The sequence below is a fragment of the Podarcis gaigeae genome (genome assembly GCF_964106915.1).
Source record: "Podarcis gaigeae genome assembly, chromosome: 5".
In the NCBI taxonomy this organism is placed as follows: domain Eukaryota; kingdom Metazoa; phylum Chordata; class Lepidosauria; order Squamata; family Lacertidae; genus Podarcis; species Podarcis gaigeae.
The window spans coordinates 84104293-84176381 of NC_139681.1; the positions used below are offsets into that span (position 1 = coordinate 84104293).

The 72089-nt window shown below is 43.0% G+C and overlaps 1 long non-coding RNA gene across 1 annotated transcript; it reads right to left on the reverse strand.

Annotated features, from left to right (window-relative positions):
- Positions 1 to 37105: 37105 nt before the first annotated feature.
- Positions 37106 to 52781, reverse strand: LOC310845152. Its single transcript, XR_014564519.1, has 3 exons — positions 52629 to 52781; positions 51315 to 51371; positions 37106 to 37463 (listed from the first exon to the last, which is right to left on the reverse strand). It is a non-coding gene; the product is annotated as an uncharacterized lncRNA (long non-coding RNA).
- Positions 52782 to 72089: the final 19308 nt, after the last annotated feature.

The following is a 72089-nucleotide window of genomic DNA, read 5'->3' on the forward strand; positions in this document are numbered from 1 at the left end:
GCAACGGGAGCTCACCCCATCACGGGGATTCGAACCACCAACCTTCTGATTGGCAAGTCCTAGGCTCTGTGGTTTAACCCACAGTGCCACCCACGTCCCTCTGCAATGTCCTTTTTAAGGTGTGACCAGATGTTGTCCAGTAGCCATGGATGGAAGCCCGCCAGAGAAATAATAAATGCCCTGTGTTTGCTTCTTGTCTAGAACTGCCCACATCCCAAAGGCAGCATCAAGCAGCTGTCAGGCAACAATGCAGGGCTGCTGGCGTCTCTTGGGCTTTGTGAGCCACAATTGCCCCAAGTGGTGTAGGAGCCACCTTTTCCCAAATCGCTTAGACTTTTCTTCAACCTTGCATTTACAGTTGTTGGATTGAAACTCCCATTGTCCCTAATCATTGGCTAAACTGTCTGGGGATGATGGGACTTGTAGTCCAACCATATCAGGGGACTCAAGGTTGAAGAACGCTCACTTATATCATCTTGTGAGTGCCTGTTGCTGATCTCCTCCTCATCTGAAATGTGGTGATTGATGATGTTAGGCTTTATCTTTCTTCAGTGATGAAAAGTTAGGCATCTAGAATAGCAAAGATGGGTGTTTCAAGGCCGAAGGCAATGCAAGAGTGTGTGTTTTCAACAAAGCAGTAATCTGCTTTTTCTGCTTCCAGAAGTGACAGCCCAATTAAAGCTTGACTTTTAGAAGGCTGGTTGCACTAACAATTCTGCTGAGAATGAGGGGTGTTCTATGGTAATTACCTCAGCCCTTTTAATATAGAAAACATATTACATCTTTTTTGGATAAGCTTTTTGGAAGGCCCTAGAATTTAGCAGAAGACATGGATTGCTCTCATCCGATCCTATAGATGAGTATAGGCATTTTATTGAAAGGTTATTCTCCATTTAATGCCTCAACACTTTTTTCTGAAGGGTACATTTGTTCCTTTCTAATGTCATGTGGTAATGGCATTTCTTATAAACTTTCCAGTAATTAAATAATGGAGGGGTATGGTGGAAAAGTGACATTTTCCTTAATTATAACAAAACGCAAGGAGGAAAACAAGATCTAAGAATTGTTCTCCAATGTCTACAAATAGTTCTGGTCTCTTGGATACTTTGAAGGGGCATTTTGCTACCATTTAGTTTGGGTCTTCCAATGGTCAACTCCAGCAACTAGGAAACAAAATGGAAATCCTGAAAGGTAATTTGGAAATAGTGTCTTTCTACATAGGCTTCAAGAAATATAACAAAGTTGGAAAAGAACATGGGATGGGGGGAAATATGCATACAGTGGGGCAACCTGAAAGCTGCACTGGCTTCCAGTCAGCTACTGGGACAAATACGAGGTATTAATACTACCAGACAGAGCCCTAGATGACTTGGGAGCCAAGTACCAAAAACAGCATCTCTCCCAATATCAATCATCTTGGGTTCTATGATTGGCAGCAGAGGTTTGGACTGGTTGGCAGCAGAGCCTCTTTAGTGGTGGTTCCCTGTTTGTGGCATACCCTTCATGATGAAGTGCATCTGGCTCCCTCATTATTAATGTTATGTACTGAAGTTCTCACCTTGGGCCAGCAGGGGGTACTGTAGATAGTTTTCACTCAGGTCCACATATGCAAATAAGGAATTGAAAGTGACATTCAGTGATTGGATAGTTACAGAAAGTTGTTACTGTTGCATTGTAGTGGAGCTCTATATAAGCAGGTTGGCTGAACCCTTCAGTTCAATTCTGTTCTGGCCTGTGAATAAATAAGAGCTGTCTGAAGAATCGCTGTGTCGTCTGATATGTTCACCCACAACTTAACAATTAACATTCTGGAGGTTTTGAAAAACATTCCTGTTCTCCCTGGAACATGAAAATTAGCTGTGAGGGATTGTGGCTAGTTTTAAACATTTTGAGATTTTCTTACCAGTTTTAAATATGTGTAGATTATATTTTAATTGTATTGTTTTACTACTTTGCCATTCACCATTCTGTGCCCTTTGTGAGGAAAAGTGGGGTATTTATAATGCATATTGGTCAAGCGGCTCATGGATAAGAATCTTTTAGGCAGAAATTAGTCACACTATAAGAAGTCATCAACCGCTAGATTTCACAGAAATGCTACAATTAAGCAATATTCAAGGACTGGTTACAAAGAACGATCAGGTATTCAGTACTTCACAGCGGCAGTAAAAAATATGTAGAGCCAGACGTTGGAATGAATCAAGGGTCCTAAGTGTTAATAGCTGGCTGAAACAAGTCTAGAATATTTTGGTTAGTAGAAAAGGAACGTGTTTTGTTAGGTTAACAGAAGCCAGAATTAATAACTGAAACTTTTGGAGGGAAAAGGTGTGCTTTAATTTGGAAAGTGCTTGGACAAGAATACTGATTTCAAAACTATGGATGCCAAAAAGCAAAAGGAAATGGAACTTTGTTTTTAACTGTACCTCCTTTTTAATATTGAAAGGTAAAACATTTCTATGGGAGGAATTCCACATAGTGCTAAAAAGATCATTCTGTCAGAGCAAGTATTTCTGCTTGCCTGCTAGATTGCTCTATTCTCTGCTTGTGCTGTGTGCTGTTCTCCAGATTGTTAATGTATAAAGGGTTTATGAACGCAGAGAAAAAGGACAAGAAAGGGTTAAGTTAGGTGTGCTGATTAATTTGCAGGCATTTGTCCTGCACCTGCATCTAGTTAAGCATGTGAGAGTGAGTCAGCAAGCATGTGAGAGTGACTCAGCACAATCTAAAGTATAAATACACTTGAGGTTGTGAAGCAAATTTGCTTTTGGCCCTGGCCTCTGCCCCTGCCCCTGCCCCTAGCCAGGACCTAGTCTGTGTTTGGACACTGCCAGGAGACTGTGTGCTGCTGGAAAGATATACAACTGCATGTGACTGCTAAGCTGTGGAACTACATTACTCTGTCAATAAAGGAACTGACCCTACCTAGAACTGTCTGGTGTTTTTCTGTTCCATTGGCACACTATGCAGGCATGTTGAATGGCCACTCTGCACATGCCCCAATACTGATTTCCCTGAGCCTATCTGTGTGGAGGGAGGAGAGGGAGAAAAGCTCCATTGTGTTTGTCAAAGTCCTTGCCTAGGCTTCCACTAGTGGGACTGGTTAGTTGAATCACGCCAAAGGAATGTTACGTTCTGACTGAAAATGTGTTTAATACAGGGGTCGGTGAGGTTTACCTCACCTGGGCCGGTTCACTCCAGCAGAGATCACTCCGTGGGCCAGATTGGCGTCTGCATCTGTGCAGACACAATTTTCGGCGCCACAGAAGTGAGTCCCTGCGCCACGCTGCACCAGTTTAGCGCAGCATGCAGGGACTCACCGAGTGGGCGGCTTGGTTCAGGACGGCTCATGGTCTGTTTAAATGACCCCCATGGACCTGAGGTTGCCAACCCCTGGTTAATATCTTGCTTCTCTGTCAGTGATGGAGGTAGTGGTGGGGTTCCACCTTGTGGGCTTCTGCCGCTGGAGATAACTTCCTCGGTTCACCTCATGGGTGGACCAGCCCTGATGAGGGCTTTAACACAGTCAGTACTTTCTGGGCGAGATCACTAGAGTGCATGGAATTTATTGACATGAGCATCATCAATAAAAAGCAATGATAGCTGTGCTTGACCCATATGAAATATTGAAACATCCAGATTAGAACAATACCTTTGTTAGGTATCAGCTCCCCTCATCACCTCCCATACTATCTTCAAACCCTTCTAAGCAACTTCTCAGGGTAGAAAAGAGGCAAAGTAGAGGGAGAGGGGAATCAGAGAAAACCACTACTTTGCTTTCAGTGAGATGATCTCATGAAGGAAGGGCTGTAGCTCAGTGATGGAGCATTTATTAGCATATTTGAATGCCTCAGGTACAATTCCCAGACAGGACTGGGAATGTGCCCAATCTAAAACTCTGTCGACCTGTTGCCAGTCAGTGTAGGTAACACTTGAGCCAGCTGAACTGATAGTTTGACTTGGTATAAGTTTGTTTTGTATGCTCCTAGGCACTGTGGGTTAAACCACAGAGCCTGGGACTTGCTGATCAGAAGGTTGGTGGTTCGAATCCCCATGATGGGGTGAGCTCCCGTTGCTCGGTCCCTGCTCCTGCCAACCTAGCAGTTCGAAGGCACATCATGTGCAAGTAGATAAATAGGGACCGCTCCGGTGGGAAGGTAAACGGCATTTCTGTGTGCTGCTCTGGTTCACCAGAAACGGCTTAGTCATGCTGGCCACATGTCTGCAGACAAACACCGGCTCCCTCAGCCTATAGAGTGAGATGAGCGCGCAATCCCAGAGTCGGTCACGACTGGACCTAATGGTCAGGGTTCCCTTTACTTTTACCTTATATTATATGTTGCCCTATAGTGATACCTCGGGTTAAGAACTTAATTCATTCTGGAGGTTCGTTCTTAACCTGAAACTGTTCTTAACCTGAGGTACCACTTTAGCTAATAGGGCCTCCCGCTGCCACTGCACCGCCACCACATGATTTCTGTTCTCATCCTGAAGCAAAGTTCTTAACCCAAGGTACTATTTCTGGGTTAGTGGAGTCTGTAACCTGAAGCGTCTGTAACTTGAGGTACCACTGTATTCACACAAATTCTGGATTCAACCCTCAGGACAGAATCAATTGTTGTCCAAAAAACATGCAGCAGAGGGGAGGGGAAGGAGAAGAAGTCCGCTTGCCTGAATGGAAGTGTATTCTGCTCATGCACCGACATCATGGGGTGCAATTTTCAATGTTTCACAATTTGTAAGTGAGAAGCCATGCGGGGGATGACTTTGGGAAGTAATGCTGAAACATTGTTAATAACATAAAAGAACATTTTTGTTTGAGAGACAAACCGTATTACCATATAGCCCAAGAACCTGGGGATTCTTTTCATTCATAACGTTTATTCTTTCTGCGCTAGCACAATCTCTAGTCTCAATCAGTACGATCACAGGTACTTCTGTGCTTGAAGGACACCTGCATGATTTATAGCCTGCTGCATTTGCTAAAAATGAATACAGAGATAAGTTAGGTTGCCCAAGTCATCTATATTGTCTAAAGGCCGCATTTATCCTCATCCAAGGTCAAGTTAGGTTGTTATGCAAAAAAGGACAATGATAAACAAAGGCAATTATGGCCTGTATAATAATAAAAAAGGTGAACTGTTACAGAACAAGCCAAGGATCCTATCAGCTATTCATTTTTCTTCTTGGGGCTGTGTGTAGGGAGGAAAAAAGGTAGCTAGGTGAGTGAAATTCATCCCCGATATAAACCCACACAGCTGTCATTGAGGCAAATACTATTTGCCCCCAAATTATCCCTGATTTCAGTTAGGGCCACTGTTATGGGATGAAAAATGATCAATCCTCTTTGGCCAAGCCTCCTTCTACAAAGAAATGGAAACCTGAACTGCCACCTATTCTGAATTCACCTATAATAACTAGGTGGGCTTGTTAGACCTAGACTTGGCCAAGCATTTTGTTCCTGACTGCAGATTCATCTGCCACCTTTATAACTGTGTTAGTTTTGTACAAAATGAGCCTTGCATTGTTGTTATTCAAATAAGTTGTAGAAAGAATAATAATGCAGTGGTGTTAATATTCTCCCCTCAGCTATTTATCAATTTCATTCACTGGCTGCTTCCTTATGTAGAATTCAAAAGGAAGAAATTTGATATTCTTCGACTTGTGCTATCAGGGGCATCCCTTAGGGAGAGCAAAAAGATCAATCCCTTTTGTCCTTCATCCATCTTCTGGACCATATGCAATTACTGTGGCACTCCACATAACCGAGGCTGCCAGTGCTTTTACTGACAGTAATGGATCCAGGATAACTCTCCAAGTTATGGATCTGCCTGACCAGGTTCCCATCTAGAACAGGTTGAGCACTACTCATCCAGTCAGAGGAACTGCTCACAAACAGCATCTCGGTCTTGTCTGGACTGAGTTTCAGTTCCTTGGTCCTTATCTAATCTATTATCAGCACATCCACTACCTCACCAGTTGGTGAGAAGGAGCGTTGTGTGTCACCAGCATAGTGATGACAATGCTCTTCAAAACTCTGAATGAGCCCACTCAGCAGTTCCCTCTGTCCTCTCTGGATGCAAGCGGTAAGCTCTAATGAGTGATGCCACCTCAAGTAACAGCAGCATGAAGCAAAATGCCCCAAACATCTGGCTAAAAATGCTCTCCGTCTGCAGAACTCTGAGAGAATATGTCGGTATTGCAATAGTCATATACTGGCCTCATGCAACTGATGAAACCTGCAGAGAATCTGACAGCAATTTAAACCTGGCTTTGCACTCAAGACAATTTAGCCTTGGAGGTCATGCAGTTTTACTTCTGAAACTGTTCTCCCGGGGAATCAAGGCCTGGCCAACATAATCAATTCTTCCTTCCTGTTAAATTGAGTTGCTACTGGTAAGACAACTCCAAGTGGTTGGAAAGAAAAGAAAGGAAGTCCAAGGCAGTAAAGAAGTCTTTTTGAAAAAGCGTTGTTTTTAAAAAAATATATTTTCTTAACAAATTGAAGGAAATGGAGAGGCTTCTTTGCTACTGTGGAATATTAAGAACGGAACAGAGGTATTACCTTTCAAAACTGTGCACCGGATCTGGCCGAGTTGAGCTGAGGAATCTCGAGTTCACTCTGTGTCAGATCAGCTCAAACCAGAATGATCCATGGCTGTCAAAAGGGTGGAAAGAGCAGTCTGGCAGCAAGGAGAGTGGAGACAAGAACAAAAATCAGTCTGTGTGCTTCGCCTTCTTCCCTGTCACAGCCTCATATTTTACTAGGGTTTTAAACACATCTCCTGTGTTTCTCCTTCTCCTTGTCTCCTGACCACATGTTTACTCTCAGGTATACGTGGTTAGGATCACAGCCTTAATAAATAAAGATTTATTTATTTTAATGTGGCTTTACTTGCCTCCCCCTTAATTGTGTAGTGATATGTTCAGCCATCTGTATGTGATGGCTAGGAAAGTGGTCCTTGAGGACATCCTTCAAGGACTCCAAGACTCATAGTCTGCCAGTCATTCACAAAATCTTTCATGATGTGAAGATAAATATAGAGATGAACTTGAGCTGATAGTGGTTGATGAGCTGAAGATGCCCAAAGAGAGGCTAGTGGTAAGTTCATTCAGTAATATTGTTCTATGAGTCATTCATTCTTTTTAGGCGTATGGATTTGGGATTTCATTTCATAAGCTAATTTGGATAGTGAATTGTTTCCCTTCTCTGTAGAGAAGGGTTTTTTAAGGCTGGTAAGGGTTGGTGCTGTTGGAGACTGCAATGACCCACAGCCCAGCAGGATTTGGCTGGTGCTGTTGTCTAAACCACTGAGCTTCTTGGGGCTTGCTGATCAGAAGGTCAGCGGTTCGAATCCGTGTGATGAGGTGAGCTCCCATTGCTTTATCCCAACCTAGCAGTTTGAAAGCATACCAGTGCAAGTAGATAAATAGGTACCACTGTGGCAGCAATTCTGTAAACAGCAATTCTGTGCACTCTGGCTTCCATCACGGTGTTCAGTTGTTCCAGAAGCGGTTTAGTCATGCTGGCCACATGACCCGGAAAGCTGAACATCAAGAAAAATAATTAAAAACATGAATTAAGGAATTTATTCAGCCAAAGCAGGATCTAATCATATGGGTCAGGGAAAGCCTTTGCGAAAAGATATGACTTTTCAATATTTCTGAAGCAGCTGATGGTTCCTGCTTTGTGTCTGGCAGAGGGAAGGGTATTTAATAGCAAAGGAGCAATCACAGAAAATGCCCTATGACACTCTGCAGAGTGGTACCATAAATAGAATTTCCCCAGGTGATCAAAGTGATCTTGCAAACCTATACAATACTAACCTAGTCCTGAGTTCTTCAGGGCTCTTTATATGTTAGCAACAAATCATTGGATATTCAGCTTCATTGGAAATCCCTGAGTTGTAGGATTATGCAACGGGCATGTGAATTTGGCTTGTGCTTGAAAGGTGAATTGGTTTCACTCTCTGTAGAAAAGCGTTTTTATAGGCGAATCAGAGCTGGCATTGTTGGGCACTTGCCAAGACTTACATCCCAGCTGAGGCCCACTGGATCCCATCCCTGGAGTCTCCTGTGCAGGTTTTTGTCCTTCCTTGGTGTCACTGCCTGCTCACCTGTCCTCTCTAACCAAGTGAGCAATGGAAGGAGAAGCAGCCTGCTTTGCCTTCTCCCTATGGCCAAATTATGCCCAAAGAAAAGAGGACAAGTCAGCAGTGGCTCATCCCATTTCACCACCTGAGGCAAAACGGGAATGTGGTACCCTCTCCCCACCATCACCACTGTGTCCACCCCATCACTGCCGGAACCCCACCTGTCACCAAACATGGCAAGAAGCAGTTCTGGTAGAAGCAGAAGCAGTGGGGCAACATCTCTTGCACTTCTGCAGCCTAAGGAAGCTGCTTCACACTGCCTCATGGTTGGGCCGGCTCTGGAGCAAATGAATGGCCAGGATGAATAGCCCATGAGATGGTCCCAATCAAGGAGAACTTAGGAAACAACTTATTTCTCCATCTTGCTGTTTATTTTCTACACTCTACACTGAACAGCAGTAGCACTTCAGGATTTAGACCAGAGTCTCTCTCAGCTATACCCGGAGATACCAGTGAATGAACCTGAACCCTTCTCACAAAACAGAAACTCTGCCACTGAGCTGCAGCCCTTTCCCAAATTCACACCAGCTCCAAAACTGGAGCAGGCACTCAGAAAGGCATCTCTGATTATCTTCTGAATGCTCTAGGAAGATGCAAACTTCATGTAGACTATTAGGCTGTTCACCTGAGTCCCCTCCATGCAATTTTACATGCCCAGTGTCCTGTGACATGCTGGTCATTCTCCCGGGCAGCCATGCATTTGCTGTTACTGTTAAAGGGACCTAGACCCTGTATGGGTGTGTGTTCCTTGCTCACTGATTCTGACCACATGGCTGTCATAGACATGACCAGCATGTGCCCTGGAATGAAGAGGGTGTGGCCAGCACATGCACTTTTTCTGTATAATTGTGTGTGATGTGTGTAAAAAGGGCTTTAATGAAAGTGTGTTGGTTTTTGTTCGGCATCTATAAAACAGATCCTCTACGCCACTACAGAATAACACAAAATTTCCCATTCTATATGATTTGTTGGGAAGTTCTCTGCATTCTTGCGAATGGAATCAAATGGAACAAAATTCAAGGCAGCAGGTGGAAGCAAACTGTTCTAAACTATCCTGCATCTGTCATGACTCATTTTAACAAGATCCACATTTCCCTCAAAGAGAGATTGCTAACGCATGGCACTTCCCAACTTCTTTTGACACCTCTCTGCGCAGACAGGCTATATGAGCATGTAGGTACAATTTTTTGATAAATCGGAAGACGCTTTCATTCTGACGCATGTTATCTCCTTGAGTAGCTGAAGGAGGAAATGGGCATAGCTGGCCAACATTTTCTCATCTTCTCTTTTGCCTATGTCTTGATGAAATCTGCTTGGCACCTTGCTAGCTGTTTCATAATCCCACTGAGTAAATGTAAAGGCTACATCTGAACCAGAGCTCTTGTCACATTTTATTTCCATTTTCTATTAATCCCCAACAGTCCTCAAATAATCAAGTCACTTTTCCAGTACAGTGGGCCCTCGCGTTACATTAACATCGGGTAACATAACTTTTGGGTTGCGAACGCTGCATACGTCCGGGTTTTGATGCATGCACATAAGCACTCTATTGCGCTGTGTGTGTGCACAGAAGCGGTGCCTCTAGATGTGGACTTTGGGGGGTATGTCCGGGGGTATGTCCGGGGGTATGCCCGGAACGAATTAAATTCATATCCAGAGGGTCCACTGTACACATTGCCCCCTTTGTCCTAGAAGGGAATAACTTCTCTTCTCCCCTACTGATGGGTCAGTTGTCATTGGGCCCCACTCTTTTGAACTATTGAAAGACACTCATGATTCCCAGGTTTTTTTGTCTGTTCGTTTCAGCCCAATAAACGTCGTTAAATTTGTTCTTCTTCTCCACTTGTAAACTGAACACATATAAGAAGGGGGGAACACCCTTGCACATTTATTTGTTGTTGTTGTTCGAGGGGGAACCTTTTATGAGCTTTTATAATTGGAGATATAATTGTGAAAATGTGGTAGTGGAGGGAGGAATTGAATGCAGTTTTCACTGATGAAAAAGATTAGCCACCCAAAGCCCTTTCATCCTTGACAGAAGGCACCCCATTGCTTCAGATAAGGAAGGTGACAGAAAAATATGTTTGCCATTGCCTTCTCACCCCCCCCCCCCCGCGGGGAATCATTTTATCCTTCCAAGGCATTATTTGCAGATGAACTTTCCTTAGAGAAAGCTATCAGCGGCTGTGTTGTGCCCAACGATCCCTCGGATTTCCTGAATGGATTCACTGAAATATTCAAAAGCTCTTCATAGATAGGCAAACAAACAAACACATGTCATAGAACTGAATTTATGAGTCTTGTTTCACTCATTCCACAAATGCTTCACATCTTCTGTTTGCTCAACGAAGGAAGAATAGATCTAATCATGACATTTGCATCTCATGACTGTGCAGCTGAATTCCTGTCTTGATGCTGTATGCAGTTTATACAATTGGATGCTTTCGTGGTTGTCTTCTCAATGACAGTTTCAAGAATATAATGATGACTGTTTCAAGCATCTGTTGACTTCCTCGGGAGCCTTTATGTGCATACAAAATCAAGGGCTGTGTGTACACACCGCACATTTAAGGCACTTTGAAAGGACATGACTTACCCCAAAGGATCCTGGGAACCGTAGTTTGTAAAGGATGCTGGGAATTCCTTGAAGGAAACAATGTGCTTTAAATGAGCATTAAGTGCATGGTGTGTGCACATCCAAAACTTCAGTAACCATCTGCCTCCTTCATGAAGGTATGAATTAAAAAACATAAAACCACAAAGCTAAAATACAAAGAAGACCAAACGATATATGTATACAAAAAACCCAGGGCCTTCCACCAGTCTTTCCACCTACAAACATAATTCCCCTTCATGTGTTTACCACCACTATCCTCTTTTAAAATTCATATCTGGAAGTTCAAAAATGGTGGGCCAGGCCAAAGGCGAAACTGAGCAGATCAACAAAAGTCAATTTTACCTGTGTACAGTATATAAGTTTTGTACAAACCCTTTTCTTTTCTCCATCTAGACAAGCAAGAGGGTTTATCAGAGTCAGATGGCATATTTCAGCCAGGCAAAAACATTTGCAAACCCTCCAACATTTCTTCAATGAAAATAGGGATGCCCTAGGTAAAGGTAAAGGGACCCCTGACCATTAGGTCCAGTCATGCAGCGCTCATCTCGCTTTGTTGGCCAAGGAAGTCGGCATACAGCTTCTGGGTCATGTAGACAGCATGACTAAGCCGCTTCTGGCAAACCAGAGCAACACCGTTTACCTTTCCGCTGGAGCAGTACTTATTTATCTACTTGCACTTTGATGTGCTTTCAAACTGCTAGGTTGGCAGGAGCAGGTACCGAGCAATGGGAGCTCACCCCGTCACGGGGATTCGAACCGCCGACCTTCTGATCGGCAAGCCTTAGGCTCTGTGGTTTAACCCACAGCACCACCTGCGTCCCTTCTGCCGCCCGCGTCCCTTCAGGTATGCCCTATTCTATTATTGTTATTATTGTTATGCCCCGCTCATCTAACTGGGTTGCCCCAGCCACTCTGGGTGGCTTCCAACATATTATATATATATAACATTTAAAAAAACAAAACAAAACAAACGAAACCTTTCCTATATGAGCCATCTGAAGGCACCTCAGGGGTCGGATAACTCCAAAGGCTTCAACATTTCTCCAGTAAAAATGGGGACATCCTAAGGAAAAGCAGGATGTTTCAGGATCAAACAAAAAACCAGGACAGCTTCTGTAAATCCAGGACTGTCCCTGGAAAAGAGGGAGACTTGGTGGGTCTGTATTTGAAATGTGAATTTAGTCAGTGAGTGGTGTGGTCCATGGAGACTTCTGAAGGGCAGATCCAGAGAGCTGGAAAGCCTGAAGTCCCCCACCCCTGTCATATAGAAATTGATTGATTCTCAGAGACGTCAGGCCCCAGAAAAGCCATCTTGCTGTGGAAAAGGACTGTGTGGATATGCCTCTATGCAGAGCAAACCATTTCTTTTAAAACTTCCTTGAGACGACCTCTGACAGAGTTCGGAGTGCTACGCCACAGAATCATCTCTGTCAACAGATATTACTGTAGTAAACCCTTATTACTCATGTTGTAAAATGAATAGCCAAGGTTAAAGCTGGGAATATATTATTAAAGCTGAGTGTGTAAACACTTGGCGTTTTCTAGTTAAACATTCATTAGCTGGCTAGGAAGAAGAAAAACTAGGGGTTTGCTCGTCTTTCAGCAAGCCAGAGCCCTTTCCTCCGAGCTCCCAAGTTGTGCAAACACTGCTGCTTAAACCTACACCTTCTGTATTCCAAATCTGCTGCACTTCCAGGAATGTGTTTGTACAAAGTAATCCTTCTGGAAGAGGTTATTCTGAAAACATCCCCATGGTATAAAAATGGATTTCGTATATTACAAAAGTGCCAACAATAAAGCACCATTCTTGACATGCTGGAACACAGCCTGGCTAAGTAACCCCAGAAGGGAGCTGCATGCTTTCACATGAGGCTAACCTCAACCAAAAAGCTGACTTCAGACTTTGAGCTATGTATAATATCAAGGGAGAAAGTTGCAGGTTACAGAGATTCAGAAGCGGTAAAATGAGTGGGGTCTCTGTATTGACATTCTAACACATGTTGGGGGCAGGTGGAGCCTTTTAAATATAAGTGGTTTAATTCACACTGGAATGGGAAATACCTAAATGTGTATTGGTAAAAGAGTTTTACCGGAAGATTCCATTGAATTATACTAAGCTAAATTAAGGACAAAAAGGGCTCTCCGAGCTGCCTTTATGGGTTGATAACTATTGTTGTTTTCTGCTATGTAACACGTGAGTGTTTAACCTTAGATTATGTGATTAAGGTATTGAATTGCAAATCACCATTTTGTAGAGAGTTCCCTTTAGGTTTGATTCTCAAGCTCTCTGAGAGGCAAGATGTATATGAAGCTGACCAGGAAAACAGCTGCATGCTGAAATGCATGCTGTAAGGAGAGAATCTTTTGCTTGTAGGTCATGAATGAATTGATTTATTATTGTCACAGACCAGAGATGCTTTTAGTCTGTTTGAAGGATTTTGTATTTTGAAAGATGCGGAGCCTATGCCTTCGACTGCTGTGTGTCTTATGGATCTGTTTGGATGTACCATTTGATGTTTCTGTTTCTTGTTATGATAAAAGTTCTGTAAGTAAAGTTTTAAGTTCATTCCACTGTCAAACAGCAGCCCATGTCGGAAATTTTGATTTTTTGGCTAATTTTTGGTTAATTGCTAAGAAAGCTTAACAGCTTTGCCCGCCCCCCAAAGCTCAATTAAAAAAATGGTTTTGATTGTTCAGTTGTACCCAATATGCAAAGTTCACCACATTTGGGGGCTCCAAATGTGAGCTTTTGGCATGAGGGAGTAGTGAATCAGGGCTGCAGAAGGGGCAAAGGCTATCATAGAATTGTAGAGATGGAAAGGAATCCAAGGGTCATCTAGTCCAACCTGCTGCATTACCAGAATCTTTTTGCCAAACATGGGGCTCAAACTCTTGACCCCGAAAGTAAGAGTCTCATGCATTACTGACTGGGCTAACAGTCAGGACGTATCTCCCTCCATTCATGATCCAGTTGTAGGATGGTGTGTGTATGCTTTCACCTGTTATTTTATTTATTTTTAAGTAAATATCTTCCAAATTACTGACTGTATGAATAACGTTTGACCTCATCCAGATTTTAGCAAGAGCATCACAGAAGTGAGGACAAAATTAAAAGTCCATGTTAGTATGTCAGCCTGGCCTATCATTTGCAAATCTCTTGGGTGCTTGTGTGACAATGGTGTGCTCTGAATGAAACTATTTTAAAATCTAATCAGGTGGGGGGAAAAAACAGCACTGCTGTAAAAAATCCTATATCAACTCAGTTTGTTCATTGCATGATCTGATAATCCTAGAAGATTTTAAAACTCCGTGGACTTTTTTAAAAAAGAAAGAAAAGGAAACCAAATCCATTTGCAAAAAGCTCGGTCTTGTATCCTAAATTGCATCTTAATTTTATTTGAAATCCCCAGTACACCAGATGGTGTTACTGAGAGGAGCTGAGGACCATATAGACTGCTGGCCACCTCTTCCATCACTCAAGCGTGTTTGTGTGTGTGTGTGTTTGTGCTGTAGGCCTTGTTGAAAGCCTGCTGAATTTAAATTGATGCATTGTTTTCCAACAGAAGTAGTTTACAATTAAAAGCAATGAAAACAATGCAGCACCTAGCAATGCAGTTTGCTAGGTAACCTTAGACTAGTCACTATGGGTGCACGACTCTAGTGGCAGCTGTAGGTGTCTCCCCCCCCCCATTGATGTGGGGGCTGAACGGGGGCATACACACACCATTTTGTGGCCCTCTCTCTTTTTCTGCCGCACCTTCACAACAGCAATTTTGTGTACTGCTACGCACCCCATGGCAGCCATTTTGTGAACGGTGCCCAAAGCACTTTCTATACATTCCATATCTACCCAACTATCTCAAAGAGGTTGGTGATTCCTGAGGTAAAAAATCACAGGATGTTGTTGTAAAATGACGGATTCCCACAAGACACCAGATGAACAATATTTGGGAGATTTTAAAAAGTTAGCTTAGGTGTGTTCTCCCTCATGGAGAGCACAGGTTGTGGGCAGGGCTGACAAGACACCTCACTGTTACTAGGCAAATGGTTTGGCCATCCTGTAAGCAGGGGCGGGCTGTTACTGGGGAAATTTAGATGTTGCCAATTAGTGATTGACAGCCCTATTTGTTAAATACAAGGCACGCAGCAACGGACGTCCTCTTTCACTGCATGCTTCGGATCACCCGCTCTCCCTTCCCTAATGTTAGGCTGTTTGCTTGACCTTGTTATTGCCTGTCATGGGGTCATCTGCTTTGGGGCAGGGGCCCGGTAGGAATTTTGCCATTTGGCTGATTAGTGTGTGCCACTTGGTTTTCGCCTACCGCATAGCAAATCGTCACAACTTGTAAGGTTTGCGGTTAGGCATTGGTCTGGAATTGGTTGCTGGGGGGTATGGATTCGGCTGTGCCTGCCCCCCAAAATGCTGCTGCTGGTGGAGGGGTATGGATTCAGCTGTGCCTGCCCCCCCAAATGCTGCTGGTGGTGGAGTGGTATGGATTCGGCTGTGCCTGACCCCCAAAATGCTGGTGGTGGTGGAGGGGTATGGATTTGGCTGTGCCTGCCCCCCCCAATGCTGCTGGTGGTGGAGGGGTATGGATTCGGCTGTGCCTGCCCCCCCCAATGCTGCTGGTGGTGGAGGGGTATGGATTTGGCTGTGCCTGCCCCTCCAAAATGCTGCTGCTGCTGAAGGGTTTTGCCGTTAAAGGAACCCAGGGGCTCCCCCATGCTTTTGTCCAAAACCCCCTGGCAAGGGGCTAGGGCCACGCAAGCCCCTGGGAGCATGCTGGGGAGAGGTGAGGCATGGTTCCCAGTCCCGTCTCTCTTCCCAGGTGACTTACCCTTCCTGACTTTGCAGGGGGTGCGAATGTCAGAGCTGTCCCCGTGCGGGGGCAGTTAGTGCTACCAATGCCTAAGCAACCACTCACATTGCTGTATTTGAATAAAGTTGTGGCCAAAATTATGCCAAAAACCTTAAACAAAAATTAAGTGTCAATTGTGTTTTTCTTGGGGGGGTGTCTTGGGGACCTCGACGAGCAAGTAAGTTGTGCCAAATTCAGCTGACCTGACCACATTTAAAAGTTCGTTCATGGTTTGTTTAGCCCTCTGGTGAGAAATCAGCTGTGCCAGAGACCCATTTTGTATAAGGAATTGACTACCAGGGACATTCACTTGGAAAACAATAGACGACTTGCCCCCATGGCACATCGAAGGGATGTGGTTACAATTTTCAATCGGTGTGGCAAGTGTCTCACTTTCCAACTGATGCAAACAGCTAGAAATGGAAGGAAGGAAGGAAGGAAGGAAGGAAGGAAGGAAGGGAGGGAGGGAGGGAGGGAGGGAGGGAGGAAGGGTGAGCTAAGGAAATCTTTGACCCACTTCTTACAAATGTAGGTGTGTTTATTTATTTCCATATTTATAGACTGTGTTTTCTATTTTTAAAAAATACAGCAAGGAGATATAACATACAAAATTACAGCAAGATCAATAAATCCTCAATAAAAAACCTCAATAAAACCTGGCTGGGAAAAAGAGATTCGTGTTTCTAAGATCTTACTGAATAACACCATTTTCAGAAGGTCGCTCCAGTAATAAATTGTAGTAAACTGTGCTCTGGAAAGTTCCACAGGCAAAAGGCATGCAATCTAATCCACATGTCTACATTCTGATCCAGGCAGGATCCAGAAGGTATGGAATGGGGAAGTTTGCTCCAAATCGCCTGTGAAATCCTCCCCTGTCCCTTATCTGAAGCAAGCTTACAACAGCTCGCTCATCTCCACCTGTGACCTATTCGTATGGGGTAGTATTTAGTAGAGGCTTTTCATTCCAAGGAAATGAATCCTGATATTGACTGTGCTGACTTCTTCTGCCACATACTGAAGTGCCGTTCCATTCAGGAAAGTCGGTCAAGTAGATCGGTGCGAATAAAGGCACTTGAAAGCTGCACTCTCACACTTGCTGCTTGTGTAATGAAATGTCAGGTTAAATGAGAGGTGGGGAAAGCCCTCTGAAAATTATGTGCTTGGAAATAGCAGACTGGACCCACGCTGATAACCATCTTGCGACACAGAAGGCAACCTCTTAATACACACTAAAACTTTCCAGCCTGAAAGATTGCAGTGGCTCTAATTGCAACAAATTAAATTGTTCAAGGGAAAGCTTGCAAACACAGAAGGCATTATGAGCTCACCGAACAATTCTGGAACGCCATCTCTTTTGTTTTTGTCGTGCCTTCTCTTCTGCCTCTTGGTTACAACGCTGAAACGTCAGATGAGCTCCAGATGCAGGAAGGAGCTGAAGTGAAACTCTAGAAAATATTACTATTCATCATCATCATCATCATCATCATCATCATCATCATATATTGAATTTATATACCGCCCTATACCCGGAAGCCTCAGGGCGGTTTACAGAACAAAATCAAAATATAAAACCACAAAATAGATAGCAAAACTAAAAACAACAACCCCCCCCCAAGAAAAACCACATTTTAAAGGGTAAGGTAAATGTAAAGGGACACCTGACCATTAGGTCCAGTCGTGACCGACTCTGGGGTTGCGTCGCTCATCTCGCTTTATTGGCCGAAAGAGCTGGCGTACAGCTTCCGCGTCATGTGGCCAGCCTGACTAAGCCACTTCTGGCGAACCAGAGCAGCGCACGGAAATGCCGTTTACCTTCCTGCCAGAGTGGTACCTATTTATCTACTTGCACTTTGACTGCTTTCAAACTGCTAGGTTGGCAGGAGCAGGGACCGAGCAATGGGAGCTCACCCCGTCACAGGAATTCAAACCGCCAACCTTCTGATCGGCAAGTCCTAGGATCTGGTTTAACCCACAGTGCCACCCGCGTCCCATTTTAAAGGGTATAGGCTGTCAATTAAATCAATCAAAGCCTGGTTAAAAAGGAACATTTTTGATTGGGGCCTAAGGTGTACAGTGAAGGCACCAGGCAAACGTCCCTGGGGAGAGCATTCCACAGATGGGGACACACTGCAAAGAAGGTCCAGTCTCATGTTGCCACCCTCCGAACTTCTCAAGAAGGCACACAAAGAAAGGTTTAAAGGGTTGCCATATCTTGAAGAGCAAAAAGCAGGACAGCTGTGCTGCTGCCAGCCTGAGCCAGGGATAGAGAGACAGACAGATATTATAAACTTCTAACACTTCAATTCTTACTCCCTTATTCTCTATAAACTAAAAAATCTTGAACACTGCAGCCTTTCCTCATATGGAAGATACTGTGCCACTAAGCTACAGTCCTTAACCCCCATCTATGTTCCTTTTTGCCACTCTCTTAAGACTACCGTAGTTTTCCTCTCCAGTCAAGAAAGCGCAGTGGGGAAAGGATTAACAGTGGTCAGCAAACTTTTTCAGCAGGGGGCCAGTCCGCTGTCCCTCAGACCTTGTGGGGGGCCGGACTATAGTTTTTTGAGGGGTGGGAGAACGAATTCCTATGCCCCACAAATAACCCAGAGATGCATTTTAAATAAAAGGACTCATTCTACTCATGTAAAAACATGCTTATTCCCAGACCATCCGTGGGATGGATTTAGAAGGTGATTGGGCTGGATCCGGCCCCCAGGCCTTAGTTTGCCTACCCATGGGTTAATAGCACCCACCAAATCAGTCTTCCAATCAAATGTCCCTCCCTTTGCATGCCGGAGACAAAGCGGTCCAGCATCTCCTATTTGTTACAATGCCTCACATACCATCAACTCTCTTACAATTTGTTCTTCCCATCATCAGTCCTCAATCCCCTGTCACAATCTGTGCCCACGTTTTCCCCTATTATCGCTGTCACCCTTGCAAAAAAAGGCACCCAGATCTAGAGCTTCTGTCAAATGAATAGGGCCACAACATGGATAAGGGAGAAGGATAGCTCATGAAATATGCTCCATGACTCAAAATTAAGGGCCAAAGAGATGATTTAAGGCAAGACAGCTGAAAATGTGCAAGGTGTCATTTAGACAAATGGGAAGGTCTACAGGTTTTCTTCACAGCGAGTGTTCAGAAACAAATAGGGCATTGTGTGTTTCCATATAAACTATGATTGGAACCAGAAACATTTCCCCCCTTGGGTTACATATAAATGAGAAAATGGGTGTTAGCATTTTTATGAGGTTGCTGTATGTCATTTATTGAATTGATAACTATGAATAACTGTGCCATCCACAGAATTTTGATCTTCTTTCTGTTTACAGTTAGTAGCAATATCAGCAGTGAAAGGTATCTTTTCCCTTTGCTGTCCTCCACCCCAGTACTCTTATTTTGCAGAGAATTCAACCCAGTTTGGACTTTACCGTTGAGCTCCTAACACAAGTTAGGAGTGCAATGCATACATTTTGATGGTGCAGTCTGATATCACAAGTGGCAATGAAGCATTATGTCACATGGAAACTATTACCCACAGTACTGACAGACGTGAGCCATCATTGCACAGGAACCACTGGGGCACACTGAAGGTTAAAAGAAAAAGGGGGGGTAGAGCCTAGGCTCATAGTCCAATTCTGTAGCTTATGATCCTCAGAGTTTGTAGTGCAGAATTGGGATGAAGATGGGTGTTCTTGAGCCCAGTGGAATTCAGTGATTACTTGCTGCTCAAAATGTGGACACAGGAGACTGGATAATGCAAAGGAACATCGGGAGATGCAGGTACATCAGATCAATGTGCCATCTAGTCCAGCACTGTACTCTCACAGTGGCTGACCAGATGTCTATGGGAAAACTGAAGGAGGACCTGAGTACAACAGCAGGTTCTGATTTTTCAGTCCTTGCACATATCAATCTGTAGAGCTTCGTAAGCAGCATTCTAGGCCCTGGTGACAAATATTTTATTTAGGACAGCTGTCTACCCATGTATTTTGAGGTACAGCAGAAGTGATGAACAATGGCTGGTTCCATTGAGTGAGCAGAAAGTCAGGCACACGTTCAGGAGACATTCACTCTCCAATTTACGGAGGGCATTGCAACGGTGGCAGAGTTAGCATGCTTATGCCTGCAGTGTTTGCTTAAGGCCACATTCGCATCATTAACGATGGCACTTTAAACAGTCATGGCTTCCCCCAGTATTCTGGGAAATGTAGTTTTTTTAAGGGTGCTGTGAGTTGTTAAGAAATTTCCTATTCCCTTCACAGAGCTACAATTCCCAGAGTGGTTTAACAGTCATTCCCTCTTCACAGGTAACTCTGGGAATTGCAGTTCTGTCAGGGGAATAGGTTCTCCTAACAACTTGTAGAATTGTAGAGTTGGAAGGGATCCCAAGTGTTATCTAGCTTGACCTCCTGCAGTGCAGGAACTCTCGGCACCTTTAACAAATTACTGCTCCCAGAACTCTTTGGGGGAAGTCAGGAGTGCTAAAAGTGGTATCATAGCGCTTTAAATGTATGGTGTAGATGTACTTACAAGAAGAATTCCTGAAGAGCACTGTAAAGGTTCTTATAATGCCCAGCAAGAAAGGAAAGAGTTTGGGGAGAAAAAGAGCCAAATGGTGTGGTCTCTCAGCAGAATCAATCAATTGGCCTGGTTTTGCAGTATATCCTCTGCTGCAGCTTGGTGGAATAGCCACTGCCAGTTGACAGCTGAGGGAGCTAAGAGCCCGATGGAGCTGGTGTCTCAGTGAAGCCAACAGAGAAGCCCTGATTCCCATATTTTTCTCTGCTAATGGACACAGAATACTGTCAACATACATGCAATCATGTTGACAGGTAGGCTTGCTGCTGTAGGAACATCATGGGAATAATGGTTGGTGGTGTTATTTGTTTGTGCATTTTTATGTTTTTATGTTGTAAACCAACCTGTGATCCTTGGATGAAGGGTGGTATGAAATAAACATAAATTGAGGATTTTTGCAAAAGGCACTAAAGAACTTTTTTTTTTTTTTAAGAGGAGAGTTTGGTGGGCACTGCTAGGCTTTGAATGAATGTGTTAACCTTAATGCCAGGCAGACAAGCTGTTCAGAGCAACACAGCTTAATGTTCCATCACCAGTTATGTACAGGCTGTACCAGGGATTGGTCTGTTGATGAAAATACAATTCCTAAATTGAATTAAGCACAATGGAAGTGATGCAGTATAATGTTAAGAGGCATAGACAAGAGGGACACTCTTTCCCAATGAGATTTTTTAAGGATATGGGGGAATCAATGAGGCGGAGAGATGAAGAGAGCATGTTCCAGATGGCAGGATCTTCCGGGAAAGGATTTGCACATCAGGCCGTTGGATGTGACAGCAAGGAAATGGGCAAGAGATGAGTTGAGGGAATCCAAAGATGCACCAGAGAAACAAAACACTGCATGGTCGACTGAATCGGAACCCAAGAGATGCGAGTTCTGTTCCTAGTCTACAACTGAAATGCCAGTTGACCTTGGGCAATGTCTTCACTTCTGTCGCCTTCACTAATTAAATGAAGGATTGTTCTTTGCATTTGCACTGTCTAGCACAATGTAGTAGCATGGGGCTCAGCTATGGGAACTGAAGCATGCTCAGTATACACACCATCCAATGTGTCTGCCAGAGAGGAAATAGGAAGGGATAAAACCCCTCAGAGAAATCTTGATGGCCTCATTGAAAGCTGGGCTTCTTTCAAATGTCTCAGTTGATTAATCCGAGGTAGAACCTGCAGATTAGCTTTGCATATTTGCTGCAGGCAATATGCGGTGACTGCCAAGACCGTGCCAGTTCTGATGAGTGCATGTACAAAATCCCCCAGGTTCCACCCCTCTCATTTCTCATGGCTGTTTTCCCCAGCACATCTCTGCTTCTTTGTTTTACATATTTATTTTTCTTTTAAAATAAACCATATGCAGGCATCCCAGCCAATCAGCAATCACACTAGCCCTATTAAGGTGTGCAGAGGTGAGCTCACCCTCAGTGTCACTAGGCCCGCTTCCCTCTATAAGCTGAAGGCAATGTCTGCAATTTGTGAAGACCGCCTGCAAAACCAGGGTTCAAAATTGCACAGGGGTCACACCTGAGTAGAGGAGGCTTCCTGCGCCAGACCTCACCTTCCAACCTGATGAGGGGAATGGGCATAGTGACATAGGAGGCTGAGCTTCTCTGGTACCTTGTTGTGCGACTCACATGTAGCATTTCTCCATGCCAGTGGCATGCCCACACTGAGCCATTGCGGGTGTGGGACTGTCACAGTGCCATGTAGTCAATCAGACTTGGCTGCATGGTGATGTCAATGAGGGCAAGGGGCACATTCTCAATGCCTTCAGTCTGAATGGAGAGGTGGGGGAGAGGCAAGATATTGGCCTCTTTCCCAAGCAACAGAGTCTCCATTCCTTGCCTTTTTGTGCTGTGCTGACAGTTTCATTAACTGCCAGTGGCAGCACATCACGATGAGGCCGGGAGTTTGGGCCAAGTTGCCTTGGCAATGAGTTGGTGCATCCACATCCATCAGGGATACTTTTCCACCCTTTCCAACCCACAGATCCCTTTTTCACCCCTTCAACTCTTTATCTGGATATGCTTTTGTATCCTTTTCACTGCTGCTTCAAGCATCACCCCAACGTCACAAACTTTTCAGGGTTGGGGTGATATTTGCCAATACCACCTCACCCCATTCCAGCTTTGCACTAGTGTAGAAAACCACACACACACCCATCTCCTTCCCTTGAAGAAATTTTGCCGGCTGACTTCCCCTGCAATTCCACAGGCATTTGCTTCCCATTTCGCTTAGTCAATATTTTGGTAGCTACTCTAAGCTCAGTGCAGAGTTTCAGGAAAGGCCATTCACCAGCAAATGCAGGCAGATCCTCTGCCGATACAAAGTGCCTATTAAACTCTCTGTGTTCTAATTGGAAACTCAGGCAGATGCCTTGCTACTTAGTAATTCATCACTAACCCTCGATTCCACTTTTGTTGCATTCACATACAACAGCTAATATTGAAGGTCGCCACCTCCGTTGATCCCTGTTAAGTTTCTGTTCATCTCACGATGAACCCTTTTAATGAACTGATGTTATTAGAACTTGGTTCTTCAAGAGTTCTCAGCGGTCTTGCTGATCATCTTTGATATTCAGTTCAAGTCACCTAATTTGTTTCACCCAACCCAATCTTTTGTCAGGCTTCTCTCTTATTTTTTTCCCACCATTTTCTGGGCACTTCTAGTGCATTTCTCACCACCACATCATGCAAACCACATGGGGACGGTCCCAACATCTCTGCTGTCAGCCCACATGGCTTTCCAAGCAGCTAGTGCAAGAGTGAAGAATATGTGGACAACTCCCCTCAACCCCAGCCAGCATGGTCATCAGGGGAGTTGAAGTCCATCATGAAGGGACTCCAGGTCATTGTGCTTTTTACACCTGGATGTTTGTAGTCCAACAATGTCTGGATGACTGCAGGGCCCCATGGGCTAGCAGGTCACTCTGATTTTTTCATTCCTGAATATACCCTTTCCCCAATTTCCCGTTCAGCAATGCACGGAATCAACTGCCTTCAGTTCTTCTTCCATCCTCCACCCTTCAGAATTTCACACAAAGGTGGAAGATTGCCATTTGGAATAGAAATTCCTTCCTTCATGGAGAATCCAGAAAGATGGAGGGGGGGCACATTATTCATATTTATTCTTTAATTGTTCTGTTAAAACCTCTAGACCAAACTTAATAGTTCTCCCCCAGTTGTCTGACAGACTCTGAACATAGGATTTTGAAGATAGAGCTATGTTATGAGAAGTATGAAACTTTTACCAAACTTGGCAGCCCCAAGCCAAGTCCTCTCTTGGTTTTCTGTACACCTCTCTAGTATTTTATAATATTAGTAGTTTATAAATTGCGGGTTTATACTTTAAAAGAAACACAAAATATAATAATTTGTGGCCGTAAGAAAAATAAATGATAACAATGCTTGGTGGGATCCATTTATCTCCTGAGGGAATGGTGGTCCCTGATTTTCTAGATTGTTACAACCACAGATGCTGTTTTAAGATTTAAAATACATTAAATCTTAGAATATATTAAATCATCCACCTCATACATTGTGATGAAACATGTGGCATGTTATGGGTTATATCCAAAATTTTATAATCCACCCACCCCCCGTCTTGCCATAAATCTACAGAAAATATCATTGCCTTAAGTCCACAAGCCTGAGCATACCTATTATGACATAAGTAACATTTAACTCAGTGAGACTTACTCAACATTCTTGCTTGGAAGCACCAGTCTGTTGTTGACCTTATGCAATTAACATGGTATTTAACCATCACCTCTTTTCACAATCACTGAAATCACAAGGTATACACCCTCTGCATCTTAAAATTAATTTCTGCATTTATCTTGATGATCTTCTGGATTTATTGAAGTAATCTGATAAGAGGGTTATTTCTAATAAAATTACAGCCACTCATAACCATTCCTTTGCCTAGAAATCCCCTAATGTTAACATTAAATAACCTACCAAGGATTTGCAAGGTTAGAATGCACTGCTCACAACCTGTAATCATGACAAAATGCTGACACTGGCCGATTGTGGACAGCTCTCAATCTTTTATTTATATCTCATGCTTATGAATATTTTAGCATATCTATCTATCCATGAAAAATGTCCAAGAAATAAAGAAATGCAACATTTTATCAGCACTATGATGTTATTATGGCTTTATTAACACACATTTATAACACTTGATCTTCATCACTTGAGTACAGAAAAGTAGATAACAAGCATCTGAATGTGTTCAGTTGACTCCATTGAAAAGTGTTGTGCTTGAGGACTTGATCAATGGAACACATATCACACAAACCAGTCATTCTGGCCAATGGTTCCTTTGGAAAGTGATGTGCATCCATCTGACCTGGTCCTTACCAGGGTCACACACAGAGATTACTTGTATTCTGAGCAAGAGCAACTTGAATGCAAGGAAGGAACAAGGCATTTGGATTTGACAAAAATGCCCTGCAAAGCAGTAAACAACCATATAGAAGACAAGTCCATAAAATCCAACGTTAAATTATGGAACATTACAATCTATTTCCATCCAAGGTACACAGACCAGCATGCCATAAAAGGAAAGAAAAACAACTCAGGTAGCTAAGAAACAATATCCAATTCACAGAGCTCAAGTAGACCCAAAAGGACATTATCAGAAAGATCTGCTTTAAATTAATGAAGGGTGGTGATTATGCAATCTCCCTTTGTCAGGGGTTCAGGAGCAGAGACACAGGAGATGGAGCAAATGGAGAGTGAGGAGGAATCCGAGGGGGGTGTAGGCAGTGACAGTGGTCAGAGAGATTCCACGAGTCTCTCCAGCGAATCGGAAGATTCACAGAAAGGAGCGCCGATGGCCAGGGCAAGGGGGTGCCAAGGGGGAAACCCCAGAAGGAAGGGGCCAGCGGGGACTCCCTGAGCAGCAGTTGGAAATCAGGACCAGCTTCCCCACCAGAGCGCAGTGGGGGGGAGGAGTCCCAGGCATCGGGACCAGTGTTCTCACCACCAGAGAGAGGAGATGAGTCAGGATTGACCACGCCTCCATCGGAGAGCGGGGAAACTGTCAAGAGGAAAGTCACAGGCTGGGCGCGCGCGCCAAGTTCAAATGTACAGGCGAGCGGCACAGCAGGTAGCCCGGATAGGGAGCCAGGTCCTAAAGCCCGCCGGAAGGAAGGGCAAGACTCAGGGGGGTCAGCGTCAGAAGAGTCCAGGAAGGAGGAAACCCCAGGGAGCAGAAGGACCCAGAGGAGGAAGGAACAGCGCAGGAGGTGGAGCCGGGCTAGGATCTTAAACTGGTGCGGAAGGGATAGTGACTCAGAGGGGACTTCGCTGATCTAGAGTCAAGACGTAGGACTGCACGCTCTGGGGTTTGAAATGGAAACTAAACTTCAATAAAGACTTTTGTACATTACATCAACCGGGCGTTGGTCCTCTGTGAGCTGGGACCTAGAGGCAGCTCTGACACCCTTGAAATCAAATTTTATGATGGGGGCCACCACTGAAGAGGCCCTGTTTTGTTTTTAAAAGTGAGCATCTCATCAGGCCCCCAGAAGTGAAGATACAGGCAGGTTGATATTGGTGAAGGTGGTTCTCAAGGCAACCCACTTAGGTCTATAAAGGTACCAGCATTTTGAAATGGGTCCAGAAATGTACTCGTAGCCACAAAAATTGACACAACATTTATGTAAAATGCTCTGCCCTCTTTATCCCCAACTAGTAGCCAGGCAGCTGCATTCTGCGCTAGCTGAAGTTTCTAAGCCATCATCAATATGGATAAAGTAAACTTTCCCTCAATGACAACGCACAGCAAAAATAGCAAGTGAGAGGAAAGGGGGAAAGGAGTAAACAAAAGTTAAGAACACCATGATGAGACAGCAATCTAAAGCCTTGAAACTGATCAAGGCTTCCTAAACCCACCTCTTAAAATTTTTGCTGCTACAGTTTCCCTCCTTCTGACTCTTAGCTTTGAATGAAGTGAGACCATGATCAGTAAAAAGAAAGAAAGAAAGAAAGAAAGAAAGAAAGAAAGAAAGAAAGAAAGAAAGTCAAACGGCTCACGATATGGTGGGCCACTGTACAGCAGGTGCTCACTGCTCTTTTTTCACATAGTTTGAGTCTTAATCATGGAATTGGCATTTTGATAACCACCAATCTCTAGCGGGAATCAATCCGTTGTGTTAGACTATTCCTGGAAGATCAATAAGCTTCAGCAATACAACTAATTTTTTTTTTAAAGACTCAGATTTTTATTTTACCGTCCCCTCTTATGCCAATCCTTCTGTCCTAAGAATCAGATACTGCGACAACCCACAGTTACAAGAACATCAGGCAAGCGAAATAAATAAATGACTTCTATGTGTTAAAAAATAGTGGTATGATGCCATCTACCTGTTAGTTTTGAAAATTACCAGGTGAGGGAGAACAACAAAGAATCTTATGGCGCCTTCGATACAATTAAGGCTGCAATCCTATATCCAATAACCTGGAAGTAAGCCTCACTTAAACGAATGGGACTTACTTCTGAGAAGCACCTTTTTAAATTATGGAATTTGCTCCCACCCAATGTGGATGACTTTAAAAGGGGACTAGAAAAATCCATAGAGGATAAGAGATATACTACCCATAATAATGGCTCTGTCCCACCTCTACTGTTGAAGGCAGCCTGCTTCTGAATACCAGTTACTGGAAACTATAGGAGCTGAGAGCGCTCTTGTGCCCAGGTCTTGCTTGTGTGCTTCCCACAAGCCTCTGGTTGGCCGTTGTGAGAGCAGGATGGTGAATTAGATTGGCCATTCGCCTGCTTCACCAGGCTGTTACATAAGAACATAAGAAGAACCTACTGGATCAGACCAATAGGCCCATCTAGTCCGCCATTTTGTTCTCACAGCAAGCAGCACAGGAATACAAGCTGCTGTTTGGTGTTGAGATTGCAGGTCCAAAATGATGGAACATCAGGTGGTTGCATGCCCTGGTTTCTCTGGTTAGCATATTACGTTTCTGCCCTCTATCAATTATGAACAACAAACAACATGGACGTTTGGCATGCTTTTGCTCTGCCAACTTTTTCAGAACTTTTGTTTTCCACGTAAAAATTGTGTGTGTGTGTGTGTGTGTGTGTGTGTGTGTGTGTGTGTGCTATGAAAGGGTCCGGGAGAAGAAAATGACATATTCGTTCATGTAATTTCTTTCTCATCTGACCACATCTTCTGATCACTGTCTTTGTTCCTTATCTGCTGCTACTGCTTTAGCATTTCCGCTTCCTCTCCTTCGCAGTGGCAGGAGAATCATCATTAAGGTCTTCTCCACTGCATGATCTCAACCAACCAGGGATCACATCATGTGAAAGGGATGATGTTATGACATGGTATAACCTGCCAGACCTGGTGCTGTGTCAGCGTTGCTGAGAATAACAAAGGCTTTGCATTGCCCTCACTCTGAGTGGAAGGATAAGAGAGAACTGAACCCAGCACTCCCTGACTTTTCACCTGACAGTGGCAGTTTTTGCGCACAGCAAGACTTATAACCTGACCCAGTTGTACGTATTTCTTAAGAGTCACTTCCCCACCCATGTTCTACCCAAACTATGCAACTAACTGCATCCACTGTATGTGGCTGATTGGGATAAGGAGTGTCAACTTGGCTGTCTTGAATGCTGGCTCCCATATTTTCCCCTTTCCACCTGCATGTAAACATTGGACACACAACTTCACTGCTTTGGAGATGAAAACTTTTGCACTCTTTACCAATAAATATGGAACATCACCAAAGGGAGGGTGGGACGTCATTTCATGGGGGCATAAATAGTTGTCCCATTTTTGACCCAGCACAAATGTTTGCTACCAAATAGTACATCGGTGGAAAGTGCTGGGGGGCTTGAAAGTAATGAACATTTTAGTAGGCCTCTGTTCCTTTGTGCCTAATTCTTACAGCCAAACTACAACCAGGCCCATGAACCAGGTCCTTTGTGACTTTACAGGGTTACAGTCACTATGGAAACCAGCCCCTTCCTATCTTTGCACTTGGTACATCTGTCTTACTCTGTCTGCCGCTCTCAAAGAGGAAACCTGCTGTGATATAACACAGGATAATAGGGGGAAATAAACAGAGGAGGAGATGAGAATCTCAACCAGATATGGGAAAAGGAAAATTCCACGCAACTTTGCCGAACCAAGACACAGCTTATCTTGTCATTGGCGCAAAGAGGGAGATCCCCCCACCAAAAAAATAAACCTCTTTGTCTGTGTCAGACTGTCACTATGGTTAGGATTATTATTTTTAAAACAAATATTTTTAGGAGGAGGAGGACAAGGGATTATCTTTTTTGTTATGCTTTGTTTCATATTAGCTTCCATCATCTGAATCTGCAGCAATAGGCCTAAGTGAGTCGGGAAATCTGCAAGTGTGTGCCGTGCCAATTATTAACAGCGGGTAGAGATCATACTGTATCTAATGCCGGGAAAGTAATAACAACCGTTCACATTTATACAGCACTTCACCCTTTCAAAGCACTGCACAAACATTAATTAATTAGGCCTTGTAAGCGGCCCTTTGAAACAGGCAACAATCGCTGCTTTACAGATGGCAAATTCAGGGTAAATTGAAACACAGCCTGATCCTTTGAAAGGGTTAGCACCTTCCTGCAGAGTCATATTGCCATGTACACTTACTAAGAAGTAAGTCCCATTAGCCTCAATGAGTTCCACCGCTGGGTAAACATGCATAGGGTGCTTCCTCTGTTTTGGGGCTGGCTGCTCCATTCAAAAAAAGTAGAGACATCACCTTGCCAACAAAGGTCCGTATAGTAAAAGCTATGGTTTTCCCAGTAGTGATGTATGGAAGTGAAAGCTGGACCATAAAGAAAGCTGATCGCCGAAGAATTGATGCTTTTGAATTATGGTGCTGGAGGAGACTCTTGAGAGTCCCATGGACTGCAAGAAGATCAAACCTCTCCATTCTGAAGGAAATCAGCCCTGAGTGCTCACTGGAAGGACAGATCGTGAAGCTGAGGCTCCAATACTTTGGCCACCTCATGAGAAGAGAAGACTCCCTGGAAAAGACCCTGATGCTGGGAAAGATGGAGGGCACAAGGAGAAGGGGACGACAGAGGATGAGATGGTTGGATAGTGTTCTCGAAGCTACTAGCATGAGTTTGACCAAACTGTGGGAGGCAGTGGAAGACAGAAGTGCCTGGCATGCTCTGGTCCATGGGGTCACGAAGAGTCAGACACGACTAAACAACTAAACAACAACACAACAACACAACAACAAGCTCCATTCAACCATTTTTTTCTGCTGCAGCAAAAACCTATGATCCTGATTCCTTCTTTGACAACCTGGCATTTTGCATTGCTTTCCATTAAGGATGGGGGAGACATTCAAATTCCGTTTGCATTTCAAGACATACCTACCTAATCTGCAATGTGCAAACTGAGACATACCTTCAAATTCACACTTATCTGAATTTTGCAGCCCAATTCTCCAGCCAAGTCATTTGTACCAAAATGCATATACTAGGGTTAAGTGCACATAAAATCCCAAGGGGAGTGAGGCTAACCTATTCTATCGCCCCAAATTCCATCCCACTCCAGTATCTCATCCTAGATCCCTTTCTCTCTGTCTTGGTTAGAGTTTTGGTCCCTCGTGCGGCTCTCAAAGTGGTGACTCTCCAAAGTGGTGACTCCCCTGGCTGGTTCACACATTCCGGTGTTTGTTTATTCAATTTATGAAATTCATATACCGCCCTTCATTAGCAGATATCAGAGCAGTTCACAACATAAAAATACAAGATGAAAACACAAAATGCATAATAAAAACAAGAACAACCCCCCTCCCCAAACCAATAAGCCACCCCTCCATCTGCAACATGGGCACCAGAAAATTGTACCTTGTTCAGCAGAAAGCTACCTTACATACTGAGTCAGATCATTGGTCCAGCTAGCTCAGTACACTGACTGACAGAGGCTGTCCAGGGTTTCCAGCAGAGAACATACCCAACAATAACAGGAGATACCAGGGATTGAATTTGGGACCTTCTGCATGCAAAGTTGATGCTCTACCACTGAGCTAAAGCCCTTCCCAATTCTAGCCCTAACACACCCATTGTGCTGCTTTCACTGCATATTAATTTGAATATGTATTAAAATGCATACAACCTTACACCACTTACACCACTTACAAAAAACTTACACCACATTTGGAAAAGTGCAAAATCCAGTGGATAGCTAAGTTTCGATTCAGATTTTAGAATCATGCCATTTCATCCGGAGCTCTCCCCGAATTCCTCAAAGGGGAGAGTTGTAGCTCACTGGAAGAGCATCTTGTTTGCATGCAGAATATCCCAGGTTCAATCCCTGGAACATTCAGGAGGGGCTGGGGGGAAATACACTCTGTCTGAAATCCTGGAGAGTCTCAGCCAATGTGAATGATGCTGGGCAAGATAGCAGGGCAAGTGCTCAGTGTGCTTAGGTAGGAGGGCTCTAGGACCCTGCCAGAGGCTTGTCCTCCTTCCCAAAGCCCAGCTTAAACCAGTGTCATGGGAGCTGTAGGGAGAGCATCAAATGGGCTTCATCTTACCAAGGTCCACTTCTGGACACAGCCATGTAGCAGAGATTGATTATGTGGGTTATTCGTAAATGATAGCCCATGCCCTCGCCTTGCTCCCATGTTGTTTGTAACTAGGGAGGGTCATATCATGAACCACAGGTACATAAGAAGGGGAGCCATCTGTGTGCTGGAGAGCAGTACTTACATTTCTTTCCAGAATTTATAGTTTCAGTACTGCTGGCTGTTTTGGTAGTTTTCTATTGCAAGGATTCGCTTTTCATGCTGGCTTCTGAAATTGCATACCTAAAAGTTTGTGTTGCATGCTGAGCACACAGATTTTGTGCAGATGGGCATTTTTGTTTGTGTGTGTGTGTGTGTGTGTAAACTGGGTCACTGGACACACAATTGCACTACTTTGGAGATTAAAATATTTTGGAGGCATTTTTGCTCCATGTAATCTTAATGCTAGGTAATATCCTGAATAGCAAGATTCATGGCCCTGAAATCTAATTCACTAAATCATTACTCATCTTGGAAGACTTTGTTCACCTGAGCAATCATAACAGTCGCCAATTTAACCTGCCACTGCATATTGTAATTAATATAACAGGTTTTCAGAAACATACATTACTTCATGCTCAATGTGCTAACTAGGATGGAGTAGCCCTCATAAAGTGTGCTTTGTATGCATCACATGGAAATATTTACCGCAGAAACAAAACTCTCAGGAGGACCAATGGCTCAGATGATTGCTAATGGGATTTGCAGCTTTTCATGGATAAAGTCATGTGCTGAATTACGAGCAGGTACTTCAACGAACCATCTAAATTCCCTTCAAATTTAAATTTCGGTGGTGTTTGGTTCCATCTGTGATGTCATTGGCTTAACTCCATAGTCCCCATGCTCTACTGTAGCGGAAGCCAACATGGTGCCTCCAGATTTCGTTGGACTACAACTACCATCATCACTGATAATTGGCCATGATGCCTGGGACTGAAGGGAGTTTCAATCCAACAACTGGAGGACACAGCATGGACTTTCTTCCCGTACCCTACTGTGGGTGACTAGACTGCTGACTCCCTAAGTAGGAGAGAGACCCTGGGAGCACACAAGGACTTGCTGTGGCCACCTGGATGCACATTTGGAGATTAAAGTCACTTGACTTTGGAGTGACCTAGAAGATGCAGTGCAAGCTGCAAAAGGGGCCTTCTTCACAGTCTGTACTGCCACATGGTAGGCACCATTATTCATGCTAACCAATGTGTAATCAGGTTCAGAGCAGGACTTGTGATACCACTTTAACTCTAGTTCATCTGCCTTGCTTCATAGCCCAAATACCAAGGAGTCACTCCAAAGAGCCATTTGTTGGAGATGGAACTCAGGAGTAGCCATGTCAACTGCCCATTTCATTCAATAGCAAAACCAGGGTCTCAAGTACACCCTGCCAGCATAAAAGAATCTTTCAGAGATGTCTGAAAATCAGCAGCAAGAATGCCTGCCTAATCTATGTTTCAACAGTATTCCACTGTATGAGACTGCTGTTGGGGATTGGAAGGGCTTTGAAGAGTGTGTGGCAGAGGCAGGGGACCAGGGAAGAGACTGAGGAGAGGAGGCCAATAATTTATGGGGTGTCATGTCATTCACAAGATAAGAGGCAGGGAAAGAGGGAGGAAGGCACACAAGATATGGCAGAGGAAGAAGGGACAGCTCAGACAAGGGATGGGTCAGTAGATTCCCCATCTTCTCCTGCTCCACTGTCTCCTAGAACCAGGAGAGGCTTGGAGAGGGATGAGCACTGATGACTTCCATGCTGGAGAAGTCTCAGGTAAAAGGCCTCTAGTGAGAAAGATGTATCCCAGAGCACTCCCACGCTATGTACCCTCTCCTTCGGAGGGAGTGCAACCCCATCCAGGGCAGGAAATTGACCCATTTTCCAGACAAGGGAACCATTTACCCACAGAGCCTCCATCTTCCCAGTTTACTGGCCCTCATCCAGTCTACAACTGCATTCGGACACTGACCCATAGTTTGCATTGCTAGTCTTAATTCAGATGCTATGGAGCAGGGGTCAGCAAACCTTTTCAGCAGGGGGTCGGTCCACTGTCCCTAAGACCTTGTGGGGGCCAGACTATATTTTTTTAAAAAATGATGCAAGAGTACCATGAACCCCGGTGGCTGCTTACCTGTGTTTTGCGAGCGGCAGGGGCTGGCGGCAGCAGAGGAGGAGGGATGATGAGCAGCGTGCAAAAGGGCTGCAGAGAGGGGCTGCTTAAAATGGTGGCCATTGAGCACTGCTGCTGCTGGCACCAACAAAGCCCAGCCCCCTTCCTCCTCTAGGTAGGGTGGGGAGAAGCCAGGAGGAGGGAGGGAGGAGGCGCCGCCGCTGCCGCTGTCATGTGAAGGAGAGGGAAAGAACGCGTGCACTAGCAATCCACACGGTGATTCCCGGGCCATCCACAGGTTGGATCCAGAAGGCAATTGGGCCTGATCTGGCCCACGGACCTTAGTTTGCCTACCCATGCTATGGAACAATCATGCCACCAGGCTACATCTTGACCTTCACCTATGGCAGCAATACGTTCTTGGCTGACCCTTGAAGATGTGACATATGACATATTCTCCTGTGCTTTTTGGATAGATAGATCATGTGTAGGTACACACACACACACACACACAGAGAGAGAGAGAGAGAGAGAGAGAGAGAGAGAGTTACTGTCACTGTTATACCCATTAAAGCATCCTTTCATCAATAGATGCAATGTAATGAGAGATACGTTTATCTAGGTTGCTGGCATTTCTGCAAGCCTGTAACCTACATTTTTATTTTCTGTTCAATGGATGAATGTTAAAGGATGACCCAAGCTAGAATATATTTTATAGGTGCTGAACCTGCAGAATACTACTGCTATGCTAACAGAGGCATTTTCCTTATTATTCACTTGATTTACTTCTCGGAAGGTACATCTAGCATCAGTATTTTTAACAGGAAGAAGAAAGAAAAACTCAGTGGATTTGCGATGTCCAAGTCTCAAATTATGTAATGGCTGCCATCATAAATGCTCAACTTGGAAGGTGCATCTATCTTGGTTCCATGCAAAACACAGAGAAAAAACTTCACTACCAGTTCCAGTTCCATTTTCCTAGCTCTAAACTGTAGATTGTCAGCCAAGGGCAGATGGATTTCCATTCCTTCCACCAGGCACAGCTGGTTTGATGGGTTGGCATGTTAGAGAACCAACCTCCTAACTAGTATTGCTGCCACTGCCACTTACAGGTCGGGTATGGAGGTGGGGCAGAGTGACAGTAAGGTCAGAGCTGCACAGACACGCCAGCAGGAGCACCATATTAGGTCCACTGGTGTGTCAGTGCTACCCCAACCTTGCTGCCACCCTACTCCACCCACACCATACCAGTAAGTGGCTGCAACATTGACATGGGGAGGGTGGCTCCACACCACCACACCACTGTACCAGCTACTCCTGTTTTAAATGGTTTGTTCCTCATGTTTTTGTGCATGCAGTTTTTGTTCACATTTGCAATGCATCGTGGGGATTTGTCCTCCATTAAGATATCTAATTGTACAGTGATTCTGCTGCATGTATTTGTAACTATGGTCACACCGCCTTGTGGGTTTTCTAGTCAAGGCACTCTCCAGTCATTTTCAGGCATGTTGTTTTTGTTCACAGCCACTCTGTGTTCAGGTTTTTGCAATTTTAAAAGCTGTGTAAAACTTGCCTCTCACTGACTGTCAGTGATGCCGACAGGATCTTTCTCTTCCATAAATCACGAAGTTTGCAAGTCAACTCCATAATTCTAATTGGAAGAAGAAGAAGAAGAAGAAGAAGAAGAAGAAGAAGAAGAAGAAGAAGAAGAAGAAGAAGACATTTGGAAGATTTCTTCTTCGTTGGAAGCCTCTGGTGCCTTCTGTCCCTTTCCCTTTCCCAATCAGACCCTTTGAACATCTGTTTCGGATGTTTGAAAGCCATGCTCAGCAGGGATGCATGAAGGACCCAGCCTCCTCACACATCACTAAACAAGACACTATTTACACACTTCTCCTGTATTGTCTAGCATTGGTCCTCATGCACCTGGAGTAATAGTTTGATATTTCTGGCTCTCTTTGAACACTCATCCATGTTGCTTCCTGTGGAGTTGTGACCTAGAACAAGACTCCATCTGATGTCTCCAGTTCTCAAAACCCACATTGACCTGGCTGTTAGAAACCATTGCTTTACCCCTTCCACTAAAATCTGCAATGTATCAGTGGGAGGTTTCCTTCCTGTTTCATAAAATCCTAGGTGATGGATTAAATGAAGGGAGGGTTATTTATAGTCTACATTATTTTCCACCCATTTTCATGAGGATTTACTAGTTAATGATTTCTCTCTCCCTCCCTCTCTTCCCTCCCCCTTCTCATATTGCAAAGTACTACTGCTTGAGGCAGTGCAATAAAAACATCATACATTTAATATGCCCCTGGTGCAGCAGGTGATGCCACAGCTGGGGATAATGGCAGGGCGAGACTGTCTATCTAAATCACTTCAGGTGCCCGTGGAACATTTTTCAATTGTTGAAAGCAATTTCTAAAAAAAAAAAATCCCTACCTCTTTTCCACCCACAAGAGGATCAGCAAAATCCCCAGCTCCTCTATGCAGCTACATTAGGCTTTGAAGCTCACGAATGTTTCGAGAGATCCATGACCACTGATGCAATCAGGGAGTATTCAGTATATTCTGCGCTCTCTTTTCCGGTTCCATTTGGCTGCTTGAGAAGCAAGTGGAAATGAGCAATTGAGAGGTGGGGGGAGGGAGTGTTGAAGGGAAATGGAGAATTGTTTTCCCCATTTAGGCTTTGTCAGAGAAAAACAGTTTGGCGCCTGTTCGCTTCCAATACAACACCTGTTTTCCCAGTGTTCTGAACAATGCCTGCTTTACATCGAAACAAACAACGATCTTAACATTAAAATGAAATGTGCAATGAGACATAAGGGATGCTTGTGTTGTATACAAACAAACACTCAAGTTGTTCTAAGTGTCCCTTCTGCTTTGCTGCCAGAAGGTTCAAGGGACAGTGGTTTGCAGGGGACCAAATTGCACATGACTTGATGGGTTGTAAGGATCAGACCATTTCTGGCCTAGGTTCATCTTGCATGTCATTTACAAGGCCATTCTGCCCCACTTCTGCAGTAGCGTACATTTAAACAAACAAACAAAAAGCTGCAAGGAAAGGCACCTCTAAATGCTATCTGATCACAAAATAAGACTCTAAAGATGCATTTTATCTCAATGTATGCATTTCCAAATTTGAGCCGAGAGCTGTTATGCAAAATTCAGAGGACAAAAACAACAAGGACAATTTGCGCTTCCATTCACGTATTTGTAGATCAGATCAGTTTCACATTGGAATTCACATAAATCATTTTTTTCAAGCATCTTCACTTACAAAAACACATGAGGGGCCCAATCAGGAGCATGTGGTGAAGGGTGTTAATGCTTTTCATCCATGCCACAGTACCACCACCACCCCAATTCTCGATTTGTCTTTGGTTGCTATTTGGCACAGTACGGAAGGAAGCAGTGATTTTCATGAAACCCACATTGTAGAAGGGAGGAATTAACACAACCATCTCCACATGGTGGAGTACTGATCCTCTTGGGCATCTCTAAAGCCATTCTTTACATGATTTTAAGGATCCATGAAGCTGAAAATTCAATGTCCAGCCTTAAGAGTTCAACTTTTCTGCACCTGTTCCATGATTACCACTGAAGAACTTGAATTGATACAGATGAGTAGCTGAGATTATATTTGCATAGTGGCAGGTCGCTTTGATCCTTATATTAAAAAAAAAGCATTTACATGGTGGCAAGAATCTTCACAACATGGAATTCTTGGTAACATATATGGTTCTGCTTTTGACTTCATAACAACTCTGTGAGGTGAAAGTACATTTTGAAGGATTTTGCCTATGGTTTCAAGAAGCACAAATTACTAAACTGAATTTATCTCTCCTCCCTAACCCAGAGAATTGCATTGCCCACACATCACGCCTGTAATACATGGATTCCTATCCCTTCCAAACCCCTGTCCATCACAATGGTAGGTATCTCTCTAGTTCTTCTGATAAAAAGAACAATACAGGTAAACAGCTTAAATATTTGCTAAAGCAAATTAGAGACGCTCCTTGCCTTTTAAAAGAAAGCTAACACTGTGTTCTGAAAGTTATTTTTTTTTTAAGATTCACGTACAGCCAAGAGTAGCTATAGCATGTCTGTCAACCTTTTCAATGCAATTGCTTCTGAACTGTTCTGTAATAATATCTTACATAACTTTTTATTCATCAACAGATTGACAGAGGCAGCACCGCGTCCGAGAATAACCCTGACAATAAAATTACTGTGTCACACTATTATTAGCACCACAATCAGTCAAATGCTTGAGATTTTAAAAAGAAATGTGAGAGCACTGATATCTTGTCAGCAACGTGCTAATGACGGCAATTCATGGTCACTGAAATCGTGCACTGAGACTTAACATTTCAAGGGAAAGAAGGGGCTTTTGATCTTCTGTCTTGATCTTGTGTTCTCAGTCATTCTGCCTTTGGAGTTGCTGGCATATATAAGATATTTCCTTTTCCTTTTCTTTCTTTTTCTGGCCAGGTATCAGTCACAATTCGTTTCTCTGATAGGTACGTCAAGCACTGACACTCATACGTCCTGCTTCCAAGGTCAAGCTGAAAGGAAACAGGGAGGATGCTTAGTCAGGGACAACATTGCATAGAGCTGAAGTCAAAACCCTCTAGGGACCTAGGGGCACATTTGCAAAGTGAAAGAACTGTTTCAAATGTCATTTCATCAAGGGGCAGAGAAGAAGACCCCATGGGCACCAAGAAAGGCCTCTTTGGGCACATGTGTGCCCATGGGCACCACATTGGCAACCCCTGGCATAAGTATGGAGAGGTCATATATATGATGGCCCCCTAACCACATAAAAAGCTCCTGTTGGAAGAAAATTAAAACACCATGAATTAAGGATTAATGTAGCCATCTCCCTGATGGGATAAGGTGTATCCACAGCAGTGAGTGGAGGAGGAATGACTGCTGGGGGGAGGAGAAATACCATGGTGCATCTGCAGTAGCACAACTGGACGCCTTCATCTCCCCCAGCTGCAACAAAACATGTCTCTCCCAGATCAGTCTCTACAGCCACAGCAGGCACTGTAAACTTCCAGCACTTTGACTTCACCTCCCAAAAGCACATTCCTCCATTGTCTCAAGGCAGAAAGATAACAACAACAGTGCTATTTTTCTAGAAAAAGAACTCCCCGTGAATACCTCTCTTGTTCTCAAGGAATGGCAAAGGTACCCACTTGAGGGGTACTGCAACCCACCTAAGATGTGTCAGAACTGAGTTCTGCCATGTTCTGGTTGGAAAAAAACCCCTAAACAACACACACATGGTTTTAAACATATGACACTTCCCTGTGTGCAGTCATGACATTCATTCTACATAACTTGGGACTGGAGTTTGCCCCTGCCTGAACATTTAGGAGATTCTGAACTTCTGGTAGTCTTCAGGAGACAAATTCAAGTGTGTTAAAGCTTTTCCCCACATGCAGAGCACTAAAGTGCATCCTCTACAACCAGACTTTGAGAAATATGAAAGCAAGGCTCTCCTGGACATCTTGCCAAGTGTCACTACTATATTGCTCTGAAGGTGTCATTCAGGTGTCAGTCTGAGCTGCCATTTGCAGCAGTACTTCCATGATCCTCAGGATGGCAACAGAAAAGAGGGACCTTTCAGCTCAGCATGTGCACGAGAACACAGATCTGATCCATGCATCTATATTTTAAAGCAATCATAGAATCATAGAATTGGAAAGGATCCGAGGACCACCTAGTCCAAATGATCTCAAAGAGTGGTGCTGGGAACTTCTTCTGCCTGAAACCTATGAGATCTGCTGACAAGTCGGAGCAGCCGGTGCTAAGGCTAGATAGAGCAATCTTCTTCTTCTTTGGCGATCACTCGTAGCCGAGTAAGATTGTCTTCTATAAACAGAGTTTTAACAATGAGTACGTAAGTGACCATGGAGGCCAATTCTGGATCCACACGTCCTTCCACAGTGGGAACATTGGTTTCCAGGAGGGAGTTCATCATGGTGTGGATTTGCCAAGCATGCCTTCCTCTTAGCACGTTTCTCCCTTGTGTCCTGAGTTTGAGTGTCTTCAGAGCCCATGGCACCTTTGGTAAAGGCTGTTCTCCAACTGGAGCGCTCGCAGGCCAGTGTTTCCCAGTTGTCAGTGTTTATACTAATTTTTTTTAGATATGCCTTGAAACAATCTTTAAACCTCTTTTGTTGACCACCAGCATTACACACTCCATTTTTAAGTTTACAATAGAGTATTTGCTTTGGAAGATGGTCATCAGGCATCTGCACAACATGACCAGCCCAACAAAGTTGATGTTGAAGAATCCTTGCTTCAACACTGGTGATCTTTGCTTCTTCCAGTACACTGATATTAGTTCGCCTGTCTTCCCAAGTGATGTCCACAAGGCAGGATGACATTCTTTTTTTTTAATAATATTTTTTATTAGTTTTATGAAATACAGAAAAAAGAATAAAGAGCATATTATAAAAGTAGAAAAAGAAAGTTACAAATTTTCTTATTCTTTTTTCCAAATCTACTGGACTTCCCCGCGTCCTCCCAACCCTGCATTCTCTGTGATACATAACATCTGCAATTTGTTAACTTGTTTCAATACTTATTGTATCTTCCATTTTATCATGTTACCCAATTTCAAATATATTATGACCCAAATCATGTACGTTTTCATTTTAACACAATAAAGTTGTTTCATTATTCTATCTCTGACTTCTTGTACCTTAATTTCCATTTCTTTAATTTAACATTACTGAAGCTAGAATTTCCTAAAAGGTGCGTTTTTTAGCATTCATACAACTTATAATGTTTTTCCAAATAGTCTTTAAATTTTTTCCAGTCCTCCTCGATTGTTTCTTCTCCCAAGTCTCGGATTCTGCCAGTCATTTCGGCCAATTCCATGTAGTCCATCAACTGCGTTTGCCATTCCTCCAGTGTGGGTAAATCTTGTGTCTTCCAATGTTTTGCAGTCAGGATCCTTGCTGCTGTGGTGGCGTACATAAAAAAAGTTCTGTCCTTCTTAAGCACCCTCTGGTCCACCATGCCCAGGAGGAAGGCCTCTGGTTTCTTAGGTAAGGTAAATCTAAGTACCTTTTTTAGTTCATTATGAATCATTTCCCAAAAGGCCTTCACTTTCGGGCAGGTCCACCAGAGGTGAAAGAATGTCCCTTCCGCCTCTTTACATTTCCAGCATTTATTATCAGACAGGTGATATATCTTAGCAAGCTTGACTGGGGTCATGTACCACCAGTATATCATTTTCATAATGTTTTCCTTCAAGGCACTACATGCCGTAAATTTCATTCCGGTGTTCCATAACCTTTCCCAGTCTTCAAACATAATGTTATGCCCCAAATCCTGCGCCCACTTTATCATGGCGGATTTGACTGTCTCATCCTGAGTATTCCATTTAAGCAGCAGGTTATACATTCTCGAGAGTAGTTTACTTTTTGGTTCTAACAGTTCTGTCTCTAGTTTCGATTTTTCCACCTGGAATCCAACCTTCTTGTCTACTTTAAAGACCTCTTGAATTTGTGCATAATGCAACCAATCTCACACCTTGTTTTTTAGTTTTTCCAAGCTCTGCAACCTCCAATTGTCTCCAATCTTTTCAATAATTTCCTCATATTTAGGCCAATTGGCTTCCATATTAGGTCTCTTACGTGCCTTGGCCTCCACCGGTGAGAGCCACCTCGGAGTCTTACTCTCCAATAAGTCTTTATATTTTGTCCAGACCATTAAAATTGCTCTCCTGACAATGTGGTTTTTAAACAATTTGTGCACTTTAACCTTGTCATACCACAAATATGCATGCCACCCAAAAGCGTTGTCAAACCCTTCCAGATCTAGGACATCAGTGTTTTCCAGTAAGATCCAATCTTTCAACCAGCAGAAGGCTGCGGATTCATAATATAACCTCAAGTCTGGCAGGGCAAATCCCCCTCTTTCTTTCGCATCAGTTAATATCTTAAACTTTATTCGGGGCTTTTTGCCCTGCCAAACAAACTTAGAGATATCCTTCTGCCACCTTCCAAAGCATTCCACCTTGTCCACGATCTGTAGGGTCTGAAACAAAAATAACATTTTTGGCAATACATTCATCTTTATAGCTGCTATTCGGCCCAACAAGGAAAGTTTCAATCTTGACCACGTTTCCAAATCTCTTTTGATTTCTGACCAACATTTCTCGTAGTTGTCTTTAAACAAATTCAAATTTTTGGAGGTCAGATACACCCCTAGGTATTTTACTTTTTTAACCACATTTAATTCTGTTTCTTTCACGAACTCATCTGTTTCTGTAATTGTCAAATTTTTTGCTAGAACCTTAGTTTTTTGCTTGTTCAACTTAAATCCCGCCACCCGACCAAAGTCCGAAATTAATTCTAACACTCTTTTAGTACTAGAGACAGGGTCCTGCAATGTTAATACCAGGTCATCTGCAAATGCTTTCAATTTGTATTGTTTCACTCCGACCTCAATTCCCTGTACCAACCGGTCCTTTCTAATCATGTTCAATAGCACCTCCAGAACTGAAATAAGCAATAGGGGGATAGGGGGCACCCCTGCCGTGTCCCTTTTTCAATTTTAAACTCCTCTGTCACCACATTGTTTACTATCAATTTCGCTTTTTGTTCTGAATATATTGCTTCTATTCCATTTTCAAACCCCCGCCCCACTCCCATCCCTTCCAAATTTTTCTTCATAAACATCCAGGAAATATTGTCAAAGGCTTTCTCCGCATCAATAAAGATTAGCACCGCTCTAGTGTTAAGCTTTGTTTGTAAAAGCTCCAAAATATCAATAATGTTTCTTGTGTTGCCAAACAAATGCCTACCAGAGAGAAAGCCAGCCTGGTCCTTATGGATCACTTCATTAAGCACTTTTTTAAACCTACTTGCCAAAATGTCTGCAAAAATTTTGTAATCCACATTTAGGAGTGAGATGGGGCGGTAGTTCTTAAGCTGGGTCTTTTCAGTTTCTAGTTTGGGTATCAATGTGATGAAGGCTTCTTTCCACGTTTCCGGTCCCTTCCTCCCCTCCATAATCTGGTTACAAACCTCCAACAAAGGTTGTATCAAATAGTCCTTCAGAACCTTATAGTATTTGGAGGTAAGTCCATCGGGGCCTGGAGATTTGCCTAATTGGAGGTTCTGAATGGCGCTTTCAATTTCTTGCTGTGTGATATTACTATTCAGGGTTGTTCTCATTTCCTGAGGTATTTTCTGTAATCCGTTGGTTTTAAGAAATTGGTCCACCTCCAAATCTTTCTGTGGCCCTTGTGAATAAAGCTCTTTGAAGTATCTCTGGAAGCACTTTCTAATTTCCTCGGGTTTCTGTACCATTCTCCCTTCAATCTCTAGATTTGTAACTGTATTAAGTTTTTGTCTCTTTTTCAACTGCCATGCTAGCAGTTTCCCACACTTATTTGCTGATTCAAAAGATCTTTGTTTCATTTGTTTAATTCTCCATTCCACCTCTTGATTTATCAATTTCAAATATTGTGCTTGGAAAAATTTCACTTCTCTCAGCACTTCCTTCGACTTGGGCCTGGATCTTAGTTTTTTTTCTCCATCTCTTATTTTTTCCAATATCTTCTCCTTCTTTTCATTCCAGAGCTTTTTCTTGATCGTGTTTTGTTGTATTAGAAACCCTCTCATAACTGCTTTACTTGCGTCCCAGATTATTCTTTTTTCCACAGTAGTATTTAAATTTATCTCGAAATAGTCCTTTAAAGTTTTTTGGGCCTTCTTAACAATCTTCTCATCCCTTAGTAGGGTGTCATTCATTTTCCATCTGAAGGATCCGGTTGTATTTAGTCTGAGTTCCATTTTCAAAGCATTATGGTCGGAGCAGGTTTTTGGACAGATTTCCACCTTTCTAGTCTTAGGTGCCAGTCCTCTAGTTATCCATATTTGGTCGATTCGTGTCCATGTCAGATGAGCTTCAGAAAAGAAAGTCCCTTCTTTTCCTAGGGGGTTCTTAACCCTCCATATGTCAATTAAGTCCACATTGTCAGTCATTTCAAAAAAAGTTTTAGGTAGTCTGCCATCTTTCGTTATGTTGGCACTTTGCGACTTATCCATATTTACAGACACAACCCCATTCATATCACCCATCATGATGATGTTGTTGTAGTCTAGGTAATCCAGCATAATCTCATGCAGCTTCCTGAAAAATTCCGATTTTCCTTCATTTGGGGCGTATATTCCTAATATCAAAAATTTTTCTCCTTGTGTCTGAATTTCAATCGCCAAAATTCTGCCGTGTTCATCTTTAAATAAGAATTTCGGTGACAGGCTCTCCTTTGCATATATCACCACTCCTCTTTTCTTCACTTTGTCCGAAGAGATAAATTCTTGGCCTAGTCTTTTATTAATTAGCACTTTTCTGTGGAGCCTTGTCACATGCGTTTCTTGCAGGCAAATAATGTCCAATTGTTCTTTTTTCAAGATATGAAATACTTTTCTTCTTTTTTCCGGAGAATTTCCACCATTTATATTCCAACTAAGAAGCTGCAGCGACATCCTGGTCTAATTGGTGGGTCTACAATGGGGTGTCTAGGTTTCCCTCCGATCCCGGAGGTGGTAATGTTGGTCCAGATCCAGGCGGTGTAGGCTTTGGAGATGGTCCCGGTGGTGGTGGAGGCCAAGAAGCTGCAGCTCCTTTCTGGAGGTCCTCCTCGTGGTCGTGTAGGAACTTCTGTTGGTCCTCCGGTGTTTTGATTCTTACTTTCCTTCCTTTGTAGGTAAATGATAGTCCTTGCGGAAACTCCCACCTATAAGGGATTGTGTTGTATCTCAACAGTTTGGTCAAATCTGTATAAGTGGTCCTAAGATCCAAAAGGTGTTTAGGTATATCTCTGTAAATTTCAGCCTTTTTACCTTCTATCTCCAAAGATTTTTTGAAATGTAGGCCTAGTATCTTGTCTCTTTCCTCTCTCGATCTCAAAATAACCAAACAGTCTCTGGACTTGTCCTTTTTTATCAATTTTCCCAGTCTAAAGGCAGTCACAATTTTAAAGTCCTTATCTTTCTCTATCCCCCAGAATTTGGAGAACAAAAGTGTTAAAAATCCCTGTAGATTTCCTTCCTCCAGTTCTGGGATAGCCCTTAATCTGAGATTATTTTCCTTACTTTTCAATTCAACCAATGACAGGTAGGCTTGTTGTTCCCCTACCTGTCTTTTCAGAGGCCTTACTTCCCCCCTAATCTCATCAACCTTTTTGTTCGCCTGTTCTGCTTTTTGACTAGCTTCCACAGCAAGTTTATAATTTTCAGTCGTTGCCCCTTGCAATTTTTCAATTGCCTGAGTATGATGAGAAACTTGCTCGGATAATTTAGTAATAGAGGATGTAGCTTGGTCAATTTTTGATGATTGATTGTCCACTTTTTGGTTTAAAATTCCAAGTTGTTCCAAGATTTGTTTCAGGACTATTTCAGATCCTCCAGTTGCCATATCTTCTGCAGCAGGCTCTACAACAGGCTCTTCAATTTCCACCTCCTGTGCTGTCAGCACAGTTGGGACGGATGATCTTCGTTGATGAGATAGGGTTGTTTGAACAAGTTGCCCTGGTTTCTTTTCTTTTTCTTTAGCTTTAGCTGCTCTTGTTCTCCCTGTGCCACTCATTCCACACCTGCCTCTGTTCAAGGTCAAATTTTCTTTTGTTTCATAAGTTAGACAAAGTCCAGAGTGTAAACAATTTAACCACCGAGAATCACAATAAAGTACAGTTCCCAGGCCTCTATGTCTCCACAATCCTCTAGGTGGGGGTATTTCAAAGTTTCAAGGAAGGAGAGAGCTCTTGTCCGCCATTGAAGTTCTTATATTCCCTATGTTAAGTCTTTAGTAGTTCCAGAGCACAAAAGGAAGCTTCCACAGGCTTTCTTTTTCTTAAAGAAAAGCCACAAGGTGTCAAGAAAGGTCCCAGCAACAATGTTTAAACGTTAGTGTCTCAGTCTATGTATCAGTTAAGCTCCAATAACAGTATCAGCAGTTTGACAGTTCTCTTTTGCACACTGACAGCCCGATAACTGGGTTGTCCCTTTTAACTCCACATAGCTCAAAGTTGGGAAGAAGGTCCCAAAAATAGGATCCACAACTTTTACAAAGATTTCCTACTTGTCTTTTCACTACAAAGTCTGTCAAATACACCCTCGTTTTGCTTTTACAGTCCCTTTTAAGCGCTTCAGCGCTCTTCTGCGCAATTGCTTTAATCTGGTTAGCTTTGGGCGCCCGCCGAGTCCCACGGCCGCAGGCTCGCTCTGCCTGCGGTTTTTCTTAATGGGTCTCCGCTTCGCCGTAGTGGACGACCCTTTTTCGCGGAGCCCCTCTTCACTGAGTAAAGAGGACCGTCAAGGCAGGATGACATTCTACTTTGAGAAACACATTTCCAAAGTATTTAGCCTGAGGTAACAAGAATGCAGTGTGTGGGAACCTTGAGGTGTCATGACCCAAACCTGAGACATAGGGGTGGCCCCTGGAGATGTCAAAAGGACAGGCCCTGGTAAAAGGTAAAGGTAAAGGGACCCCTGACCATTAGGTCCAGTTGTGACCGACTCTGGGGTTGCGGCGCTCATCTCGCTTTATTGGCCGAGGGAGCCGGCGTTTGTCCGCAGACAGCTTCTGGGTCATGTGGCCAGCATGACTAAGCCCTTCTGGCGAACCAGAGCAGCGCACGGAAACGCCGTTTACCTTCCCGCCGGAGCGGTACCTATTTATCTACTTGCACTTTGACGTGCTTTCGAACTGCTAGGTCCTGGAGATGGAGGTTAATTGGGAGAAGGGAGTGGAAGGCAGAGCCCCTGCACCCCAAATGTCTATGCTATAATTTTCAGCCACGTCCTACTGGGCTGAAGCTTACAAGCTATATGCAGTCTTAAAGTTTTCTTTCCAATATTAAAGGGACTGTCACCCACCTGGAGATGCAAGCCCTTCATCTGGCACCAGCAGGCTTTAGATGAGGCCTGGTGGTCTGGCAACCCCAACAGTGTATGCTTTTTCAACCCCTGTTTTGTTTCATTTTCTTACATCCACAACATTCCTGTGAGCTAAAGTTCGATAATGACTTGTCCACTGAGCGTCAGGGATTTGGATTCCAGCTCTCTGAGATCTTCTTGTAACACTAGCTGCAACACCACACTGGTAATAACACTCTGAATTTAATCCCATGATGGTGGTGATTTAATGCTTCAAATTGTAATGGAGGGTTTCCTGCAGAGGCTATTTCTGCAGGAGGTGAGAAAAAGAAAAGTATGAATGTGTGGTCAAATATCACGCTGACATTGTGCCACAGGAGCTGGGTTGCTTTTTCTAGTGATGTGTGTGTGTGCTGAAGTTAATTAGCTCACAATATACAAATGGTTTTAGCCTGTAAGCTCAATATGTGAACTCAGAACATTAAATTGCTTTTCATTTTCAAGTCAAACAGAGCACTCCCTAACGCAAAAGAATCAACTTCCATTTCCAACTCAGTGATCTCAGTAAAATGGGTCACTCTGTTTTAGAAATGACTTAGATTCATCATAAAGAAAGTGTCTTAACCCTGCTATAATTCCACACTATTTAGTTAAGCTATTACTCATGGAAATGGCCCAGTGAAAACCCAGGGTACATAAGCACGTTAAGTGGTCCCAATTATGCAGTTAGCGGTCCTTTGCCTCCCAACCTGTACCTGTATTTCGCAGTCCAAAAGCACCATCACTACAAGCAAAGTTATGATGCTTTGCAGCAAAGGATCTGTATAGACATTTTATAATAGAGTTTATTGGACAAAGCAGATTTTGGAGGCTGGGGGGCTTACCATAGACATTAAAGAACCTTGGAATTGGCAAAACCTTGGCATTGAAGGAACAAGAAACTGTTTCACAGAAATCATTGTCATAAACCAGGACCTGACCAAGGTAAGGTAGAACAATCTACTGGAAAAATCTAGCTTATGATAAGCAGTGCCATCCTTTTCAGTGTCTTGGACAGAGAACTTGGCATCACACACTAGTCTTCCACATAGAAAGCAGCCTTGTATTGAGACCATTTATTTTTCCTAGGACCTCTGCATACAAAGTATCTATTCCACCACTGACCTAGGGATTTTCTTGTGATCCCCTTCAGCATGTTTAAAAGCCAGGCGAGGACTCCCCCTTGACCTTTAATCCCTTCTAACTGTCCACTTTCCTCTTATCCTCAACTCTCTGCCTCTTTATGAAAACTCTGATCTTAGTTGTCATAAAAGGTCAGGAAATGATTAATTATTCAGTTTACTCATTGTATTTTGAGGAGGCAGTTCCAAGGGTGGGAGGGGGGATTTTCTGCCTCAGCTGCCAATATAACTTGACCAGACTTGGGTACCATTTGCCATGTTGGTGGGGGAACCATTTACTCTTCTGCTTCCGGCAGCAAAAATACATTGGGCTGCCTCTGCGGAGAAATATACCCCAAGACTTACATTTTTGTGAAGGTGCATGTCTCACCCCCAAACACTCCATCCCTGCTTCAGAATGGGGGATACCCAGAGGACTTTTGCGAACTCTTAAAAGGTGAATAAAGTTTTTACCAGAAGAGAGACAATGCTGCAACTCTCATACTAGAACTGGCGGGACTGTGGATTCAGAAGCAGACCGATATCGAATCTGGGTCATGATCTACTTGGATCAAATCCAGGTGGTCCACTTCAGAATGTGGGTTGGGCAGATTCCTCCCCTTACTAACTCATTAGGATGGGTAGCTGCTGAAAAATGAGAAAGCCTTGTATTTCCTGTATTTCCTATACGGCCTTGGACCCTCATACCTATGGGACCGCCTCTCCTGGTATGTCCCACAGAGGACCTTAAGGTCTTCAAACAAAAACATCTTGGAGGTCCCGGGCCACAGGGAGGTTAGGCTGGCCTCAACCAGAGCCAGGGCTTTGTCGGCTGTGGTTCCGATCTGGTGGAATGCTCTGTCACAAGAGACTAGGGCCCTGTGGGACTTGACATCTTTCCGCAGGGCCTGCAAGACAGAGCTGTTCCACCAGGCCTTTAGCCAAGGCACAGCCTGACCCCCTCTTCACAGAACTCTAGCCCAATGGTTGCCATCAATTTGATTTGAACTGATTTTATAATGAATTGATTTTAGAATGCTGTATTATTTTACTGTTGTTAGCTGCTCTGAGCCCGGCTTGGGCTGAGGAGGGCAGGATATAAATATATTATTATTATTATTATTATTATTATTATTATTATTATTATTATTGTAAAAAGGACGTATATTCCAAAGAAGGTTTTATTTTTATTGATAAACTTACAATTGCTCATGGGAAAGGGAAAGGAATGTAGCTTGAGCATTAATCATAGTTCAAAGGTATGACAGCAACTTGCCATATCACCAAAACGTTTACCTTTGCAAATCCAGCAACCCCTAAAAATGTATCATTCCTAGAAGCTGATTATAAAGCAATTTAAAGGAGCATGTTAACACAGAACAGAAGACCAAAGGAACAAAAGGAACAAAAGCAAAGCCAGCTCTTTGTACAAATAGTTTTCCACACCATCAGCCAAGTTGTTTTACCATTGCTATGGCAACTGTAGTAAACCACTGGTAGCTTCCTGGGATACACTAATATATCTTGGCTGTTTATGCCATAAAATTTGCTGCTGCATATGGGGAGAGGCGAAGCAGCCAAGGAAAATTTTCTGGGATTATATACAGTTTACACTGGGGCAATAAAATGTGTTCATTTAGCTTGCATTTGTTTAAGTGGTTTCAGGCTTAAATGTCAGAAACACCATCTCCTGCTGAAAGTTCCAAGAAAATTCTGTGCAAACCAAAAAAATAAATAAAAGGAAAGGGAACCCACAATGTTTTAAGGCTGTTAATGGTTTATAAAGGTCTCTTTGCCTCTCTTAGAATCTAAAGAGCTTTGAAGACATACAGAAAATACCACATTCCCACAGAGCTGATCTGCACAGTATTTACTTTTGTATATAAGAACATCCCCAGCAATCCACAGAAATATGATGATATTAAAGATTAGGGTATAAGAATCACCATTTTCGATTGCAGCATGTGTTTGCTTCATGCAGCACTATTTCTGTTCTGTTGCAGTTCATATTCTACCCCAAACCACATTATTCATCTTTCTGTCCACTGTGGTGAAATGTGATTTACATGAGTTAAGTAAATAATCGTGTGAATCACAAAAGTTACTCTTCCATTCTACTGATTTCATTGCAAAGGAAAAACAATGCAAGTGGCAGGGGTGGGGAAAACATAAACCGTTAAGTTTCATTTGCAGGTTGAAAGCAACAAGAACAACAATACCAAGGCAAGGCATGAAGTAAGACTTCCTGGGGAGAGCATTGCACAAACAGGAGCCACTGCAGAATAGGTCTGTTCTTGTATTGCTGCCCTCCATTTTGCAGATATTAATATTGCATAGTTTGAAATGACTGGATTCATGAAAACTGACTCCTTTTTGGAAATAAAACATTGTCAAGGCCCACAAGTTTAATGAAAACTCTATTTGCAGAACCTTTCTCAAAACATAACAAAAAACAGTAAATGATATATCCAAACAGTTGCATAAGGCATATGTCAGTCCAGCACATAGACTCAGTATCTTACAAAATATGAAATGCTCCAAACATATGTATAAGCAAAAGTCTCCCTCCTTATAGCATCCATTTTGCCTGGAGCTGTTTTCCTGGAGAGCTTGATTTACATCCTTACTCCATGGAGCCTGGGAACAAAGAACTAAAGGCAACTCCCTTCAAAATGGTGCTTTGCAATTCAATAGCCTCCCATGTGATCTAAGGTTAAACACTCATGTGTCAGATAGCAGAATACATTCAACAGTTAATTATCAACTCAGTTAAAGCTCAGAGTTCCATTCTTGCTCTTAATTTAGCTTCAATGGATTCTCCCCATGTTAAACATTTTCACCACTACACAGGCATTCACCATTTCAGTGCCAATTAAACCAATTATACTTAATGCTCCAGACCTCTTACAGAGGAGGCACACAAAGAAGTGCCTAGGATGATGATTGTAGGATCCGGGTTGGTTCATATGGAGAAAGGCAGTCCTTGAGGTATTGCAGTCCTGAGCTGTTTAAGGCTTTATAGGTCAAAACTAGCACACTGACGTGGCTACGGAAACTAAGTTACAGCCAGTGCAGTTGGACCAGGATTGGTGCTGTATTCTCAAACCCAGGGAGCAGCCTGGCCACTGAATTCTACACCAGCTGAACCATCTTCAGAGGCGGCCCCATGTATTACTCTCTCTGTGTGTGTGTCTCTCTGCTCTCCTCTTTTCTCATTTCAAAAGATATTTTTACTGTACCATGATTAACCACGAGCTCCTTTTTAACTGATCACAAGGTTTTAAATAGATGCATCTAACCAATGAATCAACTCAACAATGCGGCTGTAAGAAAGAAGTATATAAGGAAAGAGAGCTATTACTGTTCACCATGGGGGTCTGAAAGGTTGCTCCTCTTTTTTTTACAAAAAAAAAAAAAATAGTCACCATGAGATTGAGAATCCTCACTGCAAGGTCATTTTAAGTGTGTCAGCTTCACCATGTTGTACTATAGGGTGAGAATTAGCAGAATGCAAAACAACTACAAAACAAAATACAAAAACCATCTGGCATGGAAACTTGTACTCAGCAGATGCAGTGCCTTTGAAAGCGGACCATTCATTTTTATTGTGCACTAAAATTAGATTTAACGTGTACTCAAAAGCATAACTAAAACAGATTGCCCCTTCTAGCATTTATGTTGCAGGCATCAACAAGAGACTGTATCTGCTGATTCTTTGCTCAGACCTTTGATCTGCTTATTATCCCTGTCGAGATATTAAATGGGGAAACATCTTTCTTTCATCTAACTGTAACTCCAGGTAATCACGTAAATTGTTCCCTTAAACTTGTTAGCTGAATCCGAGACCTGGGAGAAGAGGCTGTGGAGGAGGACTGGAAGAAATTTAAGGACTATTTACAAAAATATTGTAAATTGTATGAGTGTTAAGAAAGATGTAAGATTATTAATAATATGGCACCATTAAGATAGTTAAAAGGAATATGAAGATAAATGAAAATATAAGAAAAGACAAATTTTGGATAAATATTATGCTAAAATTAAGCTTTTAAGGTTTGGGTAAAATTATCTAAAATTAGGGACACAATATTGGAAATTATAATATAAGAATTGAAACAAGGTGATAATTTGCTGGGTAAAGTTCGAAAAACTTAAAACGCAGGAACGAGAGATGTGAGGAAGTCCAAAGAAGTGAAGAAAATGTGGATATTGAAAAAATTATATGTTATTTTGTTTGCTTTTTCTATTGTATTAAGAAAACCTTTAATAAAAAATAAAAAAAATAAACTTGTTAGCTGTTCAAAAACAGCCCCTTTTTTTTGAAGAAAAAAAACAAAAAAACAAAACTCACGTTCTTTCAACTTCAGGTTCTTCCACTTGAAATCCATCAGGTTACAAAGCCATCCTACTGGAAGGGAGAGCATTTATTTATTTATTTGACAAAATTTCGCCCTAAGAGCGTAAAAATCCAACACTATAGTGGCATGGGGGGGGGGATATTTCCTCTATGCCTGATGCCCCGGTAGCCACAATTTTTTGAACAACAATATCACCAAAAAATGGGTTGGATTAGCAACGGCCCCATTTAAAACATGTGCATTAATGCAAGTGCATATAGAAGCTGCTGGCCTGTGGAACTACCAACCACAAGAAGAGATGGTAGCCAGTTTCACTGATTTGAAGAAAAAATGATTAGATGGCTAAGGGGTGTTGCATTCAATGTGTGTACAATTGTACTGTCTACACAAATTGTAGAGCTGTATACAGTCGTATCTTGATAGTCAAATGTCTTGGTACTTGTACGTTTTGGTTCCCGAATGCTGCAAACCCAGAAGTGAGTGTTCTGGTTTGCGAACGTTCTTTGGAACTCAAACGTTCGACGCTGCTTTCTCAGCTTCCAACTGTGTTCAGGAAGCTCCTGCAGCCAATCAGAAGCTGTGCCTTGGTTTTCGAACATTTTCGGAAGTCGAATGGACTTCTGGAATGGATTCCGTTTGAGAACCAAGGTACGACTTTAAACTGTTGAACCGTACAAAGCAACAGGTGTACCACCTGTCACACAACTTATACCCGTGTCGAGCGAGTGTGTACCTGTGTTTAGTGCAATGTGTCCACAAGTCTAAAATCAGAAGCACTGAGATGCAGGAAATGTCGTCCTGTATCTCACCAACAGGATTCTCTGCAGAGCCTATCTGGGTGCCCTTTATGTATGAGCTATGCAATATGGTGAGCCTAAAGTTGTGAATAGTTATGGTTTTGGCAAACTCCAGCCAGATATGCTTCAGATATTTGGCACTTTAACAAGGAGGTTTTTAATCACAATCAGGCCAACACACTTATGACTTCTCCTTCAGATCATGTGTTAAACATGCAGAGGTTGGGGATGGAGTCAGTCTATCTGGTGCAAATGGAGTTATTAGGGGTGCTACTGATGCATGTACCCCAGAGCTTCTATACACTTTAATTAATTGATTTTGGCTTTCCATTTTTATATTATTATTTTTTTAAAAAATACCACCGAGGTGCTATACAACATATCAGCCGATGGCAGCATGCTGGGCAGGTAGGATCTAAAGCAGGGAAATGGCCAGAAAAGAAGGGGTTAAACACCCTCCTCTCCCTCCCCCCTTTCCAGCACTGATCCTCTGATCAAATTAGTGCATACCCACTGCCTGTCCAGCTCCTTTTAAGTAGAGAAGATAATGTCAGGAGCCAGTTATGTCCATATAATATGTCATGTCAGTTTTGGCCCCCAAGTTAAGCAGGAGACGTGGAGAATAAACTGGATTTGATGTGGAGGGGATGGGTGAGCCCCTTGTTTTTCTATCTATTGGCTTGAGAGAAAGGCAGAAAAAACAGAATGCAACAACCTAGCAACACTTGCTTTGTTGTTGATTGGCTAACTCACTAGAGCAGGCATGGTCACACTTGGCCCTCCAGCTGTTTGGGAACTACAATTCCCATCATCCCTGACCACTGGTCCTGTTAGCTGGGGGGTGATGGGCGTTGTAGTCCCCAAACAGCTGGAGGGCCAAGTTTGGCCGTGCCTGCACTAGAGACTGAAGCCGGTCTCACAAAGTGGATTTCTGGATGGTTCTATGTGAGCTCAACCCTTGGCACAGGCAATGGAGAAGGGAATTCAGGTTTCATTCCCTAGTTGTGTGATCTATGGATGTCCTATGACTTGCCAGTGAGAAAAAGTCAGAGGTAGATTTAGGGGAGCATGACTGGGGCGTCACAACTATGATATAGAAAGAAGGCCCGAGGAGGCGGATGAAATTTGAGACCCCAAGGTCTGCCACAGGGGAAAGTAACACCTGACTGCCCCACACAATATAGGGCAGTTGGGCTGTGTGTGGGTCACCAGAGGTCCAGCCCTGGTCTGCATACCGGTGGCCTTGTGGATTGCTGATTCGTCGGTAGGCAACACTGGAAAGAACATTGTTCCGCATTGTGAATAATGCAGTATCTTGTTTACAGCTACTACTCTTGCAAGCAAATCCTTTTAGATTTGAACTGACAACACACACAAGAAGCTACTGAACAGCACCGAGTACCAGCACTATGCAGCACATTCTTGGTTCTCTCAAAGAGGCAGAAAGACACAGAGAGAGGAGGGTGGGAGCTTTCCGAATATTCTGCTCCAACTCCACAAAATATTGGAAACAGCAACATGCTTCCAAAAGAGTAAGCAACAGAGATGAGAATGCTAAAAAACGCTCACGCATGAATGGTCCTTATAAAGTACTTAGCAATATTCGGCTAGTCAGGCTGCTCCGTTGGTTTAACAGTCCACAAGCTATAATTAAGCAATAAGAAGTGACAGACAATGCATTTTAATGAGTTTGTGGCGTGACTCCCCTGCCCTTTTCAGATAAACTGGCTTCTGGAACGTTCCTGCTTTTGCTCACGACCCTCCCGAAGAAGAGAGGCGATTTTATCACCTGGACCTGGAAATAAAGTGGACGTTGCTGTAACTTCTGCTCTTTATAAGCAAAGCAAACAAAAGGCACCGTCAGGCCTCCATATTAGGCCACAGGATCAGACTGGTTTGGCACCACCCAGGCAAGTGATACTGAGTGTATCTGAAAGTTAGTGCCACATTTTGGCCAAACTGAAGGGATGGCTCAAATGGAGAGAATTAAACAATGCTGACAGAAAAGATCCCCCGATGGCACAGAATAAAGTGGTATGTCCACAGAGATGTTCCGGTGCTATACAACACAAGGCATTTATTTTTATGCATCAGCCTCTATTCAAAGCATCATCATAATACTTTATAGCCCACATCCATCATGAGCTACAAAGACAAGCCTAACCATGGTGTTATGGAATCCCTGAAGTTTAGAGAGTGGAAATTTAAGGAGGATATAAAAAAGGAAGGGAATTGCAATACAGAAGAAGGGAAGGGTGGTGTCTGTCCTATTAATATAGGTTTCTGATGAATACTGGGATAAGCTTTAGGATATTCATAAACAAATTGAGATAAGAAAGAAAAGGGGGAGAAATTGAATGGCATGAGCTAGACTGGATACACAAGGTAGTAAAGGGGCTGGATGCTCTCCCTCTTAACCTTACTTACAGTGCTGTATCTGTAACGATGGGTGCTAGTCTGTGGAACATGGCATTGGTACATCTGGCATAAATTTGAGGTAGAAGTCATTCCCCCCATGAACTAGCTGTAACCCTGGAACAGCTCCCATCTCACACGTGACCTGGAAAGAACATCTGGCATCCTGACCCTAATAGTTGCAGAAAAGATCAGCACACAAACCCTTGTGTCTGTCAGAAGGCCTGTTTATCCATCTCCTATAAGCAGAAACCAAACTTCAATCAGACATGAGTGGATTTGTGATCCAGGAACTGTAAAGATAAAGATGTGGTCTTCACAAAATTGAGGTTGTGTCCTCTTCACTTCAAATTTATCTCACAGACACATAATGGTAAACCAGGAGGAATAAACAGAAGTTCAAAGGACTTGGTTATTGACTCCCTAAGGAAGCCCCTTCCCTTCTCTACAAAAGTTACTTAGAGTCAAAGTATGCACGAACCCCGGGTTTTCAATGGTTAATTAGCTGCAGCTCCATATAGATTTGTTGCAGTCTAGTACAGTCGGCGCTCGGGTTGCAAACGTGATCCGTGCAGGAGGCACATGCACAAAGCACGATTTAGTGTTTCTGTGCATGCGCGAGCACCGAAACCCGGAAGCAACCCGTTCCGGTACTTCCGGGTTGTGGTGCATCCGTAACCCGAAAACGTCCAACCTGAAGCATCTATAACCCGAGGTATGACTGTGTAGCGTAGTAGCTTCATATACATGTTGAACAGCATAGAAGGCAAGATTAAACAATATGGGGCACCACAGGCCAGTTCAGATAGTGTTGATCAAGAATTCCCTAGGGCTGCTCTCTCAAAATGGCCCTGAGGGATGCATGGAGCCTTTGTAAAATAGTGCCTCCAATTCTTAATCCATGGGACCTTTCAAGCAGGAAACTGTGGTCAACAGTATCAAGCCACTGACAGGTCAAGGAGAACACGCAATGTTATACTCCCCTTTCCTGAGAAAGATAATCAACAAGGGTGAGCAATGTCATCGTAGTGGAGTAAACTGCGACCAGGGAGACCTATGCCTCCTCAGTCTGTTGTCTGGGTACAAACTGTTGGCAGGCAATGTCACAGTCCTTTAATTTTAAACCAGGCTTGGGCTGGACTGGGCTTCCCTTCAAACAGATGAATATCCTTTGTAAAATAGCACACATAGACACCCTTAGCATAAGACTCTGATTGTTTTACCCGTATCCAAACTCTAGAATGAAATGTAGATTCCCTGGTTAGCTACTGACCTTTCTCCACTCTTCCATCCAGAGGGAAATGTCACATATCTGGCACAAACAACGCTACCCCCTCCTCTTGCAGATGCAGCCACAAAGGCAAAGCAAATCGCACTTCTTTGACAACAGCTTCCTCCCATCCCTCCCCCAAATTGCTTTCTTATGGAAAAATTCAGCTGTGATGTTTTCATCACTATCTTTTTCAACTCAAGCCGCTAAGGCCTGCAAATTCTTTGGTTTGGTGGAGTGGGCTTTGTTTAAAAATGTCAAAGGTGTTTCAGTGTAGAACTTATTAAATGTGGCTTTGAGGCATGAAGATCAGTAAGAACCTTGAAGGGTTGCAAGGATTCTTGTGGCTGTCAGAGATCAGTCACTCCCAATTGTCAGGTGGTGCTGAATCACTTGTAGTGGCAAATTCAATGTAACAAGTGTTTGGTGCCCTAGACTGCTGCATGGACAGTTAGTTGTTGCACCAAAATAATATCAATGGGAGGTGAAGATAAAGCAAGGAGACTATAAGAGGAATTGTTGGATGTTAAAACAAAATGTCAGAATCGTGAGTAGACCAAAATATCAATGAATCAAAGAGTTCTTTTCTAACAAATCAGAGTTCTTCATCACTATGGGATAACCTTTCCTTGAGGAGACCAACGTATCTTGAATATTTTTAGGCGTGGGGGCTAAAACTCAGTAGTCCCAAAAGGTCCTATGATCAGTTCCTTGATGATCTATATTGAATATGATCTCAGGAGTAGGGATGAGGGAGTAATTCAGTTCAGTTCACACTTCAAAAGTTAAACCAACCTAATATGGTCACACAAAAACAGCCATTGACCAAATTTCACGAAACATTTCTCCCGTCAGGTAACTTTAAAACGAAAAGCAAAACAAAAAACCCAACTTGCACATAGGAGGGTAAAGTGTGACTTTTCACTATATCTATTAGTGAAAATGTGCATGTATTATATTAGGAAAATTTGCTTTGCAAAAATGTGTATTTTAAGTAAAATTACATATAAAATGAGTATATTAGGTGAAATTCACAGTAAAATGCTAACGAATTTTCATGAGGATTAAAAAAAAAAAAAAGAATCACAAGGTGATGTGGAAAGGGGGAGAACCGAACTTAAAATTGGAAAAATGAGAAACCAAAACCAGCAGATTCACTCATCCCTGCTCACAGCCTCTGCTCTTGGGGTGTCACTACCATTAAAATGAAGGATCCTGGGCTAGACTGACTCAGCATAAGGTAGTTATTTATGGTAACAAATATTGACTCTTTGGGACCTCTGGTGATATTGCCAGCTATGGCACCAATTTTGATGGTAGCTCCTGAGCTGCCGACACCTGGTCATTTGAAACCAAGCTCGGACTATCCACTGACTTCACATGAGTACCCCACAAGCCACTGCTTTGTTAATGACTTGCAGTTTTATGTATTCAGAAATCATGGGGCTATTATCTGCAGCTGTTAGCAATTGCAGTCTTTTGAATATTCCTGTGTTTGACAGTTTGTTGGTACCTCATTCTCCCAAGAGGTGATTTTACTTATGGTGAGCAATCGCCTAGCGCTTTCTTCCTGACTGCGACGGCATTTTATTGTGATGGAAAACAAAATTATCACTATCCATTTAGAAGTGGGCTATAATTTTCATTTCCATCATCTGTTACTGAGAGTGAAGTTCACTCACCTACAATTAGATTTGGGGAAATTACTCTATTATCATCTTAACAGCTGGTGCACACCATTTGGTACAATGCGTTGGGACACTATATTCGATAACAGTATCATGACATGCATCCTCTTAAATATGGTCTGGCCTCGAGGCTAAGTAGGGGTGCATTATGCAGTCGTAGAGCCATAAATGTCTAAGGTTGAGCTCTTTTCACTGTACTGGATCCTGAAGCTGCCCTATGGTAGACCCACTCAATCTCCCAGTGAAATGCAGCCAAGGGAACATACGGAGCCTTTTTTTATACACCTCTCCACTAACAAACTTGCATATGAAGGGAAACTGCAACTAACAAATGAACAAAGGATGGGGTTGTTTGGAAGGATCATGATCTCTGTAGCAAACTTCCATTTTTAGAAAACTGTCTCTTTTGCTGAAATGAAAATGGTAGCTTGTAGGCTAAATAGGAATGGGGTGGGGGAATTGGCTTGGTCCACATTTTAATGTGAGTATACTAAATTAACGTTTACTTGAACACCATTACATTGTGAGACTAGCAAAGTAGCGTTAACAGATTTCCTCTAAGTCGGGGTGGCCAGATATTACGGGCTCTACTTTTTGTGTCTGAGATCTATCAAGCAGAGTCTGGTGAAAAGGCCACACACTTAGAATAAAAGACTTCTGAGTCCCAGGCTTTTTTAGTACCAGAAGTGAACAAAACTCACAGGCCCTCAACATTGCCATTGTCAGTTTATTTGTATACTGCATTTTCCACAAGTAAATCAAAGTGGTGCACGCAAAAATAAATACAACAATTCAATAGCAACACATTATAAGACATATAGTATCACTAGGAAGTCAATAATCAACCATTAACAGCTCATTTAGCATGTACAGTGGTACCTCGGGTTACATATGCTTCAGGTTACATACCCTTCAGGTTACAGACTCCGCTAACCCAGAAATAGTGCTTCAGGTTAAGAACTTTGCTTCAGGAAGAGAACAGAAATCGTGCTCCGGCGGCACAGCACCAGTGGGAGGCCCCATTAGCTAAAGTGGTGCTTCAGGTTAAGAACAGTTTCAGGTTAAGTACGGACCTCTGTAACGAATTAAGTACTTAACCAGAGGTACCACTGTATAAACAGGCATACAGCTTTCTAATCAGTCAAGTCAAGGTATCCTAGGGCTAGAGTGTGTGGTAACATAAGTGATTCCACCCATCTCATGATGGCAACCACAGGGAACGAAACATCCCTTCAAGTTGGGCTAGCGGAGGGTGGGGAGAGAATTACAGTGTTACATGTAAGGCAGAATTATAATGATACAATTGGGGCAATTACCACTTCCACCCTCAAGAAATGGAACTCACACTCTTGTAAATTTACTCTTGGTAAGCCAAGCCTCCCCAACTTGTGCCCTCCAGATGTTTTGGGCTACAACAACATTCAGCATTTCTGCCATTGACCACACCAGCTGGGGCTGATTGGAACTGTACTCAAAAACACTTGGAGATCATCAGATATTGGGGGAAGCTCCCCAAAGCTTTCCTCATTGCAATGATATCATTTGCAGTGTCATTTTCCTGCTGCTGTCCAGCAGGTTGGTTTTAAATAAATAAATAGCCGGTGGTAAGCAATGAAACTGGGCCCATCACCTCCTGGCAAATAGAAGGGGAAGAAATGGAGGCAGTGAGAGATTTTACTTTCTTGGGCTCCATGATCACTGCAGATGGTGACAGCAGTCACAAAATTAAAAGATGCCTGCTCCTTGGGTGAAAGGCGATGACAAACCTAGATAGCATCCTAAAAAGCAGAAACATCACCTTGCCAACAAAGGTCCGTATAGTTAAAGCCATGGTTTTCCCAGTAGTGATGTATGGAAGTGAGAGCTGGACCATAAAGAAAGCTGATCGTCGAAGAATTGATGCTTTTGAATTATGGTCCTGGAGGAGACTCTTGAGAATCCCATGGACTGCAAGAAGATCAAACCTATCCATTCTTAAGGAAATCAGCCCTGAATGCTCACTGGAAGGACAGATCCTGAAGCTGAGGCTCCAATACTTTGGCTACCTCATGAGAAGAGAAGACTCCCTGGAAAAGACCCTGATGTTGGGAAAGATAGAAGGCACAAGGAGAAGGGGACGACAGAGGACGAGATGGTTGGACAGTGTTCTCGAAGCTACCAGCATGAGTTTGACCAAACTGCGGGAGGCAGTGGAAGACAGGAGTGCCTGGCATGCTCTGGTCCATGGGATCACGAAGAGTCGGACACGACTAAATGACTAAACAAAGCAATGAAACACTCTGCTTCTCTCAATGTCTTAGTCATCCACTCAACCAGAGCCACCTGCTTTGCATGGTAAAAGAAAACCCTTCAAGTTGGGATGGTGGCAGGGATGGGAGAGAGAGAATTGCAACGTTGCATGTATGGCAGAATTATAATGACGCAATCTGAGCAATTACACCAGGTCCTTGCTTTCAGGAAGACCATTGTTCTTCTGGACCACTGGCAGACGAGTCATCATGGAAAGGGTTGCAAACATGTGCTTTAGAACATATTATTGATTTCAATTACATTAGGATCAGCCAGACTTAAAATGTACACTTCTTTTGTGATGGAATTGCTCTCTTTTAAGGCAAAGATGCTAGAGAAGGGAATGCTAGTCATTATGTCCATTCTTCCCCATGTTGTTTTGATTACTATTAAATCCAATTTGAAACAAAAAGGGGAGCAATGAATCGGGCAGATCATTATGAACTTGATGTCTTGGATGATTATTGTAATCTCAATCAAGCTGACTTTTGCTGAATATAGCGGGCTGTGCTAGGGCTTGGTTAGGCTGTTTTTGTGCTGACAGAATCACATTTCATTGAAGAGCACTTATTCTGTTCTGCACTCCTTTTTCTTCACTTGTTTTAATAACGTGAATGGAAGTAATTCAGATGAAACCATGTTAAGAAGACACCGCTTGGTTTTGCTTAATATAGGCATCCATCAGATTGGGTTTCAGGAGGTATTTGCTATTTCATACAGATGTTAGCTCTGAAATTGGTAAGATAATGGTTGTAGCAACATAGAAAGCTGCCTTATACTGAGTTGTACCTATTGGAGTATCTAGCTCAGCATTGCTTTCATGGGCTGGCAGTGGCTGTCTGGGGTTTCAGGCAGGGGTCCCTCCCAGCCCTACCTACCTTGAACCTGGAACCTTTTGCATGCATGGCAGACCACTGAGCTATAGCTCTTCTCCCCTTACATTAACTGAGCTCCTTGAGGATCCTGGTCCATGATTCTCCCTCTGGAGAGATGACCCTCTATTTGGATGGCTTTAAAGGATGATAGGACAAATTCATGGAAGGCAAGGATATCTATGGTTAGCAGCCATGATGTCAGGGCTAGTTCAGCTGCAGGTCAGCACAGAGATTCGGAGATGAACAGTAATGTTGATTATTTATTCAGAAGGTCCAAATACAAAGAACTACACAGGCAGGACTAGTCCAATGAAGCAGTTGCCAGGACTAAGGATCTGAACCTCCTACTTTTTCCTAAGGCTCCTCCCCAATAGTTTCAAACGCCTTCAAGGAGGGGCTCTCTGTGCCTTTGGTTTGGCTACATGTAATGTCCTCCTTGTTCTTGGAGACAGGGGAGGAGGAGAAAGGAAAACAGTGGAACTGGCAGGTTGCTGTGGATCTGTCACAATCTCAGCCTCATCCTCCCCAGACACTTCACTCTCACTCAAACCTGTTGTTTGCTCAGCCTCCAATCAGGCTGCCCCCTTCTTCCTGTCTTCTGTATCCCAACTCCATTCTCCTGGCTCTGAGCTTTCCTCCTCTGATGCTGCCCTGGGAGGTTTCCTGTCCTCCCACCATTCTTCCTCATCTAGCCAGTCCCTGACACATGATGGTCATGCTCTGCCTCCATGGTTGCAGAAAACCACAGGTGTGGAGAGTGCTCTTGTGCTCAGGCCTGCTTGCGGGTTTCCCACAGGCATCTGGTTGGTCACTGTGAGAAGAAGATATCAGACTATCTGGGCCATTCTTCTGACACAGCCATACATAATACAGCCATGTTCTTACATGACACAACATGTTTTTACATGATGCTTTTGTTGCACAAGCAAAGATAGGCAGCTGCTTTTGTCCAAGAAGATTACAGTCTAAACAGACAATGGGTAATATGCACAGCATTCCAGAAAATACAATATGGTGGCTTTCACAAGTAGCACAAGATCCAGCTCCACCTGACGAAGTCACCAGCTGTTTGTGTGTACATATGGCTACAGACTTGATGACAGAGCCAATGGGTTAACATACTGTACATATGACTGTTCTTGCTGCCAGTGCCAGAGAATTGAGCCCAATCAGTTCTGATTTACATTCCTCCCCAAACAAATGCTATCATCCAGTGTATGTGTGTGTGTGTGTGTGTACATGTGTGAAAATTGGGGATTGGTAAAAATGATTTGATACAGCCAGTAGCTCAGAAGAGCAGGCTATTTTATTAGCTGAAGATTTTTCTGCCAGAAAGAAGACATTTTTAATGTTTATATCATGGATGTGATTGCTAGAGACTTGAGGACAGTGCCAATGAGAGATCCCTTAGTTCATTGGTAGCCACTGGGTGCATTAAATAACATCTAATTAACTCTAAACCTGACAGACACATCCCAAAGAGTGTCTAAAGAACTGGGCTCCCAGATCCTTCTCTGCTGAGCTAGCTGGCCTTTTTGACATACGCATTCCCTTGCTTCTGAATGATTGTCTCGATTATTAACTCATTGCCCCTGTAGCTTTCTCTCTAGGGCTGGAAGGATGAAGATGAATTCCTTGCACAGGAAATTTCCCTTTCATGGAATGAAGCAACTTATGACCTGAAGAAGAACTGCAGAACCCTTCAAATTGCTTGAAGTATCTGTAAGTTAAACAAACATGTCTTTATTCCCATGAGACCTTCTGTGCCAGAAATATCGAGGTGACCTATTGTACTGTGCATGTTCCTACTTCACCACTCAAGGGAAGGCCTTATCATTAGTTAGTTAGGTCCAAAGAGATGTCAATGGAGCAGAAAGTTTTAGGGGCATCCTGAGAAGAAAGTTGGGGCTAACTTCTGTCAGCAATTTATAATTAATTTGTGTGGGCAGATGGGGTTTGTGACCTCATTTGTTAAGTTTCTCATTATTTGTAATTTAGAGTTGTTCCTGAAATTCACCCTAAAGCAAATTCTCAAGTCCATACAGGCGTGTCTTCCTTGGACAAACCAACCTGAGGACTATTGAGAGAAACTGGGAGCTTTGGGCTAGGGTGGGGTAGCTTCTCAAAGAGAATCCTCATATTGTAAGTAACTTTAATATCCAGGTGACCGTGTCACAAAATTCAGAACACATCCCCTTCAGAATAGATCAAGGCTCAAGTAGGCAGTTTGCTGCTTCTTGCTATTTCAGGCCTGGTAAAATGGATCAGGACAGCAGACTGGGGCTGGATCTATACTGATTGTAAAAACGCTTTAAAAAGAAACGTTATATAGCTCCCAATGCAATATTACATTGACGATTTTACATTGCTGTACAGCGCTCTTTGGTGTCACATGTTCGTAATGCATTTATAACGTTTTAAATTGACCAGGATAGATGAATCCTGGATCTTGATATCCCTTAACCCTCATGGCCCACCTGCCAATCACTTGACATTGTTGGGATACTGCCAGGGCGATAAAGCCCATCATGACTCCACGTCGCCTCCGGACGATCCATCGATCTCCCGTAGATACAGTATCAGCAATTAGCGACACAAGCTCCAGAAATAGCTTGCCACATTCCAGAGCTGATGCACGCTCTATCAGCAGAATTCGCACAGCGAAAGATGCACGCAGGATCCTGAGCATTATTTAGAAGTTTATTCAGCGTTGGTCAGAACAAAGGAAAAAACATGACTGCCTGCTTGCGTGTTCAGGCACAGAGAGAGAAACGAAAGCATAGATACAACAGAAACTTCCTGTGAACAGGAAATACGCAGACTCTGTGACTCACAAAGCCTGCTCCCTTTTAAGGTGGAACAGAAATATCCTAACAGACATCACCATGACACCAGGTGATGCATTTTCCTTTGCTTATCTGGGTTGATTTCTTATCAGAGCTTATGCTGAGCAAGGCCATTGGTCCATCTAGCTACATAGTGTGTCATTAAGTGCCAGAAGTTCTGCAGGGTTTCTGACAAAGGGCTGTATCCAATGTTAGTTCTACTCAGAGCAGAGCCCTTGAAAATAATGGGCATGCCTAATTTAGTTAGAATAGGTCTACTCTGAGTAGGACTTAGTAGGACACAACCCATACTCTTTCCCAGCTTTTATGGCCAGGCCAGGATTTGAATATAGGACATTGTCAGGGGCTCAGGAGCAGAGGCACAGGGAAGAGAGGAAATGGAGAGCGAAGGGGAAGAATCTGAGGGCAGTGTAGGAGAAGATGACAGTGGCCCGAGAGATTCCATGAGCCTCTCCAGCGAATCAGAAGATTCACAGAAGGGGGCGCCGGTGGCCACGGCAAGGGGGGTCCCAAGGGGGACACTCCAGAAGCAAGGGGCCAGCGGGGACTCCCAGAGCAGCAGTTGGAGATCAGGACCAGCTTCCCCACCAGAGCGTAGTGGGGGGGAAGAGTCCCAGGTATCGGGGCCAGCGTCTCCCCCAGCAGGGAGAGAAGATGAGTCAGGGCTGACCACGCCTCCATCGGAGAGTCAGGGAACGGAGGGGAAGTCAGGTCCAGCTAGCCTCCCGGAAGAGGGAAGCAGTGACAAAAGCAGTGTAACGGTCAGGAGGAAGGTCACTGGGTTGGCGTGAGCGCCAAGTTCAAATGTACAGGCGCGCGGGACAGCAGAGAACCCGGATTGGGAACCAGGTCCTAAAGCCCGCCGGAGGCAGGGGGAGGAGTCAGGGGACTCAGTGTCAGAAGAGTCCAGAAAGGGGAATGCCCCAGTGGACAGGAGGACCCAGAGGAGGAGAGAGCAGAGGAAGAGGTGGAGCAGGGCTAGAGTCTTAAACTGGTGTCAGAGGGGAGGAGATTCAGACGGAGCTTTGGCGGTCTAGGGTTTAAGACGTAGAGCTGCACGCCACGGCTTTGAAATAGAGACTGAACTTCAATAAAGACTTTTGTATATAACAACGAGCTGGCGTTGGTCCTCTGTGAGCTGGGACTTCGGGCAGCTCTGACAGACATCTTGCACTGCACACAAAGCATGTGCTCTGCCACTGAGCCCTGAGCCATCCGACTTGGACTATGTTCAGGAACACAGGTATCCATCTTATACTGGCTGAAGGCTACTTTTCCATCTAGCCTAGTAGTCTGACTGGAAGCAGCTCTCCAGGCTCTCCTTTCATCTGATCCTGTTGACTAGAGATGCCAGAGATTGAACCTGTGACCCTCTGCATACAATCATTCTCTCATACACACACACACACACACACACACACACACACACACACACACTTTTCAAGTTTATACCTTTCACTAATTTTACAATCATTTTGACATTTCGAGGCTTGACTTCCTTCCCCCTCTTTCTGCGGTTCCTTAAATTTATTTTTTAATATCTTCTGCATATCCAAATTAACTTAATTTGCTCATTTATTCAGCTCCTTTAAATATATACTCTTATAAAGCTGCAGGTTATTACAACAGTCCTGCCAATGTTCTTATCTGCTTACAATTTATCTCTAAATATTCAATAAACCATTTCCATTCTTTTATTTAAAAAACCAGTTTGTTATCTTGATTTCTTATTCTTCCAGTAAGTTTCGCCATTTCTGCATATTCCATAAGTTTTTGAATCCATTCTTCCTTTGCTGGGACTTCTGCTTCTTTACATTTTGGGACAAGTAACATTATTGCTGCTGTAGTAGCATACATAAATAAGTTTCTATACAGTTTAGGTAGTTCTGTCCCTATAATTCCCAAAAGAAAATCTTCTGGTTCTTTTACAAAGGGTATTTCATTTCATTGTACATATATCATTTCCCAGTAAGCTTTAACCTTACTACAAGACCACCACAAATGATAAAAAGAAGCTTCGTTCTCTTCACATTTCCAACACTTATTTGAGTAAGATTTATACATTTTTGCCAATTTACTCTATGTTAGATACCATCGATATATCATTTTCATATAATTTTCTCTTAGACCATAACGTGTGTGCATACAAACTATGTGGTCTACCCCTGAGTGATGCTCCCTTCCTAACTTCCCCCTGTGTCAGGTGAGCATGCATAACTTTTCCTGTGTGAGTAGAGACCACTTTTATTTCAGAGATCCCATTCTTATTGCAAATCCTATGCATGTACAGTTTGCACATGTAACAAGTAAGTGCAGAATGGTTCACCGATTGCCTATAGTCTGAGGTTAGGTCTGTGCCTGACTCCTATGTACATTTACTGTCTATAAGTTGAACTCCTGCATGCATAGAGCTTGAGCAAAGAGTACGCTGAGTAGGTAAACATAAAGGACCCCTGGATGGTTAAGTCCAGTCCAAGGTGACTATGGGGTTGCAGCACTCATCTTGCTTTCAGACTGAGGGAGCCAGCATTTGTCCACAGACAGCTTTCTGGATCATGTGGCCAGCATGACTAAACTGCTTCTGGTGCAACCAAACACCATGACAGAAACCAGAGCGCACGGAAACATCTTTTACCTTCCCGCCACAGCAGTACCTATTTATCTACTTGCAATTTGATGTACTTTCAAACTGCTAGGTTGGCAGGCACTGGGACAGAACAATGGGAGTTCACCCCATCATGGAGATTCGAACTGCCAACCTTCCAATTGACAAGCCCAAGAGGCTCAGTGGTTTAGACTCCAGCGCCACCCGCATCTCTGAGTGCACATAGTTCTAGGCACAATGTACTGTGATTGTGCTCCCCACACATGCATTCACAATACAACTTTTGACTGTGTGCATATTGAATAGGCCTAGAGCCACAGGCTTTTAAACTTGGGGGTGGGTGGGGAGACACCCCGTTGAAAGGATGCCAGCATGCCGCTTGTTAGTTTCACAAAAAGGGGAGATGAATCTTGCCAGGCATTTTGTTGCTGTTGTTTTAATTAAGCAGTAGGTGAGGCTGCCCAATAACAACATTCCAGATGGATTTGAAATGCCCTTAATCTTTCCAGCAAAGTGTTGATCACAGTCCAAAGGGTGAGGCAAACCGAATCAGATGAGCATGTATATATCACTGCAGAGAGTGTCACACTGCAGAAAAGATGCGGGTGAAAAGCAAAGGCTCATAGAAGGAGATTGACTTCAGGATGCAATTTGGGAGATTAGAACAAGGAAATATATAATCAACCAACCTACCAATTAGGACGGATTTATTGCCTTCTCTTATAAAGCCTATTATTATGGCAGAATATTGCTTCTGATATGATTTGACACTGGCATATTTTTTTTAAAAAAAAGCCATTGTGTAAACTTCTATCTCTAACTTGGGGCTAATTATTGCATGAAGGAAGTCATATTTCTGCTCATCCCCTAGACAGCACCCCAAGACATTGGAAAGAGATGGTGCTTGGGGGGGGCATAGATCAATAACAGAGTCCACATCTGTCATGCAGAAGGTCCCAGGTTCAATCCCTGGTGCTGCCAGTTAAAGGACAGCTATACTGGGATAAACATCTGCATGAGATCTTGGTAAGCTGCTGTCAGTCACCATGGACGATATTGGGTTAGACTTATCCATGACCTATTTCAGTATAAGGCAGCTTCTTATGTTCATAGATCTGCGGATCTGCAGATCTTCAGCTCAGCTGACTGATTTCCAGCTTAATTGGATTCAGCTCACATTAAATCCCCAATCCCATCTGGAGATATGCCAACATAATTTGCTCATCCCAACTCAGCCAGGGCGCAGCCAGCTGGAGATGGTGTAGACCAACATCTAGAGAGCTCCAGTTTGAGGAAGGCTGTCCCAGGACTATCTGGCTTGTACTGGTAGAAGGAGAATCAAAAACACCCCCTCGATGGAATATTCTTCAATAAACCGGATTTTGTTTTTCGCACTTATGAAAATAATTAAGGTCCCACCCCACCTCTCAATCCCACTAGAATAGTTAAAATTATATTGATTTCTTTTTTTTTTTTAAATAAATTTTTATTAGGGGTTTTTACAAAATAAAGTACAAAAATAAACAACCTTTCTTTTATCTCAACAGAGTTTCATGACTTCTTTGGACTTCCTCACATCTCCCGCTGCCATTTTCATCATCATAAATTTTTCCCAGCAATTTATCATCTAATTTGCAAATTTTATAACCACTTATTTAAATATAATCCTCTGTAAATTAATTTCCCTTAATCTCACTTTACATCCCATTTCGATCCGATTTTGTGGTGGCCAATTATTTATGATCAAACATCCTACTTAACTTTCCACCAAATCACAATATTTTTGTAAATAAATCTTAAATTTCCTCCAATCTTCTTCAACCCTCTCTTCTCCCAGGTCTCGAATTCTGCCAGTCATCTCAGCCAGTTGCATATAGTCCATCAGCTGCATCTGCCATTCTTCCAGAGTGGGTAGATCTTGAGTTTTCCACTTCTTGGCGATAAGTATCCTTGCTGCTGCTGTTGCGTACAAAAAGAATGTTCGGTCCTTCTTTGGCACCATCTGGCCGACAATGCCCAGGAGGAAGGCCTCTGGTTTCTTAAGGAAGGTATACTTAAATACCTTTTTCAGCTCATTATATATCGTTTCCCAGAAGACCTTCACCCTGGGACAAGTCCACCAGAGGTGAAAGAATGTTCCTTCATTTTCCTTACATTTCCAACATTTGTTGTCTGGCACATGGCATATTTTGGCTAGTTTAACTGGGGTCATGTACCACCTATATATCATTTTCATTACATTTTCCTTCAGAGCATTACATGCCGTGAAGTTCATCCCCGTGGTCCACAACCTTTCCCAATCCTCAAACATAATATTATGCCCAATATCCTGTGCCCACTTTATCATGGCCGACTTAACCATTTCATCTTGTGTATTCCATTTCAACAGCAAGTTATACATTCTTGAAAGTACTTTAGTCTTAGGTTCTAACAATTCTGTTTCCAACTTCGATTTCTCCACCTGGAATCCTAACTTTTTATCCTTTTTAAAAATTTCTTGAATCTGAGCGTAATGTAACCAGTCTCGCACTTTGTCTTTCATTTTTTCCAAACTCTGCAATTTCCAATTGTTGCCCTCTTTCTCTATTATTTCCCAATATTTCGGCCATTTGGCCTCCATATTGGGTCTTTTTCGGGCCTTAGCCTCCAGAGGTGATAGCCATCTTGGAGTTTTATTTTCCAATAGGTCTTTGTATTTTGTCCAGACATTAAACACTGCTTTCCTGACAATATGGTTCTTAAAGGCCTTATTGATCTTAACTTTATCATACCATAAGTATGCATGCCAGCCAAATGCATTGTTAAAACCTTCTAAATCTAACACATCAGTGTCCTCTAGAAGTAGCCAGTCTTTTAGCCAGCAGAAAGCTGCGGCTTCGTAGTACAACCTTAAGTCTGGCAGGGCAAAGCCCCCTAAAATTATATTGATTTCTAGCAACGTTGGGTCATAGACATTATTAACCTTAAAAAGATGTCCTTATTCCATTTCTATTACATCAGCAGGTAAAACAACTACAAACCTCAAAAAGACAGCCGAACTAGAAAAATAATAAGGAAAATAATACAATAAAAGAGAAAATTAAGCAGTGGAAATGCAAACACTCAGGATCTTTTACCTCATGGGAGAAAGCACCACTAAGCTAAAATGTCTTGCAAATACAGTGGTACCTCTGGTTGCGAACGGGATCCGTTCCGGAGGCCCGTTCGCAACATGAAGAGACAGCAACCCACAGCAGCACATCTGCGCACGCATGGGTTGCGATTTGTCGCTTCTGCGCATGCGCGTGACGTCATTTTGCACTTCTACACATGCACGAGTGGCAAAACCCGGAAGTAACCCTTTTTGGTACTTCTGGGTTGTCGTAGGACGTAACCTGAAAGAATGTTTGGATTTTGATATCCCGCCTTTCACTCCCCTTCAGGAGTCTCAAAGCGGCTAACATTCTCCTTTCCCTTCCTCCCCCACAACAAACACTCTGTGAGGTGAGTAGGGCTGAGAGACTTCAGAGAAGTGTGACTGGCCCAAGGTCACACAGCAGCTGCATGTGGAGGAGCGGAGACGCGAACCCGGTTCCCCAGATTACGAGACTACCGCTCTTAACCACTACACCATACTGGCTCCCCAGTATGTAATGTAACATGTAACATAAAGCGGACATAACATGAGGTATGACTGTTGTTCAAACAATATACCGAACATTACGATTGATTGCAATCCCAAAGCAAGTGTTTTTAAAAGTTGAGCTGTGAGAGTGGAAGTTGACCAGATCATGTAACAAACACAAGGAGAGGCCACCAGGTATTTATCAGATGTAGCAAGACCTTTATACCAACTAACATGCTACATTAAGCATTCCATCGGGGCTAGATGCCAACACTTAACAGTGAAGGGGAATAGAAAGTGCCAGTGTTGGGCTATTTCCAGCACAGTGGTCACCAAGAAAAAGAAATGCTAAGTTCTTTATATACCACCTGGTTCACATTTGTTGAAGGGACTATTCTTTCAGATCTTATACCTCCAGCACTGCATTGATTATGAAGGGAAGCAGTGATGCTGTGATAGTTTACATTCCTAAACATGGCCAATGATGTCTCACAACTATGCCTTGAGAGATAACATGACACCGCCTGAAGTAATTACACAAAGTGGTGATTAATTTAACTGTTAATTTACAGTTCAACATTGGTTTCAGTTGAGCTGTACCACAGAGCAGCTTTAGATGAGGAACATGCCTGATTCTTATAATTGACTGTGACTAATGAAATCCAAATCTTGAAGAAGATACAGAAATAAATTCCATTATTGCCCACCAATTTGGGAAAAGAAAAGAAAAGAAACAGCAAAAAGATAACCAGATTATAAAGTAAAGCTTTAGAGAGACAGAAATACAATCGTATTTTAATGAAGAGGTGGGAGAATCAAAGTGTAGTTGTCTGTTATCCTAAGTATAATGGATTTTAATCCCTAGCAAGGTTTTAAGGCAAAGATGTAAGAAAGATATCCAGTAATATCTTTGCTTTTAATTGCTTTTAATTAGTATCACTGGTAATTTAATGTTAACTATTACAGAAAATGCTCTATTTGCACTGCTCATATTGCATTTGTTCCACAGATAGCTATTTTAATAGTGTTTGCTACATTTATATCCCATGTTTCTTCCAAGGAGCTCATGATGGCTTCGTTCCATCCATCCATCCATCCATCCATTTACTCACTCACTCATTTATTCATTCATTTATAAGTCACTTTTTAGGGTCAAGCGTTCACAAAGCAAAATACATTTTAAAATGATGCAAGACACATATCAGATAGGGTTACAGTTACTGTGAGAAAGTAGGTTTGAATCACACACACTAGGAAAACTCTTAAGGAAAGGAAGCAGTGAAAAGTTCATCAAGGTTTTCAAGGCCAACTTTCAAACCTGTAGTGATGGGGCCAATTGGAAGTCGTACTGGAAGTGAGCTCCATCACTGTTGAGCAAGATGGAGAAGGCCCTGTCTCACACTAACCTAGCTGAGCGTTACAGTGGGGCCACAGGCAGTACATTGTACTTAAAGTGGTTGTGGATATGGTGCATGAAGAAAGGCGCTTGCATGTTGACAGTTCTGAATTCATGGGACTAAGGAGCCCTATCTAGAATCCTTGCATCCAGAAGAAGGTTGTTCTTTTGATTTAGTGCAAAGTTAATATTGGTGTGGTTTAAATGCCAAAGGTAAAGGGACTGTGAAATCAAAAAGGCCCTCCTCTCCAGGAGGGGAGATGCAACAGTCTTAACTGTTGCCCAGAGTCATTAAGCAGTGGGAAAACCAAAACATCTGTAAACTGAAAGTCCTTTTATAATGTGCCCGTACATGTGAATGCCTACAATTTATTTCATTTTTGCAGCTTCCCTTGGGATTGGTCCAGAAGCGGTAGATTGTGCAGAATGAGGAGTACCAGGACACATACATATTACACCTGTGATGAGGGAACTGCACCACGTCCCTATTAGCTATACCATGTCTGAGTTCTTGTTAATACACAAAGCCCTGAACAACTCAGGACCACAGTAGCTGAAAAGCCACCTGCTCCTCTGTAGACATGTAAGGAACCTGGGGAAATTCTACTCCTGGCACAGCACACTACAGACACTCAGAGGGCATTTTATCCCATTGCCCTTATATTATCCAATACCCTTCCTTCTGCCACACATGCCTTGCAAAGGCATATTCTCCCCCCCCCCCCCCGCCCCGACTTTCCTTGAGCCATAATATTGGATCCTGTTGCACACATTTGAATCTTCTGAATTTCTAATCTGTTTTTATATGCTTTCGTGCTACTGCTGTATTTTCATCTTAATGATACTGTTTGTTTTCATATTGCACAACACAGAGAGATTTTTAAAATATTAAGTGCTTTATAAGTGATTTTTAAATAAAATAAATAAATGTTGAAAGATTTATAAACCACTCACATTATAAAATACCAGAGGAGGGAAGGGAG